Source organism: Diplotaxodon limnothrissa, linkage group LG3, assembly GCF_057381915.1.
Source record: "Diplotaxodon limnothrissa isolate DT_005_m linkage group LG3, D_limnothrissa_male_GT1.1, whole genome shotgun sequence".
NCBI classification, from domain to species: domain Eukaryota; kingdom Metazoa; phylum Chordata; class Actinopteri; order Cichliformes; family Cichlidae; genus Diplotaxodon; species Diplotaxodon limnothrissa.
Window position 1 is genome coordinate 2,445,071 of NC_140598.1, and position 72,089 is coordinate 2,517,159.

The window sequence follows — 72,089 nt, forward strand, 5'->3', positions numbered from 1 at the left end:
ATGTAGCACAGTTGATTGACACCAGTTTTGTTTGATTCAATTAATGTGGGGGGGCTGGTTGACCTCTGATGACCTCTAGAAATTTTATTAATATATTTAAAATGATAGCAGCACAAACGAAAATTTTTGCAGTACAAACCAGCACAAACGTTTGATACCACTTTTGTTTGAAGAAGGTGGGGGCCAACTTCACTCACATCGGCCTTAAATTTGTAATTTTTTTCATTTGTCCACCAGGTGGCGCAATTTCCCCCCATTTTTCAGCATTGAACGAACTCCAGCCAAGAAAAATCAGATTTTAAGCGTGTTGCTCTGCTTTAAAAAGTGAAAAAAGAGTGGTGTTGTGTGTCACTATCAATGACCTTTATATATATATATATATATATATATATATATATATATATATATATATATATATATATAAAAATAAAGGTCTTTTTCTAACTTTAGAAAAATGTATGTTTGTGTCTAAAATCAGAAGCCTTTCCTCTCTGGAGTCTTCTTCTGATTTGTCTTCTGGAGATGAGAGCGAGGAGGAGATGCACGGCGAAACACCGGAGTGGACCTCCAAAAACGGCAAGATATGGTCCCCCTCAAGTACCGCGACGCTGCGCTACGTCCCAGCAGCAATAGGGCATATAGCAGGACCTACCCACTACGCCGTCGCCCGAATTTCTGACCCACTCTCCAACTTCAGGTTGTTCCTGACTGATGAGATCATGCACCATATCGTTGAAATGACCAACCTCCATGGCAGACGCACAATCTCAGACTGGCGAGATTTGGATAACGACGAATTGCTGGCTTATGTGGGGCTGCTCATTTTGGCCGGCGTTTACCGCTCAAAACACGAAGCCACCACCAGCCTTTGGAGCGAGAAAACGGGAAGGAGTATTTTCCGAGCTGCAATGTCCCAGAAAAGATTTTCTCACATCACCAGGGCCCTCAGGTTTGACGACAAGCTCTCCCGACCCCGCCGCCATACCGACAAATTGGCTCCCTTTCACGAGGTATGGGACATGTGGACACACCGCCTGATGATGTTGTTCAGCCCAGACCGAGACCTTACTGTGGATGAGCAGCTGGTCCCGTTCAAAGCAAGGTGCAGCTTCCGACAGTACATTCCAAAAAAGCCTGCCAAATATGGCATAAAGGTTTGGGCAGCCTGTGACGCCAAGACATCGTACGCCTGGCGGCTGCAAGTCTACACGGGGAGAGCAGCGGGTGAACGAGCAGAAGTAAACCAGGGGATGAGGGTCGTCCTGCAGATGACCGAGGGGCTCCAGGGACACGTCGCCACCTGCGATAACTTTTTTACGTCATTTGCACTGGCGGAGCAACTCCTCAAGAGGCAAATAGCTCTAGTCGGCACAATTCGCCAGAACGAACCAGAAATCTCACCTGTTTTGCGCCAGACAAAAGGGAGAGCGATCTACTCGTCCACCTTTGCCTTTACAGTGAGGCACACCCTCGTATCCTACATTCCCCGACGGGGCTGGAATGTTCTTCTATTGAGCACCAAGCATCGCAGGCTGGAGGTCAGCGATGGAGAGAAAAGAAAGCCGGTGATCATCGATGACTATAACCAGTGCAAAGGAGGTGTCGACAACCTTGATAAGGTGGGTGTCATTACGCATCAGTTACGCACACCTTTATTCATTTTTGCTCAAATATTCTTGTGTAAAATATACAGAGGTTTTGTGTTTTGTGGGGTTTTTTGTTAGGTTGTCGGCACCTACTCGTGCAGGAGACGGACCAATCGATGGCCAATGGCTGTCTTTCACAACATGATAGACGTTTCCCTGTACAACGCCTTCGTGCTGTGGACGTCAGTAGATCGGTCCTGGCTGCAGCAGACGCCACACAGGAGGAGGCTGTACATAGAAGAGGTGGGAGAAAGCATGATCAAGCCTCATATAACCAAAAGAGAACACCTTCCCCGCTCATCAGCCGCTGCTGGATTAGTCACAGCTGTGCAGTACGGTGCTGCTGCAGGCCCCTCTGGATTGACACATCCCAAGGGCAGGAAGCGCTGTGAGCTTTGCTGTGACTACATGAGGCGAGTTGGAAACAGCTGCAGCAAATGTGGAAGGTTCACCTGCCGAGCCCACAGCAAGTTTATCTGCAGCCACTGCTCTACCTGAGCAAGACTTTTACCCCCCAGCCACACACGCCACCCTCTCACTCGCTCTTTCTCTCTCATGCATTTACCCATTCCCAACAATATACAAGTTCTTGTTGGTTGTTGGAAAATAAATGTTTATTTGGTTCAAACTGATCTTGTATTTTTATTTACATAATCCTTTTTATCTTATTTTAGAAGGCAACAAGGTAATATGCATTTAGTGGGGCAAGAGTGAAAAACCGTGCTCCTGCAAAAAAACATAACGGTGAATCAAAATGAATGTCCAAAGGCCTAATTATAATAACAATCAAATATTACTTCAAATGTATTTTATGGAAAACATTTAAGTTTTTTGGTTTTTTCGGCTTAAAAACCAGTGCGCTCATGTAACGGAACTGGGATTTAAAGGGTTAAAACCCCCGAAATATAATTAAAACTTTATATGAATATTTCAGGGAGAAGTGGTTTTAAAAGACTGACCAATTTGAAGTGGAAAAAAATATTAATATATAATATTTTATAGCAATTTTTATGTTGTGGTCGATTTTTGGCCTTAGGACCTCATAAGGATGTGTTTTTGAGGATCTTCCAAGGGGTAGGTAGCACAGGAACAGAGCCGGAGGGCGAGAGAGAGAAAGAGAGCCAGGGACAACAACGTCACATTAGAAAGGTATAGTAATCATCCACAACTATTTTCAGTTGCAGATGATAAAGGATTCAGAAAGTTTATTCATGCAGGTCCATATGACAGAGAATGTGCATCTTCTTTTTGTTTTCATGTTTTAATTTATATTTAATTGTGTTGTGTTTTGCAGTGTTTTGTGTTGTTTCACTTTAAATTTGTTTAAAAGGAAAAAAGCTGAAAATGTAAATAGTTAAAAGTTGAACTGTGACTAATTGTTTTTTGTATTATATAATTTATTTATTACATTTTATGTGGAGTGAATAAATAAAAGTATATTTACGGTGGCCCCTAGAGACAAAGTACGTACAAACTCCAAAACACGTAAAAACTCCAAAACACGTAAAAACTCAAAACACATACAAAACACAACAGAAGTGCTCCAGGATGCTAGGGGGCAGTGTTGAGCTTTGTTACCTAGTGGCTACACAAGCCAGGAAGTACCAACGACTGGATTTGGTGTGTGGTAGTAACAGGTAAATGAACTTTTGTTTAAATTATTTGAATATATATGATTGCTTGTGTATAAATACACAAACAATACACATATGCTTTCAATTGTGTAATTTATGTGATCGAGGTAGCTCTGTTTGGAAGTTCAGTTAATGCCAGCAATGTGTTTTGGAGTTTGTACGTGCTTTGTCTCTAGGGGCCACCGTAAATATTTATATATATACACATATAAATAAAACCACTTTTTTTACATTAGTAATTCCTTTTGTGCATAATTTTATATTATTGTTAAATTAATTAAAGCAACAAAACAACCCGAAGAGCCGGTTCGGAGCCGAAAGAGCCGGCTCTCTAAAAAGAGCCAGAAATCCCATCACTACAATGAACAGGGAGTTGCAGTTCACTGGTAGGCAGGTTTACACTACTTATGATTCAATCAAAAATATAACATTTGTAAATGCAGTGTAATGTATGGCCTTTTAAAAGGATTGACATGTGTTTCATAACTACGGAGCCCCTCTGATGACATGGTACAAAAAATAAATAAATTGTGGCCACGAAATAGGTATAACGTGCCCACGAAATACTTATTTGTGCCCACGAAATACTTATTTGTGCCCACGAAACACTTGATGATATTTAATATATATATATATATATATATAAAAAACACCCAGCATGCCCCTGCGGGCGGTTTATCCTTCAAGCTCGGGTCCTCTACCAGAGGCCTGGGAGCTTGAGGGTCCTGCAGTATCTTAGCTGTTCCCAGGACTGCGCTCTTCTGGACAGAGATCTCCGATGTTATTCCCGGGATCTGCTGGAGCCACTCGCCTAGCTTGGAAGTCACCGCACCTAGTAGTGATGGGATTTCCGGCTCTTTTTAGAGATCCGGCTCTTTCGGTTCGGCTCACTAAAAAGAGCCGGCTCTTTTGGCTCCGAACCGGCTCTTCAGGTTGTTTTGTTGCTTTAATTAATTTATTATTAACAATAATATAAAATTATGCACAAAAGGAATTACTAACGTAAAAACAAGTGGTTTTATTTATATATGTTTATATATAAATATATGCGGTGGCCCCTAGAGACAAAACACGTACAAACTCCAAAACACATTTCTAGCATGAACTGAACTTCCAAAGCAGAGCTACTAGATCACTTGAATTACACAATTGAAAGCATGTGTGTATTGTTTGTGTATTTATACACAGGCACTCATATATATTCAAATAATTTTAAAAAAAGTTCATTTACCTGTTACTACCACACACCAAATCCGGTCGTTGGTACTTGCTGGCTTGTGTAGCCACTAGGTAACAAAAGCTCAACACTGCGCCCAGCATCCTGGAGCACTTCTGTTGTCTTTTGTACGTGTTTTGAGTTTTTATGTGCTTCTGAGTTTTTTGTACGTGTTTTGGAGTTTGTACGTGTTTTTACGTGATTTGAAGTTTGTATGTGCTTTGTCTGTAGGGGCCACTGTAAATATACTTTTATTTTTTCACTCCACATAAAATGTAATAAATAAATCATATAATACAAAAATCAACTATTCACATTTCAACTTTTAACTATTTAAATTTTCAGCTTTTTCCTTTTACAAATTTAAAGTGAAAACAACACAAAACACTGCAAACCACAACACAATTAAATATAAATTATAATATGACCCATCACTAGCACCTAGTGCTCCGATTACCACGGGGACCACCGTTACCTTCACCCTCCACATCCTCTCGAGCTCTTCTCTGAGCCCTTGGTATTTCTCCAGCTTCTCGTGTTCCTTCTTCCTGATATTGCTGTTATTCGGAACCGCTACATCGATCACTACGGCCGTCTTCTTCTGTTTGTCTACCACCACTATGTCCGGTTGGTTAGCCACCACCATTTTGTCCGTCTGTATCTGGAAGTCCCACAGGATCTTAGCTCGGTCATTCTCCACCACCCTTGGGGGCATCTCCCATTTTGACCTCGGGACTTCCAGGTTATACTCGGCACAGATGTTCCTGTACACTATGCCGGCCACTTGGTTATGGCGTTCCATGTATGCCTTGCCTGCTAGCATCTTGCACCCTGCTGTTATGTGCTGGATTGTCTCTGGGGCATCTTTACACAGCCTGCACCTGGGGTCTTGCCTGGTGTGATAGACCCCAGCCTCTATGGATCTTGTACTCAGAGCTTGTTCTTGTGCTGCCATGATTAATCATGGCATATGGCATATGATGATATATATATATATATATATATATATCATCCCAGGGCACATTCACTAGAACCTGTGTCAGCCATAGTACGGAGTCCTTGCTGTTGGTGATGTCCTTAAGGTGAGTGTATTATATTTTATATTTATTTCATATTGTTATCCCGCAATTCGGCAGTTATTTATTCAGACCTATATTGTTATTATGTTCTAAATGGTATCTGCTGACGTTTCAAATGTTGTATCCTCATGTTGTTAGTACACGTTGTTTTGTTGTGCTAATATGTAGCCGTAAACTCATTTTTAACTGTAGGACGTGCGGCGGCCCCGCAGCACACTTTCAAAGTAGAGCAAGGCTGAAGGCTACTAATAAACGAGGTATGTTCAACATAAAACCTTAGTTCTCTGTGTCACGAAGGTGTCTCTCTTTTACCCTGGCCACATCACCATACTAGCTGGTGCAACTAATCTGGTCTGGACAATAATAACAGTTTTAGATGGAAAGCATCTTAAAATTGCCTTTTTTTTTGCTGAACATCTCCTTTGAAAGTAGCATCATGTGAGTCACACTTGTTAAGGTAATACATGCTAAATGAGCCGTAGCTTTCAATGCATCATCGGATGAAGCCTTGCAGTTACAGTAGCTCACTGCGGGTATCACGTTGCCAAGGGAACTAATAAAGCATACAGTGATCGGAATGATTTTGTATTGATGCAGGTTGTCATTGCTCATGCTGAACTACTTAAACTCCAAGTAGACAATTGCTCCATTCCTCATTACCATAGATAATATCAAAGTAATAAAACAATCATTATCAAATTCTGATTTGCCATAGATAAAGTGATTTTATAGGTAGGCTATCATGTAAAAATCTGCTACATAAAATTTATAACTGAGTGTAAAAATACAAATTTTATTTTCATGTGGTTTAGAGGTCAGCTATGGATACTCGGCTGCGAGAATTCTTAACAGAGCGTAAAGTTGAAGAAGATGTGATCAAGAAACTTGAAGATGAGAATGTAAGCCACTGCAGCTGTTGCTGTGTGCGTGCGTGTGTGTCTGTGTGTTTGTTTTTGAACGGAGAGCAGCAATCCACAATTTACTATGCACATTCTAAAAAAATGTATTGAATTTCATATTTGTGTTTAATCAGTGACATTAATTAATGACGTGATATGTTTAAAGAGTAATTTAAAAAGTAATTTTTGTTTATCTTATGTTGGACAAATGTGTACCACATTACCAAAAGTATCTGTTATCAAAAGTAGATAGCAAAAAACAACTCTAAAATATGCAGTTGTATGTATTCATTGTTTTTTTTAATATTGACAATTTTATTAATTTGTTATTTATATTTTTCAGATTGATGAAACTGTCATTCCCTTAATGACAGACAGTACCTGGCAAAGTACATCCCCAAAGTTGGCGATAGAGTCTCCACTGTGGCCTTCTGCCATCCAGGAAAGAATCTATACTCTCAAGGCTACGACAAAGACTGACAGGAGCTGAGGGAATGCCTCCTAAAAAGAAATTGTCTCAGTGGGCAGAAAATACAAATGCAAAACGAACAGTTAGACGAATTGAGGTTGGCTGGATGGATTTTGATGAGTCGAAGGGTGGGTTCAAACAGGTGAAGTCTGTAAGTGGTGGTGGAACAAGGCATTTATCTGTAGATAAAAATGAAACAGTGTCAAATATCAAACTTATGGCTGAAAATCTGTTTTTCCCCAATGGCACCTCAAAAAAAAAACAAAAGTCTTTCACACTATTCAACTCATATTGAGAGCTCACAGATGCATGTGGATGCTTCCAGTACAGTTGATGAGTTGTATAAGCAAAGTAAAGTCAAAATTCTGCGACTTTATCTGTGTACCAGAAAGAAAACACAACAGCAGCCCCAAGACGTAGAGGCCAATCATGCAATAACCCAGCCCTCTGTGGTAGATCTCACTGGCAATGAACCTAATCAGGCCGCTGATGATCTGTTGGTGGAAAACATAAATTCAGAACCATCAAACTTTGTAATTAATGATGGAGCTTCCATAAGTGGATATTTGGAACTGAATGACACATTACATGGGATGGTCTGCCAAATGTAGGTGAAAGTGAAGATTCTGATGCAGTTGTTATTATTAGTGGGGATAACAGGGTGGATATTAGTGTGGTTGAACTAAACCCTGAAACACTGTTTACAGAAAAAGAGTCTGATCCACCTCATCACACATTGTCTCTCTCACCGGGGCTGACAGGAGAGGCCAATATTCCTGACCAAGCACCCCCTGAACCACGATCTTGTCCCGTAATACTGACTGTTAGAAGAGGTCATTGTCTTACTGATTTGATCAGTGCCTTTAAGGACTCAAACATTATTTCATCTGAGGTCAATATCAAAATGTTGTTACCAAATGGAGAGCTTGAACAGGGGGAAGGAAGTGGTGTTTTGCGGGACTGCCTGACAGAATTTTGGATGGATTTCTATGACAGCTGCACATTGGGAGTTGAGGTGAAAGTCCCATTCATCCGGCATGACTTTCAGTGTGAAGAATGGCAGGCTATAGCTAGAGTGTTTGTTGTAGGGTGGAAACAAGCTGGTTACTTCCCAGTGAAGCTTGCAATACCCTTTCTGGAGGAGATATTGTACGGCTCGACAACCAGTAGTTTAAAAGATTCCTTTCTTTTGTACGTCTCACAAGAAGAGCGATCTGTTCTCCTGAAGGCTTTGGATGACTTCAATTCAGAAACAGAAACAGAAAGGGGTTTATTGCCAAATATTGAGCAGGTTTACAACATTAGGAAATTGCTGCGGTGCTTCAGTGCAAACATAGTGTCATAAATTGCGCTTAAATAGACATGAAAAAATTAAAGTAAGAATAAGAATTAAAAGTGCTACGTAGAAAGATATGTGCATGAGATATACATGAGATATATACATGAGAATAAGAATTAAGAGTGCTACGTAGAAACATATATACATGAGTGCAGGTGGTGATCAGTGCCAAACATGGAATGATGCAGTGAACACAGTGTAGGGTCATGTGTTAGTGGCGGGGACAGTCATACGGTTATTGTTCATGTGTCCAACAGCAGAGGGGAAGAAACTGTTCTTATGGCGAGAGGTTCTGGTGCGAATGGACCGGAGCCTCCTGCCTGAGGGGAGCAGGTCAAACAGACTGTGTCCAGGGTGAGAAGGGTCAGCTGAGATCCGAGCTGCACGCCCCAGTGTCCTGGAGGTGCACAGGTCCTGCAGAGATGGGAGTCTGCAGCCAATCACCTTCTCAGCAGAGCGCACAACACGCTGCAGTCTCTGTTTGTCCCTGATAGTGGCTCCAGCGTACCACACGGTGATGGAGGAGGTGAGGATGGACTCGATGATTGCAGTGTAGAACTGCATCATCGTCCGTGTTGGCAGGTTGAATTTCTTCAGCTGCCTCAGGAAGTACATCCTCTGCTGGGCTTTCTTAATGACGGAGGTGATGGTGGGCTCCCACTTCAGGTCCTGGGTGATGGTGGTACCCAGGAAGCGGAACGAGTCCACAGAGGTGATGGGGGTGTCAGTCAGGATGATGGGGGGGAGTGGGGCTGTGTGCTTCCTGAAGTGGATACAGATGAATTGCTGGAAGTAGTTGATGCAAATGAGTGCAAGCAGGTTCCTACCAAGGACACACTGCTCCCTGTTTTGGCACAGATAGGACACAAAGTACTTATTCAGGCCCCAATGTTTGTAATCAAGTGCTGGCATCCCGTTGTGGGTTCTGTAGCTGGTTTACTCCCACCAGAAGGACTGCATCATTTCATAGCAGAAAAAAAACCGACTGTAAAAACAGTGAAGGAGCTTCTAATCTTTCCAGAGGAGATGACAGCTGCCCAGTCAACAGTTTCTCGTTACCTGAAAAGGTACATTGGAGAAATTGATTTCAATTATCTTCAGCTTTTCCTGCGGTTCTGTACAGGATCCAATCTGTTGGATAAAGCCATACTAATTGAGTTCATAGAAACTACAGATTTCCTCCGCAGACCACAATCCCACACATGTGGATGTGTACTAAAGCTGCCCCTTGGTTATCACAGCTATCCAGACTTTCGCAGTGAATTTAACAGCATTCTCGCAAGCTCTATGTGGGTGATGGATGTGGTGTAGGTCAGTGTTACCCAACCTTGGTCCTCAAGGCACTCTGCCCTACACGTTTTAGGTTTTCCACCCTAACAGTTCATAGAAACACGGGTGTAGTTAACAGTAACATGAAGGAATGAATGTGAATGTTCAATAGACTGGGTGGTTAAGTTCTCTTAACAGTGTAGCCTGTTGTGCCTTTTTCATGTGCAGCCTTTTTTTTCATCTGGTCAGTAAGTGCTTTCTTAGTTTCTCCCCCCAATTAAAATAGTAAGCTAAAGGGAATGTTCAGGTTTTTTAAAGTGGAGTTACCTGTAGTAGACAGCACTTAGCACTCTGATTTTGCAGAAGCAGCAGTGAGTGTTGGGGACAAAATAAGGCAACAAATTGCTTGGGGAATGAGACCACAAAACAACACCAGTTGAAAATACATATACATATTTAAATAACATTTTCAGTGCTTCACCTGGTAGGAATCCGTACACTAAACATAGAAGTGCTCTGTTCCTGCTGCACACATTGTTACTGTGTGTTTCTGGTTAGTGCCAAAATAAATGACTAATTTTAACATTCTAATACTTTTTTACTACAGGAAGAGTAACAAATATTTCCAATATAGCATACAGTAACAGTTCTACAAACTGGAAGATTGCTGAGTGCTGTCTACTGTATATACATACATAAGTACAACACCATTACAAATACCATATTCCAACTGATTAAGCATGTTCTATATTAAAGTATTTCAGATGTTTGCAGAAATCTTAATAGAAACAAGAATGTGAACCTTTATGTTCCTAATGGGTTTAGAAGAAAAGTTGTCAATTACAGAGATTGGTTACATTGTAAAGAGGTTTGTATAACATTTCAGAAATAACTGTTATTTTATCCTGTTATTATATGCAAAATACAACCTGTTTTTGAGTATGGTGTATTTTGAAAGACACCAGTAAACCATTCTCATTGGTACAAAACTTTGTCCTCTCTGTTACATTCTATACATCTTTAAACATGAACATGTCTAATGACACAGCTGAAAGTTATTTAACTACTCATTCTATAATGTCATACACATGCTGTGATTTTTAAGAAAAAAAGCCGTTCTTTATCAAACATGGGATTGCTTTAATCTATTCCACAATAACAAAATTATAGGCTCAAGAAACATTTGGAGCATTGGTGACACAACTATGATTCTACACTGTAGCCTACTTGGTCTTCTTGTCTAATTGATCACAACATTAGATATATTGCCAGTCTATGTGGTTGTTATCCAAGGTGCTCTTTTTTTGTTAGAAATGAACACATTTTTGGTACCAAAAACTATTATGAACAACTTTTGATGCTTTAACAGTGTGATAAGTTTAACTCAATCCCAAAAGGATTTATTTTTTTCTAACCTGTATCATATTTTAGTTTAATACTCCACGCTTTGTAGCTACCAAGAGCAAGCAACACTTCATGATGAGTTAATTTACTGACATGGACAAAATGAAAATTATGTTATACAGTCTTTTCTGATAATTTTGATACAAAGACAAGATAACTACACACTGGAGAAAAATAATTACTTAATAATAAGTACATTAAGCTGTAGGAATACGTACTGAAGTACAAAATGTACTACATTTGTATGTTTGTGTCCATTTAAGTAGCCTCAAATAACTGTGAACGAACTGTATCCCTGAGATGAAAATATAAATCAAGGGCCTGGGACATGGTAGATGGGAATTCCAAGCTTGATTCCTCCATTATTATTGTGCACAAATCAAACACTTGCACATCACATGGGACTGAACTAACAAAAGTGCAGCTATTTTTACACAAGGTCAAATCTTCTGTCAGTGGAACGAGACAGTCTTCTGCACCCCAAAGGTGAGGGGCCATGTACATGACATCAGGTATCCCACAGGACACGTTGTTATTCTTTGAGGGCCTTATACGGTGAGCATTCCAAACACTCCGGATGTCATTCAATACCTCCTGATGAAAAAACAAGAATTAGGTCAGAGCTGTAATACAAGGCATTTTTAAAATGGTCGAAAATAAGTGTGGTGCATCCTTAAATGAATTGAAAAGCAGCAATGTTTGGATGCAGTTGAATGAAAACCAAAGGAAGAGGGAGTGATGGCAAAAAAAGAAAAGAAAGAACCACACCAGGCAAACCACTGAGTTGTGGGATCTGGGCTTTATACTAATACTAATACTAATCTTGGTGCGGATGCGCAAAGCTTTTCAACTTTATGCGCATAATACAGGTGACAAAATCAATATTTTTCAATCCCATGAGGGGATCCAATATCATCTCAGACCTGAACGTATGATAGAGCGCTGAAGAGTTACTGATGCGTGAAGCCTGACTGCTTTTGACAGACTGGCAGTGACAGATTGTTAGCTGCAGCATAACTGCTGATGCAGAATGAGCGCAGACAAGGATAATGTCCTCCGATCAGAAAAAAACAACATTTAAGTCGTGCTGACTTCTGATCAGTTCAATTGGCAAAGTGTTCCCTGATTTAAAAACTTTGGCTGGGTTGATGCTTCAGCCTCCATTACGCACATACAGAGCGCAGTTGACCTTCAACAACGTTAGGAATACATTGCATTTACCGTTCGGTAAAGGTAACGTCGTTTTAACTATGTAAACGATTATTTTGTTACCCTTACTGCTAAAACAGCGTAATTTAATGTAATTAATTACCACCACTGGTTATCATAATATGGGTCATTTACCTGAATGATTGGCATGAAGCAGAACTGTGACAGAGCTTTGTCAATGAAATCCCCAAAGAAGAATCCTTCGTCCTTGATCCATGACTTGACTCCTTCTTTTCTCATCACTCCCCACCAGCTCTCAATTCTCTGGTTTGCGGTACTTGCTCCTGTGACGTAGCTTCTGTCTCCTGCTCTATCATCCCCGTCATTTCTCCGTAAATAACGCTGGAGGTCTCTGACCAACACGTTCTCAGTGCCCATGTCAGTTCGTACAAGCCTGGGGAAACCCCCACGACTCTCCACTGCTTCCACAAAGTAACCTCCGACAACCTTTGGGTCACTGTTAGTGTGTGCGGCCCGCAGCCAAATGATGTTGCGTGAGAAACCGTCGATGCATCCATTAATACATATCCCATATGGCTTTAGTTTGTCATAAGAGTCTATGTGCCACACAAAGTTAGGCCCCTGAGCACAATATTGCCTCCTTCTGAGACGTCTGGTCTGGCGAACCTGGGAACCTACTGGGTCCAGTAAAGAGATGAGGATCCTGACGTCTTCTTTCCTGATCGCAATGCAATGCCGTGTTGTTTGCACTTTGTAAACATCCACCGATAGCCGTGATCCTTCCCAGGCCCTTGCAGTTGGTTCACAATAAAATCTATCCCGGCGTCCAGGTCGTACTTACGTCTGTAAAGCGACTTGGCTCTCAATATCCGGTTTAAATGTCTCTCCGTAATGATGGTTCCTTGCATTGCCAGGCTTTTCAAAATGCATTTGTAGCTCATTCCCAGCCTGAAATAAAACTCAATCAGACTGTCTCTGTCCATGGTGTATAGGTTTAGCCTACTTTTATGCTTGTGTCTCTACGCACCTGTCCAGGAATTCTATCAATAAGATGTGCGCACGTTATCTATTTCGTGGCCACAAATGCGTAATTCGTTGCCACGTTATACCCAATTCGTGCCCACAAATTAGCATTTCGTGAGCACGTTATACCTATTTCGTGCCCTCGAAATAGTATTTCGTGGCCACAAATAAGTATTTCGTGGGCACGTTATACCTATTTCGTGCACTCGAAGTAGTATTTTGTGGCCACAATTTATTTATTTTTTGGACCATGTCATCAGAGGGGCTCCGTACATAACTGATTGATAATATCACAATATTCAGCTTTGTCAAGCAACATATAAACATTTCTGTTTATTGGTAGTGTGAATGTAGAAAAACAATCAAACTTGGGGGGAAAAAGATACCAACCAAACTGTATTTTTTACTAAGATCAACATAAAATAATACTAGTTGGTGCTGACCTCCTATCAGCACTCTGAATTTAAATTGCAGCAGTAATAAACAGCAATATTCTGACAGAATGACCTGAAAAATGGCATGTTCGGTCACACCTAAAAGATGTCTTTCATTTAATGCAGTGCAGAAATACCTGCATATAGGGTACCTGTAAGACATGGCACCCACTATCAAATCATGTTATCAAGATAAACAGAAATATTTTTGTACATTTACACACTAAAATTTCCTAAATACTTTGCAGTATTTCTTTTCTTAACCTGATATAAGATCTGCGGCACCAAGCGGATCTCCTGAGACATCCCATTCATTTTCTACCATAAGCAGACAACAGAGTTCAAAGACTGTTTCATCACAGGGGTAAAAAAAAATATAATACTACATGCACCTGTGCTGAGAAAGGTGCAGTTACTTCCACTGATAACATGAGTACAATTCCATCAAAGTATTAAAATGGAATCCCAAAAAGTTGATTCTGTTCATCTGGATGTAGCGTTTTCAGTGTGAGTCAAAAATCATTCCTTACCTGGCTGATTATTCCATTAAAATGGAAATAACATTCATATTAAATTGAAAGAAAAATATTCTAATAAAACTACCATATTTATATGTTCTATTTTTGCAGCTAAGACATGAGCACATGCAGATTGAGAAAGCAGAATTGGATAAGACTTTTGTCCAAAACGTCCCCTGTGAAGTGGCCATCATCCTGAAAAGTTTGAAATAAGTTCATCCAAATTTGTGCACTCTGTTTGCGTAGGGTAGCCCACCATCCTTCTATACGTTGGTTGGCCGTACTTCTTCCCTAAAGGAAACTTTTCTCACCTGCAAAACTGTCTGTGTGGTTTCTCCGTAAAAACATCTGCATTTGTTGGACACAACCATTTTCTGTACCTCGATCAGCACGTATCCTCTCTGGACATCCATTGATGCATGAAACTGTTTTCAGAAAATAACTTGCAATCAATTTAATGTCATTGTTTGTAGTATAAGCCTCCATCCATAAAACATAGCGGCTAAAACCATCTATGCAGCCACTGATAGCAATACCATATGGTTTCAACTTGTCATAGCCATCCATGTGCCAGAGAGCATTCGGCCCTCTGCAGCTGTACTGACGTCTCCTCAACCGCCGAGCTCGTCTCAGTTCCACACCTTGTTGGTCAACCAATTTGATTATGCATTTTACAGCATCTTGTGACACCACAAATCCATGTTGAATTGCACGAAGATGCAGCCAGCGATAACCTTGCATCTGTCTATTGTTCATGATCTCTTGTTGAACAAAGGCTAGCACTTCCTCCAAGTTTGATTGATTCTTCCCTCTAAAAAGCTCAAGTCTTTTACAAATTTGCTTTAGAGTTCGAACACTTAAAATTGTCTGATGACTATGTGCTAAAATTGAAAGTATTTCTTTGTTACTGAAAGAAAGTCTGAAATACAGTCTGATTAAGTCATCCAAATCTGACATGTCAGCCACTGTTTCTCTCACTTTGAGAGGTGAACTTTTTGCAGAAGTCCTAGTTTTCTTTTTGACAGTGGTTGCTTGCTTTTGCAGAAATTGAAGAGGGCAATTCGGTCTCTGTACGAGGGAATGTAGTTTGCCACAGTTGCGTCATCCATCAGCGCTATGACGTCACAGTCAATCTGCACACAAGAAGAAAGAAAAGACAGTCATTTTCTGCAACATTTACACTGCAAAGCAATATTACGGTTAAGCCTCTTAGGTCAGCGCTAATGCCAGTAGGAGAGTACTGACTGCAGTTATCAGAGAAGCTATCTATTTTATGCAGGGCGAAACACAATATTGAAAGAAGCAAACTAAGGCATAGCCTTTCAGTAAATAGTAAATCCTCTTCTGTATTTAAAAAAAAGGCAGGACTTGATTGGTTATGATGTAAGTAGTATGTCTGCTAAGGATGTTCTACGACACTGTGGTGGCCTCTGTTGTCTTTTATGCTGTGGTCTGCTGGAGTAGTGGAATCGCAGAGAGGGACAGAGGGAAACTTAACAAACTGGTCAGGAGGGCCAGCTCTGTCCTGGAACGGTCTGCTAAAGTCCACTGAGCAGACTGGGGAGGAGAGGATGTTGTCTAAGCTAACATCCACCATGGACAACACCTCCATACCCCCTGCATGAGACTGTACGAGCACTGAGCAGCTCGATCAGCAGTAGACTTTTGTGTACATATCTCTGTACATTTTTATCTGTACATTCGAATGTTGCTTATGTATGTAGGACTATAACACAGAGTCATAAATACACAGTCCATTTAGTCATTTAAGCAAAGGTATTACACATAGAACACAAAGTAACATTGGAAATCACTCTTGGTACAAGAACGTGATGTGATTCTGGCATTATCAACAGTTAACTGTTTGCTCATTTCTTCCACACTAACGTATACACAGTTACATGCACAACCTTAGCTTGTATTAGCTAACATGGTGTGAGGGGATTGTCAGTCGACCACGATCAGAACAACAACCGGGGCTGTGTCGGTGGCTGTGTATGAACGCCATCCATTTTTCTGAGTGAAATATCTGCATAAACCTTCATTACAGTTCCTCTCCTCCGTTGTACCTAGTGTAACTTACTTGTACACAGCAAATTACTGATGTTGGTAGGCGGCAAGCACCTGTAATACAGCTCCGCAAAACTGCCTTGGAAAAAATTCATATAATACAACAATAAAATAAAATGCAACAACCCCATCTGGGATGATCCTGCGATCAACAACAGTTAAAACGTCAATTCACCTATTATACTGTAACATCGTGAAACACGTTCATTCCTATATAACATTATAAGCTAACAAGCATGCTAACAGCTAACCGTAACTGTAGAAATACGAGATACCAAACTGTCTCTCTTTTTTTTTCTCCTTCTACTCTTCCATTAATAAAATAGCATCTTCAGGGACCCCTCGGCCATGCAAAAAATCACTTATATCCACCATATTTTGTGAGTTAGTTCTCCACCTGCACAACTGGACCCATCGCTGTTACTGAAGCGGGATGCTTGCAGGTGCCCACCTCCGAATTCTGAGAAAAAAGTCAGAATTCTGACTTTAATCTCAGAATTCTGACTTTTTTCCAGTGGCCCTATTCTGTATGCTGCTGCTTCTCCAGGGGACGATAGTAACCGGGCATGTCGGTACTATCAAGCCCTCGTCCGAGGAACTGACCTCCTCATCGCGAAGCAGGGGTGTAGAGTCCATCTTTGTCTCTCTTTTGAGCTAAAAAGAGGCTTTTTAACGACGGCGGTATTCTTTTTTAAAACAAAATAAGGGGGCGTGGTCCAGAAGTAGGATGTACTTAGAGGGCGGGGATTTTCAGAAGCACAGAGTTTTTCTCACGGCCACGGCGTCTCTCCAGCAGAGGCAACTTTGAAAAAGAACGGTAATGTCCTTCCTTACTTGCAACATCCTTATGATCCATTCTTTGGTGGGTAAAACCATCATGCTGCGAAATAACCCGCAGTCGGTGTTGAATTTCTCCATGACAAAAATGTCAGGTGCATCAGACTCATCGGTTGAATGCAGGCTGGCCTGCAGTCTCCATCTCCCCGTGGCTGTGGTTCCAGAAGACCAGACGGTTGACAAGACTATTTTAGTTTTGGCCAGTTCTCCGTGCTTGAAACGTATACCCCCATTCCTCCTCTTCTTCGGAAGGGGAAATATTCTCTCTCTCTCTCTTTAGTTTCTTCTGCAGGGGGGATCTTCATCATCGGTGGGGAGACGAGGAAGATCCTCTCTGTCCTGTCTTTCTGCAGGGGAATCTCCCTCTTCACCGTCACCCGACGAGTCAGAAGGAGGAGGATGGGGAGGAGGATTATCTCCCTCTCTCCGGCGTCTTTTAGGAGCAGCATCTTCCTCTTCGGGAAAAGGAAAATCTGCACTCGTCTCTCAGATAGCGAGCGCAATCAGCAGCTTCAGCACGGCCCAGTCCCCAGAAGTCAACTTCACAAGATTGCTCGATTCCTTCAAGCTTTCTCCTTCATTCAGCTGATGGAACCAAACTTCGCCCAGCTTGTATTTGAAGACGTAGCTCCACTTTCCGCACCTCTCAAAAGGTAGAGGCCATTCTCCTGCGGTATATGAACACGCTCTTATTTTTCTCTTCTCTCCTCGGAGCGTCATTGTATCTGTTACTGTAGACCAAGACAGGTGTGTCGCTGATCACCGATGAGGACCACTCGCTGCCTCCCGTGCTTCCAGCGTCGGGAGAGCAGATCTCTTCCCCGTCCAAGTACAGAGAAAGGCAGGGCTTCAGAGTGACAGTTTACATTTTGTCTGTGCCTAGAAAAGTGCACGCCGGGCCTCTGTTTTTATCCTCCTCCCTCCAGTGACCCCCCTCCTCTGGACAAAACAAATTTTTTTCCTGCCGGATGCAATTCGTAACACTTCTGGAAGCAATTCGTCACGCATCTGGATTAAATTAGTCACTTCCGGAGGTCAAAAGGTCAAGGCTAGGGTCATGAATCAAATTTTTGACACAAGGTGCATACTTTCTTTTTTTACCGGAAGAAATAATTTTAGGACTCTAATAAGTTCTATAATATTACTTGTGTTTACAGTTGCCTCTACTGAAGACTTTAAAGGGTTTGGGGCAAAGTTACACTAACTCTAGTTTTAGCCCCAGACCATCCTGGCTGATGCTAGCAAATGCTAATGTTAGAACTGATTTGGGCTGCTAACGTAGAGACTTTTAGCTAGCTGACCAGCATAGACTAATTTGATGGTTAACAGATTATAGTGGTAATTAATATTTGTAGACAGATACATTTTTCCTGTAACTTTTCCTGTAACCTTTTTCACTCCAACTTTTGTTGAAAATGTAATTTATGTAAGGCTGAGCAGATCATTTCTAGTTTGTGGGAAATTTTTGTGACCCCGTTGAGCTAATGTGTGATTAAATCATAACTAAATCATTATTAAATTATAATATAAGCACAGTGCTCGTGTGCTGGGATGTTATATGGTTTGTGAGGATGCTATTTTGTCTGTATCAAGCTTTTAGCCTAATAATAAGCAGAGATATTTGTGTTTTTCTTAAAAATTCAGATCCTTAGAGATTATTTAAAAAGTACATCAACAGCTAAATGAAACACTGAACCTGCACTGGACAAATCTCCGTTATTTCAGCTGTGATCACACACTTTGGTTTTCCGCTGCAGAGGAACGGCCAACAAAGGGAAGACTTCACTGAATGAAAAAGGATGAAGATCCAGTACAGCTAGTCTCAGGAGATGATGAAAAAGCCTGAACACCTTCTCTACAGAAACAAGTGATTGATTTGGTTTTTGAAGGTTTGTATGTTACTTTCATTATAAACTGCTTATATTGTAACTGAATGCTGTTACCTGGCTGCAACTCTACATGTGCAGACATGGACAAAATTGTTGGTACCCTTCGGTCAATGAAAGAAAAACTCACAATGGTCACAGAAATAACTTTGATCTGACAAAAGTAATAATAAATAAAAATTCTATAAATCTTAACCAATGAAATCAGACATTGCTTTTCAACCATGCTTCAACTGAATTATTTAAAAAATAAATTCATGTAATTGGAATTTCAATAACTTTTTTTTTAAAAATCTCTGATCGCAACATTTTTTGCATTTATTACCTAGATGTTGTGTTTAGTTTTTTTCTGCTTATCTGCTTGTCATCCTTTCTTTGCAGTGCTGTTTAAACTCTGACATCAGCTTATGCAATTTACCTTAATTTTGTTCCATATTTGTTTTCCTGCTGGCTGTTTATTCTTGCTTTTTTAAAGTTTCTGCCAATTTTTCACCATTTAACAACAAGCAGTTCTGAGGAAACGTTTTTCAGCAGGCAGTTTCAGCGATGCAGCATTCACACCGCACTTTTGCAGTTAATATGATAATTCCATATACTGTCACGCCATGTAATATATATACTGCATCTTGATCGTTGCTGCAGGACGTTGTGGCTCCCTCAGTGTTTAAACTGAAGAACTGTGGACTCATAGTCGTTTTTAAAAAACAACTCAGAACACACCTTTTTAAAACTGCTTTTGGTTAATGTTTGCCTGTTATATATTGCCTTTTTTATTTTTTATGACTTATCTTATGTGCAGCACTTTGTGATTCTATCTAGAAAGGTTCTATATAAATAAAATTTTATTTATTATTTATTTATTTAAACTGGTTAAAACTGGTCTACAGACTGGTTTCTGTCTGGTTTGTCTGTGACAAAAATAAATCTTCAGGTTGACATTAACATGATGCAAATAAACAAACAGCTTAAAGTTCGAGTCATTTATTTTGGAACAATGACCTCCAGTGAAAATGTGTGATCTATGGTAATCAAATGAGCAGAAACACTCAAATCACCCCAAGCATCAAACACCAGAGTCCACAGCACCAAACATGGTCCAAAACCATCCCAGTAAAACCACAACAAGCACCAACAAAACTGAGATCCTGGATCAGGTTCAGAGTCCAGACAGAGATCATCATCATCATCAGTCTGCTGAACACAGGAAGCAGCAGCTTTTATAATATCAGGCACAAACAGGACCAGGAAACAGGCTCAGTTACTGGGAACCAGGATACGACCTGAAAGAAGAAGAGACGAGGACACAGTCACCAACACACTCTGAAAACAAGCCATGGACACTGGTTTTAAGTAGAGATGGACCGATCCGATATTACGTATCGGTATCGGTCCGATACTGACCTAAATTACTGGATCGGATATCGGAGAGAAATAAAAAATGTAATCGATCCATTAAATATCAAAAAAGCACCTCACAAAACTTGCGACATGGTGTAACTCAGCTCATAACCTTAGCACATCGGAGCAGTATGCGTCACGTGATAGAGCGACTGTGGCGTGCGAGACCTGTCGGTGGTCTGGTTGAGCATTTTGAGCCTCGCTACTAAAACGGGCATTTCGTCTCCGAGGAAGTGATGCCAGAGAGAAGTAAAGCATGTCTGTAAAGCATTCCAGCGTTAAGCTTAACAACAGATATATGGAGCGACTGCCTCTCTCTCTCTCTCTCTCTCTCCTGCTGCTACTTCAATCGAAACTGATCAATGATCAGCTGATCGGCTTTTCTGTCGCGAGTCCGTCTCTCTTGTTTGTTTTTGGCCCACTTTACACCAGAAAGAGGAAACCAGCGGCTGAACAACAGCAGCACGTTTAAGCTTGATAAGCTGTTGTTAGAATGTATTTAATATTACTTTCTACACCAGGATCTTTTTCTACAGCTGACGGCTGGTAACTGTGCAGGGGCAGATCTAGCAAAGTTTAGCCAGGGGGGCCGATAGGGCATGAACAGGGAAAAGGGGGCACAAAGACATACTTTTCTTTCTTATTCTCATTTAAAATGTCTAGCTTTTAATAAATAATTATCTGAATCTACACCAAGTCTGCATGGTTTACCAAAAATACATAAACAGGGTGCACCTTTAAGACCGATTGTCTGTATGATCAACTCTGTCATCTATAACATCTCCAAGCTTCTGGCTTCGATCCTCAACCCGCTGGTGGGCAGCTCTGAACACCACATCCAGAACACCCTGGGTTTTGTTGAGAAGGTGAGAGATGTCATTATGGAGGCAGATGAGACCATGGTCTCGTACGACGTTACATCTCTCTTCACTTGCATCCCAGTCACAGAAGCATTGGAGGTAGTTCGTAAGAGATTACAGGATGACCCCAACCTCAGCAACAGGACCGCTCTCAGCATCGACCAAGTGTGTTTGCTTTTGGAACTGTGACTTGATTCCACCTTCTTCACATACAAGGGTCAGTTCTGCAGGCAGAAACATAGGTGTGCCATGGGCTCCCCAGTTTCACCCATCGTGGCCAGTTTGTACATGGAAGAAGTGGAAAAGGGGGCTTTGCTATCCTACCCTGGAACACCACCAAGTCACTGGTTCAGATATGTGGATGACACCTGGGTGAAAATCAAATCTCAGGACGTACCACAATTCACGGTCATGTCAGGAGTATCGGAGCAGTTGAGACGCATTTTTTCTAAACACCGGGTCTCTGTGGCTTTTAAACCCCAAAACACGCTGCGCCAAAAAACGGGTCCACCCCAAGGATCGGGTCCCCGACACAAACAGAGTAACATAGTGTACGCTGTTAAGTGCAGGAGGACTGCCAGGATTTATACATCGGGGAAACCAAACAACCTCTGGCGAAGCAGATGGCACAACACAGCAGAGCCACCTTGTCAGGCCAGGACTCTGCTGTCTATTTACACCTACAGGCCAGTGGACACTCTTTCAATGATGAGGATGTAACATCCTGGACAGGGAGGAACGTTGGTTTGAGGGCGGAGTCAAGGAGGCCATTTACGTGAAAAGGGAAAGACCATCTCTGAATGGAGGAGGGGCCTAAGGGTACATCTGTCACCATCTTACATGCTGTGATTGCAGCCATTCCCCAACTCTCTGTGAATGGGACTCGTGGACATTGATCAGTGGGCTTTGATCAGTGGGTTTTGGTCAGTGGTTGTTGAACAATGGTAATGAGAATTTGCATAATTATGATTAAGGAACTGACCTCCCAGCCCATTGTTCCTTCAGTGAGCTGGTTTCAGTCATTATGCAAATGTCCTGTTTATAAGATTGAAACCTGCTGTCAGCTGAGACTGAAGACGTCACCTGATGATGACGAAACGTTTCTCCCACAAAACGCTACGTCCAGATGAACAGAATCAACTTTATGGAGATTTACTTCCCTGGATGATTGAGAATGCATCAAGATGGATTGTTTAGTTCAGTGTGAGAATATTTTTCATCTTTGATGCCATCTTTGAGATCATTCCTGGACCTGCTGACCTGGAGGAGTCTGAATATCAACACTGAGTCTCAGCTGTTCTGTCACATCTGTCACTGATCCTGCTGGACGCTCACTGAGGGAGTGGTGCTTGGTTGGTGAATGTGGAGGTTTGATGGCACATGTAAGTGCTGTAAACCATGAAGGATGTGTTTCCTGACATCATGTGAGAAACAGCTCTGTTAGTCTGCAAACTGTCCCTCTGTTACAGTCCTCTGTGCTCCCACAGCAGGTGAAACTCACCTCACAGTCGCCACAGACTGATCACAGTCAGGTGTGTGAGACCAGCAGACTGAAACAACTGAGACACTGCACTGAGATGAAAGTGTGGCAGGACTCCAAACAGATGCAGAACATCTGCTTTACCCAGGTCAGACTGTGGATTGAGAGAAATCATCTGTTCCAACATGAACTTCAACTCACATTAATTCAGGATGGTCCTACTCTGTATCTGTTTAAGTATAGGAGCCCTTTGTTAGGGGGACCGCTGGACTCCTGGCACCGGCTTTTTAAGGAGGCGTTTACAGGGTACGCACACACAGACTGGTACTCTTTGTTTACATGTATGCCTGTGTATGCAACACGTTCTCACTCCCAACTCGTCAAACGTGTGAGGCATGGTCAGGCTCCCTCTGCTTCACTTATCGACGTGCAGGATACCCTCCTCGCGTCGAGAATTGACGTGCAGGGTCCTCTCATTGAATACTATAGAGCTCCCTAAACGTTGCTTATTGACGACAAGAGATTGCCGCGGAAGAGCCTGTTGTCCGTATATTTATATATTTCCAAAATCACATTGTAGTGACGTATACTGAACACAATATATTATATAATGTAAACAACTACCTGAGAAACAGCAGATACAGCAGATAAATTAATTATAGGCTATTACTTTTGTATCGTTTATTGCATTTACGGAGGGAGTGATGTATGCTGGGTAATGGCACAGCTAGCGACTGGGTGACTTTATTCACCCGCTTCGGCTGTTATCAGTCCATACAATGGGCGTTATTAGCACAAATCAGTCCCATAGATATGGGCCATCTCCTGCTAGATTGTTCAGAAGGTTCTTCTCATCCATCGGGATGGAGGATCACTAACAGGAGCGTGGAAGACTCCAGAATCCACTCTGGCTGGAATCCGGTGGATATGCAGTGGGTACAGGTAAGACCGTTTAAACGGACAGCATTTATAGAATGACTGTTAAAAGTCAGCGAGTGTCAGTAATGTTAATGTGGTTATGTTAGTAATACACCGAGTGCTAATATAACAGCTTTAAGATGCATTTGTAGATGTTATTACGTGTTTTACCGTCTTTATGGTGCTAGCTTAAAGTTACGGTGTAAACGTTAGCTTATATTGGAGTAAAGCTGTTACTGGTTAAACGATGTTAGCACAGAAATATTAGTTTCTGTCATGACTGATGAAGTTACTAGTTAATAAAGTTTCCAGTGAAGTGTTTAATCGCAGCCACAGACTGACAGCAAATAGCTCGATTAGCTTCAGTGCATCTATAATACATATATGCAAGTTTCAGTGCTTCGTTTAAACTGTATGATACTTATACTGACCCAGGGTCAGTGTAAAATACAATCCTAGCTGTGTGAACAAAGCCTGGCTCCTTTAATCCTGCATGACAAACCTCAGGATGCAGGTTATTATTACTCTTTCCTGCTGGCACACCTGTCACACCTGAGAGTCAGCTAGAAACGTACAGTGACGTGGACATCATGCAAAGACTGCCAGACTCTGTAATACTGCAAATGATCAGTGACTCAGGTTAACACTAAACTTTAAACGGTACCTCTGTGTCTCTGTGTGCTGAACATCTAGGATTGAGTCAGGCTGCATCAGCTGAAGCTGTTATTTGTAAATATCAGTATTTTTTATTCAGGTGTGGGGAAAATACGTAAGACTGCAGTGAAGCGATGCACCAGATGAATCCCTGGCCAAAGGTATCGTACTTAAATCAGACTACTGATCCAGCCACATCAGCCTTTTGTGAGGTCTGTTTAAAGTAGACTAAAAGTCAACTGCAGGTTCCTGAGAGGTGAACTGTTAGCACAGAAACACATGTTCATACATGTATACTGTTATCAGCAGTGTTGGGACTAACGCGTTACTTAATAACGCGTTAGTCCCAACACTGCTGATAACAGCCGAAGCGGGTGAATAAAGTCACCCAGTAGCTAGCTGTGCCATTACCCAGCATACACCACTCCCTCCGTAAATGCAATAAACAATACAAAAGTAATAACTATAATTAATTTCTCTGCTGTTTCTCAGGTAGTTGTTTACATTATATAATATATTGTGTTCAGTACACGTCACTACAATGTGATTTTGGAAATATATAAATATACGGACAACAGGCTAAGAACACCGTACCTACCAGGACTGTACGGTGTTTCTCCAACAACAAACCTTGGATTACCCCAGAAATTAAAGCCGTCCTCAAGCAGAAGAGGGGGGCCTTCAAATCCAGAGACAAAGAGGAGTTGAAAAGGGTGCAGAGAGAGCTGAGGGGACTGATAAGGAATGGGAAGGACAGCTACAGGCAAAAGATGGAGAACCAGCTTCAGCAAAACAACGTTGGTGAAGTCTGGAGAGGCCTCAGAACCATCTCAGGCCACAAACAGCAGAACTCTCTGCCTGGGAGGGATGTGAGATGGGCAAATGAACTGAATTATTTCTTCAACAGATTTGATTCAGCCATGAGGCAGTCTGCAACATCGGCTGCAGACTCACCCACCCCCACTGCTGCTGTTCCACCTCAGACACTTCACACCTCCTCTATTCACCCTGCTCACTCCCCCCCACCCCCAACTGCAGCATCCAATACACACTCAACACAAGGCTCCAGCCTGTCTCTCTCAACCACCCAGGTTAGGAGGGAACTGAGGAGGATTAATGGCAAGAAGGCAGCGGGTCCAGATGGCATCAGCTCGAGGGTCGTCAGGTCCTGCGCGGACCAACTGTGTGGGGTGATGGAGCACCTCTTCAACCTGAGCCTGAGGTTGGGAAGAGTCCCACAGCTCTGGAAAACCTCCTGTGTTGTACCAGTGCCAAAGACTTCACGCCCCAAGGACCTCAACAGCTACAGGCCGGTGGCTCTGACATCCAACCTGATGAAGACCCTGGAGCGGCTGGTCCTGGCTCAGCTTCGGACCTGGCGAGCTCATCATTGGACCCACTTCAGTTTGCCTACACTGAAAAAAAGGCCATGTTGGATTTACTTGATTCAATAGAGGACACTGGTTGCACACAAATGTTTTGCTTTGGCAGAAACTTAAACAACTGAGTTAAATCAACACAACTTGTTCATATTCAGTAAACCTGCATTTTGTGTTCATAAAACACGATTGAAACATGTTCAGATGGAGTAAGCTGAGCTCCTGGAATATTTTAATCCTTCACAATTTTGTCATTTTATTTCAACACTATTCAATAACCTTTACCCAAATACTACTTGGTCACTTAAATACTACATGCTGTCTTCATATTACATAATGTTCAACAAAGTCTAGATCCTGGTTACCATAAAAATTGAAGGGGTCTACAACAACTACCATCCTCCTATCTTTATCCTGGCTACAGCAGGGCTGGGAAATAACCCTGAAGTGATAGGTTACCAGACAGGGTACACCCCGGACAGCTGACCAGTCCATCAGATAGAAACAAACAACCATTTAGACTTACATTCACAGGTAATTTAGAATCACCAGTTAACTCTAATAACTGCATGACTTTTAACTGCGGGAGGAAACCAGAATACCCAGAGAGAAACCTGCAAACTAGCCAGAATGTGGATTTGAACACAGGACCTTCTTACTGTGGAGCAACAGCACTAACCAGCATGCCAACAATGTAGGAAATGTAGGAAAGCTATGATTTCCTATATTTGATGCAGACTTTTTTTTGTTTTTGTAATAATACACAATAAATAGCAATAGCATGCACGTGGTGCGTGTGTAGTTGTCTGCCTCTTATAACTCCAGTGATTTTCCTGCAGTTTGAAATCTTGTGCGATCTTGTGAATTTCATGAGTTCAGCAACTAACCACTCTTACTAGATTGTATCAGGTCGTCTCAACAAGAACAAATTAAGTTGTTGAATTTCGTACAGATTCTTCACGATTTAATTACGTTCATAGAAACATGAAATTATTTTGTTCAAATTACAAGTTGGACTTTTTTAATGTAACAACCACCCAACTTACTTTTTTTGGAATACTAAAAAAAGTAGAGGTGGCTGCTCGACTTGACTGAGATGGATGCCTTCCTGAAACCACGATCTAAAGAGCGCGAGTCTGAAACCCGTGCAGTGTCGCGGGATTTAACATTGATATATTATTGACTTACTTCACTTGAACATGATATGAACAATTTAATCTAGCCTCTCTGCATATCATGTAGTTTCTACACTATGTAGTTACACTTAACTTTAAAGCATGAGGCAATTGTGTTAAATACACGCAAGATGCTTATGTAAATCCAAGAGCTGGCCAATCCCTTTTTTTCAGTGTACCAACCTGGCATTGGAGCGGATGATGCCGTCATTCACCTCCTACATCGTTCCCTCGCTCACCTGGAGATCGCTGGAAGCACTGTGAGAATCATGTTCTTTGATTTCTTCAGTGCCTTCAACACCATTCTTCCCTCGGTCCTGAAGGACAAGCTGGAGAACTCTGGAGTGGACCATCACCTCACTACCTGGATCCTGGACTACCTCACCGACCGACCACAGTATGTGAGGACTCAGGGCTGTGTGTCGGACAGGGTCGTCTGCAGTACGGGGGCCCCACAGGGAACGGTTCTGGCTCCGTTCCTCTTCACCATCTACACTGCAGACTTCTCCCACAACTCCACCCAGTGCTTCCTGCAGAAGTTCTCTGATGACTCTGCAATAGTCGGCCTCATCACTGATGGGGACGACAAGGAGTACAGAGGTCTGACCCAAGACTTTGTGGACTGGTGCCAGCTGAACTACCTCCAGATCAATGCCAGTAAAACCAAGGAACTGGTGGTAGACTTCCGCAGGCACAAGCATTCTCCACTGCAACCACTGAACATCCAAGGTATGGACATTGAGGCTGTGGACAGCTACAGGTACCTTGGTGTTCATCCGAACAACAGACTGGACTGGACTCATAACTCAGACGCCCTCTACAGGAAAGGGCAGAGCAGGCTGTACCTGCTGCAGAGACTCAGGTCGTTTGGAGTGGAGGGCCCACTCCTGAAGACCTTCTATGACTCTGTGGTGGCCTCAGCCATCTTCTATGGTGTGGTCTGCTGGGGCGGCAGCATCTCTGCTGGGGACAGGAAGAGACTGAACAGGCTGATCCGCAGGGCCGGCTCTGTCCTAGGATGCCCTCTGGACCCAGTGGAGGTGGTGAGTGACAGGAGAACGGCGGCTAAGCTGTCATCCCTGTTGGACAACATCTCCCACCCCATGCAGCAGACTGTGACAGCACTGAGCAGCTCCTTCAGCGGCTGCGGCACCCACGGTGTGGGACGGAGAGATTTCGCAGGTCTTTCCTCCCCACTGCTGTCAGACTCCATAATAAAGACTTTTGCAGCTGATCAAACCCTCACACGTGCAATAAGACTGCTATATGTGCAATTCTTGTACAATTCTTCTTCTGACGAAGTTGTACTTTTGTATTTTCTTACTCAGTTGTATATAGCATTTGTGTTTCTATTTTATTCTATTGTATATATTATTTTATTCTATTGTATATAGTATTTCATTTTATTTTATTTTATTGCATTCCAGTGTTTTCTAATTTCTGCTACCTAACTTTGCACTTTTGCTGTAACAAAACAAATTTCCCACCTGTGGGACGAATAAAGGTCATCTTATCTTATCTTATCCTTCTATCGCACTTGGGGCTTGGTACCCAGTCACTGGTTGATGTTATCCCCCCCCGACCTGTCATCCTTGCTCACCCTTGCCATAGCATGTTGTACCTCGTCAATCTCTAGCTGTGTGCATACATGTGCGAGCGTGTGTGTGTGTGTCTCCCTGCTAGCCAAACCGGTTTCTCATTTATCTCATTATCTCTTGCCCTGTCATCGTCATTTCCGTACGTGTTCCTCAGTTCGGTCATCCAGTCAGTCTTCCTTTTCTTTTCCGCCTCCCACCGTGGCTCAGTGGAGGGTCCCTAGCTCGGCGGCTGTTCATGCTCAGGAGAAGCGAGGCTCATCTGCTGTAGCTAGCTCAGTCACCAGTCCAGTCGTTAGCTCAGCCTCCCATCCAGTCTGTGGTCCAGCCTCAAGCTCTGTTCCCTGATCTACAGCCACAGCATCCAGAGACGGCTGTGAACGCCCTCTCTTCTCAGCCAGAGGTTTCCGCACCTGCTGGCCCTGCCTCGGCGGTGGCTCCCACGCCGTGGCCTGCAGCTCTGCCACCGGCGGCTCCCACGCCATCGTCTGGTCCTGCGATCGCCATGCCACTATCCCATCTACGTTGGGTTTGGCGTCGGCGGCCACCTTGCAGGCTACTGACTGGACTTCTTCGCCGTCGCCACCTTCCTCACGGCCAGACTCCAGTGCCACCGCTGGCAACGTGGATGCCCTCCTGAACGGTTTCAAATCAGCCGCTGGCCATGTGGCCGCCCACCAGAACTGTTCCCGTTTGGACTCTGGACATCCACACTGCGATTGCTGACACAAGGTGGGAACATAATATGTGACTGTGCATCCATTATGGTCTTTGAGAACTAAAAACCTTTTTTTAAACAGCAGGGCTACAGTGCAGTGCTGCTGTGAATGTGATTTACTGAGTGTCAGCTACACACGGCTGTTTTGCATGTCTTGGATCCCACACGCACAGCTCTCTTGGTCTTCATCCTGATCTGATGACACAGATACCACTTACTTTAAATATATTTGACCATAGAACCACAAAATCTATTAATATGCATCACCAGTTTCATCCTTTAGTCATGTGGTAGATTGTCAAAACACTAAACCTCCTCACAAAACTATCACTAATTCAAATATAGGTTTATAAAATGCTCTTTGTGTCATCACTGTCATCTCTGGGAGCAAACAGGTCTGAACAAAGACTTTGGTGCCTTCCAGTCACCTCCAGAAGGTGGTAGATCTTCATGCTGTTTCTGATCTGCTGTAGCATTGGAGCCAGACGCCCCGTAGTATGCCCAACAACAGATCTGTTTAGAAAAGCAAACACATGCCATGATTCAAAACAGATGGGCTCTAAACCAGGGATTTAACTTTAAATGTTACTGTCAAACATTTTTGGTTTTAGATTGTCTATTCAAATATACTGCGTTATTATACTGTCCTGTTTATCAGTCCTGTGTAACCACAGCTCACAGTTTCTTCAGTGAGGTCTGTCAGGTCGTCTGCCACTTCCACCTGCACCATATAAACAAAAACAATAAATGATTTCAAGTTTTTAAAAGTCAATAACTATAAACGCACACACACACTTTGGTCAGCTGGGGAGCATCAAAGTCTTCTCAGGAAGCCTGGTGGTGGACGTCCCTGTGCACTCCTGCAGTCCCTTCTTCTGTCGCTGCCACTGAATGAAGCCTCTTTGAACAGCATCACTGCAGTAATCCTAAACTCTTTGCTCGTATCCACCTGACTGCAGCACATCTGCTTCACTGAGAAGAAAAATGATGAAAGTTCCTTAAAATGAAAGCAAATGTATTAAAAACAAGAGCAGATATTCACATCCAGCCTGAATAAACCAGCCAAAGGATCTGGTATGTTGATGGCCCTCACAGACTGGTCCTGTGAGTGGGAGTGTCTCAGGTCTAAACTTTATGAACAATAGCAAACATTCACATGATGTGACTGATGATGGCTTTTAACTGATTTCACTGGCATTTAAATTCAGTTACATCATGTGTTTCAAATATACTGTAATCAATATAACTTCAAAAACGTGGACCAAATATTTATTGTATATATACACTGACCTCAAACCAGTAATGAGCTGCTCTATAGCCAACATAGAACATCTGTATGTTGTGTGGGGTTCTTGAATGAAGACTCCTGCTCAATAACATGGAGCAACATATTTATTCAATACAGTACCTCAAGGCTGTCCCCATGCCCCATCCCTCGTGGGTAAGTACCGCACCCTAGCTGCGCATGATATATAATCAACATAGATTAGACCACACTATAAACATGTGTTTAATATCTATTAATATAAAGGAACCGTTCACCACACAGGCTTGAATATTGACTGAGATTTCACACAGTTCTTGACATGGAGTGCCAGGATATGCAGAGGCATGCTTTCCTTGCACACCTGACAAGAAGCCTTTAGCATGCTTTTAAATTCAGTTGCATCTGATGGAGTAAGGTGGAGGTCCTGCTGCAGCTGAACAATAAACAGGAGCGTCTTTCCTGCACTGGAAACGCTCTGGTTCATTGTGTTTTTAATACAGTCACATAGATTATGTTGATGTGTTATTGATTTGACATAAGAGGTTAACACTGTGCGTTTAAATCAGTAACACTTTAAGTGTTGTTCACCTGCCTCGCACAGTCACAGCCAATGGCGCGATGTTCAAGAAGGAGTCTGTCTGAGCGCGCTCATGAAATCACGTGAGCGTGACAGAAGCCGTGTAACTGTATTTAGACCATTCCTGAAAAACCTGGTAAGCCTGTTAGACTCATGAGAGATTATGGACTGTCATCCCATAACAGTTTGTGGTGATTTTAATGTTTTATCCAGTGCAAACAAAACAATCGTGGAGCTGTGTGAGTCTAGAGGATGCACACAGGTCACCACAGCTCCACCACTGAGAAGAACACTCTGCTGGACCTGATTTCATTTCCCAGCACAGCCACGTCTCCGTGAAAACCTACTATAGTTACCCCACCCTGCACACTGCATGTTGTGATGGTTCATGATGACCTGTGAATGCTTCATCACCGTATAATGTTCACATTTTTGGAAAGTATATGTCTTAAATGTGGCTTGAGTAATGATGTCAGTATAAGATTACGATTACAGGCAATCTAAGATTCACTTACAGTAATGTAGAAAAGTCAGAAACTCAGTTTAGGCCAGTTTAAAACGAACAGTGTAGACATATCCTCTCTGCAGCCAGGCTGACCAGTCTCACTGTGGCTAGGACCAGAGGACTGTCCACACACAGGCTCTTCGTCCTTACACAGTCCTCCTGTGTCGTCTCCAACCTTCACATGTAACGTCCAACAGTGTGGAGTACACAACAGCCAGAAACTGTAATGCCACACATCAGAGAGGCTTCATCACCGTAGTCAGAGTGGGAGACTTCACATCTGCAGCACAGGAGAGCTTCTGTGATGAGTCTTCCTTCGAGCTTGTCCCAAAGCAGTCGGGTGAGATTTCCTCACAGCAAGAAGGTTAATGACATTATTTTCATGGAAACATGTGTTCATTCTTTGTAAAGTGTTTCCATGTGACTTCAGGAGTGTTACAGTGTATGTTACTGTCTATACTTAGGTGTCCTTCCTCTGTGAGCTGAGACACAAACATCTTCATTTAAAGCACACGTGACAGAAGGCTGATATATCGGTAGCAGCAGTATTAAAGGTATTCAGTGTTTTTGTGTGAATCATGTTGTCTTTAAGTTTTCTGCACTTTATTACAACATGTGTTTGTTTCTTGCTCTAGTTGCACACCACCTTATATCCACCTGTGTGTTCTTTAGAAACCAACTGCTCTGGATCACAGTTGGCAGGAAAACATCACAGACAGACTGACCGTGTCTCCTCTGTGCATAGTAACGATCCTCCCTAAACCAGAGTGTAAATTAACATCATGTCATTAAGTATCAGTGCAGGATGACTGAAGAAGTCACATGACTGAGGAAAAGTTTCTCCCTCTGAAAACATCACGTCCAGATGAACAGAATCAACCTTTTGGGGATTATTTAACATATTTATATTTTATTTAAATTACAAAGGTCTGCAAAAACAAAATTCAGCTGCATGGGATTTTTTTTTGTAAATTTGATGGTTTTCAGGGTACTGAATCCAAAAATGATCTCCATTTCCCTCCATCAATCAGTTTTTTTTTGTTTGTTTTTTGCACAACATGAGGAGTTTACATTAAAAACCACAACAGCGATGAAAAAAAATCCACATTTTATTACAATTGACTGTGCATCATTTTTCTGAATCCTTACCGTTCACCATGAACAACCTAAAGCTGTTTCGCTCCTAATAATATTAACTGTAAGAAATCATCATTGGATGTGTTGCTTGACTTGAGTATAATTTTTAACTGTACAATGACTGATAGTAAATGACCGTATTGATATATGTATGTGTGTAGGGTACTTACATTTCAGATGTGTAGTCTTAGGGTCAACTTGGCTAAAAGAAAAAGCTCTTCTCATATTTGAGAATATTTGAGACACTGATACTGTTATAAATAATTCACACATCATACACGGTTCATACAGGTCCTTGAAATCGTTGAAAATGCTTGGATTTTAATATTGTCTTTTCAAGGTTTGAAAAGTGCTTGGATTTCAGATGTGGTGCTTAAAACTGCTTGAAACTGTATTTCATTTACAACAAATGTCTAACTAAAAGTTTTCTTATCAGTGAAATAAAATGAGTCGCAAAGTGTAAAAGCTAAATGTCTTTGTGTGTTGCTGCAGCTTTTCCATTAACTTGGTGCGTTTGGCAACACCTTAGGGGGAAATAATGGTAATAAGAGGGACTGATCCACATGTGCACAAAGACTGGACATGTTTTTGTTGTACTGTATTTCCCTGGCTGTCATTCATGTGTTTATCGTGAGCAACTACACACTAAACTCACACTGTTTTGTTTTATTTTCACATGGTCTTACTGAGGTGAAGTACTGGTCTTCTTCTTTATTTTTGATATGGTGCTGGAAAAGCTGGAAAATGGACCTTGAAAGTGCTTGAATTTGACCCTGTAGGTGCATGAGCCCTGTCTGTGTCTTAAACACATTATGCTGTGCATTAAAACTTGTATGTTCTACAGAATGTTTGTTCAGCACAATTATTTCTTTATATTTCTAAAAGTTATTTAAACATTCATTCATTTTTACCTGATTTTGATGATGGTAAATGTATGGGAATGATAGAGCATTCTGATTGGCCCAGTAAACTCAGGCTTGTTTTTCATTGGTGGATTTCTCTTCAGCACACAGTTGGTCCAGATCTGGGCAGTTGGAGTCAGTTGATGACTTTTACAATGATATTTTCTGACTGGATGATCAGAACTGAAGCTATTAAGCTGTAAAGATTCATTCTGGGACTTGTAAAATGCAATTCCCCAAAATGTTACAGGAGCTGTTATAGAAATCTGAAATAAATCGATTTACACTAACAGGTTGTCTTTCTGAGGCTTAACGTAGCAAAGTTGCTTCCTTACGTGTTCACGTACTTCAGTCACAACATTCAATACAAAAGAACACTTGTATGTTCAAGAAGAAGTGCAGACAGATTGAAACTATATAATTTTCTATCAGCTAGGCCACCTTAAATATCCCTTTCCTCTCTTTTGTCTCCCCAGTACTCTCAACCTGAACACCAGCACGTCCTGGGATGAGTAAATCTGGAAGCACCAGACGTATGCTGTCCAGCAAAGACACAGCATCTATGTAAGAACCCCACCCAGGTCAGTCAGCAGGTGGAGGACGACCACCACCCTCTACTTTGGTGGCACTGAACCACATCAGCCAATCACAGGTGCATTATGGGACACTCAGTGTCTTAAAGAAGGTCAGCAGGTTACCGTTTGGCATTTCTCTGATGGCCATGCACATGTCACAGCTGTGCATACTTAAAATGTGTGATGACTAAATGTCATGGTCTGTGATCACCCCAGTCAGTGTGGGATCACCCACAGAAACCATGTCAGAGGGAGAAGCTCACAGTCACAGCTCAGCATCCACTGTGGTGGAGGTCAGGAACTACTGTATGCAGTGATGCTCTTATACCGGCCTTATACTGGCCACGAAGTTGTTCTCCAGTACAGCCTGGAGCTGGGACCATGAGGTTAAACCAAAGGTCACAGAACCAGGAGATCCTGGACTCCAACAACATCCCACATGTTGGACCCTCAGTTCCATGATCTGCAAGCCAGATCGTTGGGAGATGATAGCAGTGTGGATCCAAGTGCAGACGCTGAGTAACAGTGAATGAGTTTATTTACAGTGGAATTCAAAGACTATATGTTGATTCAAAATACACTGTCATGGTCCCTGTGTTAGCTGGCTGACTCCGTGTTGGGCAACATGTTTTGTTTCTCTCTCTCTCTCTCTCTCCCCCTCTCCCTCATCCACCTGGGCGGTGCTCATTATGGGCCCCGCCCCTGGCCCACGTGTTGCACCCTGAAAAGGTGTAACACAGACAACTCATAAGATGAGTTGGATTTCCTGAGCCATCCTTGTGCAATAAGGTTGTGCAGATACTCTTTCATCTCTTTGTATAGCTGCTGTGGTACTGACAGGTAAGTGCGTGCTACAGGATCCATATCCTTCAATGACATCTTCAGTTTCAACTTGTCGATACTACCAATATCATCATCTGATTTGGAAAAGGAAGAACATTCTTCACGGAGCATCTTTTGCACCACCCCTCTTTCAGATTCACTCAGGTGAGGTGTCAGGAATTGGCTCACTCTCTGCATTCACTTGATTCACCAATAATGGGGACCACTGGTCAGATTTCTCTGAAACCGTTGCTGGGTACACAGCTTGAATTTGCTCTAAGGTCTGAACAGAAGTGTGTTTGGGTACAATGACTTTCTCTTTTGTTGTTCTCACAACAAAATCATGCGATTGTTCAGCAGTCACTAAATCAATAAAGGTTGTGACATTTTCTCTTTTAAGGCAAGGGAAAGCCCCTCTTAATGCCTCATGCAACTGCTCAGTTCTTTCAGCATCCATTTGCTCTATAGTACTCTATAGTATTTCACTATAGTACTTTTCAGTATTTGCTCAATGACATTAACATAAAACATATAACAGTCAACTATACACTGTTTCCCAACAAGAGCAACAAGATGGGACTGGCTGTCCACCCTTTTGGGGTGAATAACACTTGCCTTTGAGTGCGTGTGCTGATTTACTTGAGGCAAGGCAAGTTTATTTGTATAGCACAATTCAACAACAAGGTGATTCAAAGTGCTTTACAGAGACATTAGAAACAAAAACAAATAAAAAGCATGATTTAAAATTGATTAAAACAAGCAAATAAACTAACTAACAAATTAACAAACAAACAAAACAGTATATAAAATCAAAACAGATAAAATCAGAACAGTAGATAAAATCAGTAGTTAAATGTAAGTTTTGAAATTTAAGCTTAAAAGTGTGGATTTGGTGCTTTATTTATTTATTGAGGCTGAGAGTGTTTGTTGCATTGTTTTCTGTGTCTGGGCCAGTGCTCAGCTTGGCACATCTTAGAACAATAAGTGCTTTTTTTACAAGCTGCACACCTTCTGAGTCTTTTGAGTTTCCCTGGAACACCACAGTAAGAGCAAAGCTGTTGGGACGTTACACTATTATTGGTTACTCCCTGTCCCGTGGGGGCAACCACTGTCCGTTTAAAGGTTGATCTTTGTCTGGTCTAGTTAGTTTCGCCCTGCAACCTGCGAGAAAGTGTTCACTGCTACCACATCGGTAGCAATGGTTGCAGTGCTCAGCTCCACTTTGCTGGCAGCCAAAGCATTTCCTTAGGCATGCTCTGTTTAAAGCAGGATATTGACGTTGTGGTGCAAACCTCTGTTGATACTTAGCTGTATCACCTCTCCGTCCAGGTCCCACAGGAGGCCAGTAGTTTTGTGGCAGATGCTCAAGATGAGAAAAGGGAACACATTCTGGTGCTGCAAGTGAGGCAGAATACTGTGTTTGTGCCGGACTAGGCTGTTGAATTATTTCTTTGATTTGTGCGACTTCAGCACCAAGATTTTTCAATAATGCCATGTCAGAACGGATTTCTTTAAGTTCATTTAGTAGGACAGGCTGACCTTTGCTGATGGATTCAGGTTTTAGGTTTTTCCCTTTTTTATCTGCAGGGGTGTCAGACTGAAGTGAATGCACAGTGGTTGGCCGCTGCTGAGAGAGTAACTTCTTTTTATTTTGTCTCTCTGCTTCATTTGCACAGGCAACATTGAGTTTCTCAAGGAGGAGCTCATCACTGGTTGTGGTTTCCTGTAGGTAGGGCTGGAGGTCACTCTTAATGTTATCATTTTGCAGGCCTGTCAGAACTGTATGAAGGAACATGCTCTGTACAAGCACAGGATCATATCTTAAGCCAGATTCAGCTTCTTGCGATGCAAACAGAATTTTCTGTCTTAAGTCTAGGGCACGGATTAAGAAAGTTTGTGGGGTTTCTTTAATGCTTTGGACCTCTGACGTGAGTTGTTTGTAAAGTTCTGTTGCCCCTCGTTCTTGGTAGTGGGACCTTAGAATCCTCCTCAGGGTAGGCAACGTAAGCTTGGTTTTGGCCTCTAGGTAGCTACGTGATTGTAAGCCTGGTGCTATTGCCCTGATTACTGCATCAACTATTTCTATTTCAGGGACTCCTTTGCTGATGCCTTGTTCTATCTGGTGAGCTAGGCTGGAGAAAGTTAGTTTATCCTTTTGGCCGGGCTCACCAATCTGACCTGATATTTTGAATTCTCTGCCCCACGGTAGTGTCAGAAAAGGTGGAGGGGTTTGTTTAGCACTATTGTCCCCCACACTCATCGACAGTTTGGCTGTACTAGGTTGCTTCGCCTTGTTCTGTCGTGATAATGCAAGAGCCAAATGAAGCGTCTCTATTTCCTTTATCAGCTGTTCTTCTTCTGAGGCCTCACCAACCTGTTCCTGCACCTCATCTGTCTGGTTAGTATCTGAGGTTTTGTGTCCCGATGTACCGTTCTGAGCAGCCTGTTGCAACTCCAAAATTTTTATTTTTCAAAATCAGTAGCTCTGACATTCCCTCATCTTCAAGCTCACCCAGCTCCTCTCTTTCTAAGTGCTGTATTATATAGGAAATGAGAGAGGAACGACTTTTACCCGATACCTTTTCAAGTTTTGAACCAGCAATATTTAGGAAATCACAAACTTCAATCAAAATGTCTCTTGTCACTTTATACAATGTACCAGCAACTTCTAACTTCAGGTCCTCTAGCCCTGAAGACTCCATTTCAGTCTGTGGCTTGTGGAAAAGATTAGTGTGATGTAAGACCTCTTTGCAGAAGATTCAGTGCAGCTTCCCTGAAACCAGTAGTTAACCTCAGGTTGCATGCAGGTCCCTCTGCGTAACTGTCGAAACCAGCACACTGTATCTCCCACCGTAGTATTTGATGTGAGGGGTTAAATGATGACTGGGGCGTCTATCTAAGACAGCGAGCCCTCATCACATTCATCCCAGCAGTGCCTCCAAAATGTTACACCCTGAAAAGGGGCTGAAAAGGGGATAAGTCAATGACGACGCTCAGACATGATGCTTCTCTTTCAGCAGCTTCATTGCGAATGAGGCAGATTGAATTTTACACAGGTTGTAGTTATATTAAGGATTGTTATCCGGTTGAACCATGTCATGAACTCTTTTAACTGTTTTAGCCTGTGTTACAGTAAATCTCTTTGATGGGACTTATTTTGCCCTTGTTTATACATTTACATATTTGAAAGAAATTAAATAATACATTCAGTAACTTTGAATCATTATGAACTTCAACTAATAATCAATCTATCACATGAACAGGCCTCACATGAAACCTGTTCAGCAGACCAACAATCTGCAGGTCATCTCACAGGTCATTTTCTGCTACGGAAATCATCCCTATTAGTGCCAAATGCATGTAAGTATGCTGGAGCAGTGAGGTTACAAAGTAGGGTGGGTGTAAAAAGGATCTGAAGATTTCTTCATTCATTTGAATGGAAATAAAAAGTAATAACAAGTTTAATATTTTAAAAAGTTTAAAAGCTACAGAATGAACAGTAATAGTGGTGTGGTCTTAAAAAGCTGCATGTTTGGATACCACAACAGTTTCTGGAGAACAAAGTGTGCAGGAGAAACGCCAGTGTGAATGCTGACAGCCAAACAGACTGGTTCTTATATCAATCTGAGCACTCAAAGCACTTTATACAACTAAGGAGCTTGCAAAGAAAAGTGTCTGGACTTCTTTAAGTTACTTGAAGACGTTTCACCTATCATCATAGAAGCTTCTTCAGTTCTAAGGTCAAATGGTGGAGAGTCCCAGATTTAAACCTAGTGGGAGTGTCCCTCCACAGGGCTGTAGACTAACTTTTTGCCACAGCTGTGCTGGTGCACACTTTTTTTCTTAGGCGCACCCAAACCTTTCAACCACATCGCTTAACACCGCAGTTTTACATGTGCACTTTTAAGGGGAGAAAGTTGCTGTCCATGCAGACAATATTGATTTGTAAATGATTAACTAACAATCTTGTCATTATTATTACTTTATTTGGGGCACATTTCTGCCAGAAAGACAAGTTACTGAAAAAATGCTTGTGTTTAAAGTGCTTTGTCAATATTGTAGAAAATGTTAAACTTAATCATCATCTCGGCTCCTCTGACGACCTGTTTACTGTTGCATGCTGCTGAAAGGCAGTGGGGAGAGGGGACACTTGGGCTGTGCATTTTTTAGATGCTGGACAGCATAGATCAGATTGTTAACAGTGTAGGTTTGTTTCAACCATTTGTTTGAACCATGCTGAAATTACAAAACACACACAGTTTCATGAGACATTATAATGTCCGTTCAGTCAAACAGGGCAAACACACACTGATGTTGTACATATTTCCTCTGAGCCAGTGAATTACAGATAATCTTGATGTCTGTGCAGGGCCTCAGTCATGTGACATGTGCTCGTCTTAAGAACCTGAAACAAAACGAGGTTTCAATAAGTAAAAGAAATCCAGTTCATTCTTTCAAGCTCTTAGCAAGTCTTTGTTGTTATTGCACTCTCCGTGCAGCAGGAGGCGCCATGTGTCTGTAAGTTTGGGCTCATTCATGCAGGAACAGTAGAAGTACTGCTGTTTGGGATCCTGCAGAGATATGGAGGAGCTGATTGTGGCACAGCATCCAGGTGAGTCTACAGGTCATCCTCTGCTCTCTGTGGTAATAACTGATGTAAACCTCACAGTGAGGCAGCAGAGAGAAGACAAAGAGTGGAAACTGTGTGTCTGCTGATGTGCTGCTAACGTTTCACAGTCATGTCCCACAGGTGTGGGGTTAAAACGATGCCAGCTTAAAATGAAACTGAAAAAAAATTTATAGTGAAAAAAAGATGAACTGAAACTGTAATTATGGACATTAAAACAAATAAGTTATTTACAACTAAGTTTTCACACTTACATATTTTTTTGCTTACAATTTGCTGGCACTGTTTTGGCATCCAGAACATGCTTGAGGGGCGGGGCTTTAGACCCAAATACATCTGCACACCTTATAGAGGCCACGAGTGCTGACCACGCTGCCATCTTTCTCTCTTCCCCTCTTTCACATCTTATCTTTTGTTGTTTCGGTTGTTTGAATAAAGTCACTGTGTGAATATGTCAGTGACATTGCGGTATACAAACTGATATCCTGTGATCTATCTTGGCTTTAATCCTGTAATACTTCAGGTTTGTTAGATAAACCCTGGCCCTATTAATAAAATGTTCATGCCTGGTTTAATGTATATCATATCCACCCAGAAATCTGGACTTCATCATTTTGACCTCACATCATGCACCAGTAAGCTTTTTAATAACTGATGCAGATTTCTGGTTTCCTTTGAGGTCCAACCATCTACAATAGTTTTCTTTCCAAGGAAAGTGACATTTAAAAGCAAACATGCTGCAGGTTCATTGGTGGAAATAGTAGTTTTAGTCTAAAAACCTGAAGGAATTCCAAGACTTTCTCTAGTTATGTTTGAGGTCACAGAAAGTGCATCACACAGAATGCTGATTGTTCATTTCTAGGCCGAGATAATGAGTTCTTAGTTTTAATTAATATAGTATAGTATTAGTATATTAGTATAATTAGTATAGTATAGTATATAGGATAAAAATCAGATGCTTCCATATTTGATCTGTTGAAAAGAACCAGGTGATCTGCCAGAGATCAAATGATCTTTGGCATCCCTTGAATAATGAAGTTCTGACTGTTGGTGATGCCTTCCACAAAGGGCCACGTCTTCAATGTGGCCCTTTGGGAAAATGGTTAGTGTGAGTTAGTGTGCGGTACATCTCCCCGACCTCAATAAAATCTTCAGGTTGACATTAACAGGATGCAGGTAAACAAACACACAGCTCAAAGTTTGAGTCATTTATTTTGGAACAATGACCTCCAGTAAAAATCTGTCATCTATGGTAATCAGAACAGCAAAAACACCCAAATCATTCAGACACATGGATTACAGGGATTACATCACATGGATTAAACAGCAGACGTGCACATAAAGCATCAAACAGCAGAGTCTACATTAGACCTGATCCAGGACCATCCCAGTGAAATAACAACCACCAACAACACTGAGATGGTCCTGGATCAGAGTCCAGACAGAAATCATCATCATCATCATCATCATCATCATCATCATCAGTCTGAACACAGGAAGCAGCAGCCTTTATAACATCAGACAGAACCAGGACCAGGATCCAGGCTCAGTTAGTGGGAACCAGGATACGACCTGAAAGAAGAAGAGACGAGGACACAGTCACCAACACTCTGAAAACACATCATGGACACTGGTTTTTTTACAGATCAATGGCAATGATTCAGTGAAGTTTCATGTTTAAGAGCTTGGACCAGGTCTGAGAGTCCTCTTTAAAAAAAACAAACAAAAAAACAGTCAAAACCTGTGTTTGAAACATTAACCTCCTAGGACCTGCATCCACATATGTGGACATCACATTTTGGGTTATTTAGACCAAAATACTCAATTTTGCTCTACATGGGCCTGATATCCACTTACGAGGACGTTAAACTGCTACTGTTCTTTCAAAATTTTAAATGAATATCCTCATTTGTGGCTCTTATTTTTCATAAAAACAAAAATTTTTACATTCATTGGGCCCCAATATGCCGAAATATCAAAGGGAAATAAAAATGCTGCCGTGGAAGAGTTCGGGTCTTAGGAGGTTAATGTAACTAAGAGTTGTCTGAAATAAACACTACTGGTGTAAACCTGCCTGAAACATCAATATATGAAAAATACTGATGTAAACCAGATCCAAACCAGTTTTAGACTTATATAATGTGGTTTGAGATTTAGACTGGTCTAAACTGGTTTCAGGTATGAACTGGTCTGTGAGTGAGAGTCCTGCTCTGACCTCGGGCCTTCCTCTTGTAGTAGATGAAACCAGCCAGAGATAAGATCAGACCCAGGATCAGTCCTGAGGCTCCAATGGCGAGCTTGTTCCTCTCTGACTCAGGCATGGACGGGTCTGAGGACACACAGGTGAACAGTCAGACAGATAGGTGTGTACAGGTGTGTACAGGTGTGTAGATACAGACAGGTATTTACCCCAGTCAGTGATCAGAGGTTCCTTCAGGCTGGCGTGCTCCACCTTACACGAGAGCTTCTCTCCAGATCTTCAACACAAACATCAGTGACTCTCAGATCTGGACTTTAAACTTTAGTCTGGACTTCATATTAAAAGTCTGTTTCCATTTATAATGATGCTCACCTGGGTGTGTACTCCAGGTGTGAGTGGGTCTGGTAGTACCAATCACCATCTGCCATCTCCTCAGTGGAAGTGACATCAGAGGTGACTTCCTTTCCGTCTCTCAGCCAGCTCACTTTGATCTCACTGGGAAAGAAGTCATAGACGCTGCAGACCAACATGGCGGGATGGTGACTGGAGAGAGGCGTCGTGGAGTGAAGTTTGACAGTGGGCGGAGCTGGAAAACAGTATGAGTTTCTGTTATTGTTAATGTCAAAGTATCAGTGCATTAATAAAGATACTGTCAACAGTACAGTCACATATCACCAGTCTGACATCAGATCATGAATCAGCTTTTAGGAGAAACATGAGTTTAATCACAGAAACATCAGCAGCTGTAAACATTATTATTATAAAGTAACACATGCAGAGCTGTATGTGCTGGGAATCTACTGGACTTGAACCTGGATCAGTTTTTATTAACATCCAGTGAAGTGTTGAGTCAGAGGGACACCAGTTTGAACCATCAGTAAACTGGTCCTTCTGCAGATCAGTCAAACTGAGGATTGAATCCACAGCTGGTCCCACTTTGAATTTCTGCTCATCCAGCTGTTTGATTGATGAGCAGGAACTATGAAGTACAAATGATTTATTATTGTTAGATGCACTTGTTGGGTGAACAGTTGTTCATGCCTACACCCAAGTGTAATGAATTAAACTGGTGATGTAGGCTCAGCTGTAGGCTGAACAACGATGGTGGAGGAGATGGTGATAGTGGTGGTGAGCGAGGCTAAGGGTCACTCTAATCAGACTGTACCATCCAGAGCCTGCAGGGGTGCTGTGTCTGTCTATTTTTATCACATTTCAAACCAGTCACGCACGGATGAGTCAGATGAGAGCTACAGCCTGATGGAGGAAACTTCTCGCACATTTCCTTCTCTGAGGTCACACCATCTCACTCCAGAGAGGAAGTTACTGCTGTAAACAGCCTGTAAACAGCCTGCTCATCTACACATGGTTCAACACTCATGGTGCGTTTAAGGTGCACTCGTAAATCTAGCCATCTATAATCCAAAAGTGATGGACTCGACATGCAGAATCAGTTTCCACTCTCAGACAGCTTCCTCTCCACAGGAGGTCTGAGCTGGTTCTCCTCATGTTCCTCTGAGCTGCTGCTGGAGCCTGACTGCAGTTCACTGGAACACATGAATTATTAACCTCATGTTACACAGGTCACAGGCTGTGTGCTTACATTTCACTGATCAGTCAGGTCAGCCTGTCAGCACAGCAGATGATTCATGAACTCATCAGCTCTGTCTAATCTGCTGTTTCAGCACTTTAGCTCACTTTACTGCAGAGATGCTGCAAAGAGTGAGACACTTCACACACAGATTAAATAACAGCAGTCATGTTTATATGTGTGTGTTATGATGATAACTTTATAATTGTTTCCTCATGTTTAATAGCTCCACTGTTACACTGACTCATTGATCTGAGCTGTAAATGTGTGCAGGTGTGAAGCTGTTAAAGAAACCAACAAACAACAAAGAAACAAACTGCAGACACACATTAGTGTGAAAATCCAACTTTAAACAAACATCAGTGTTTCTCAGATTTATCTGCTTTATAATAAATAAAGAAGTTAAAAGTGTTTAATAGCCTGTATATATATATATATATATTAATAAAATAAATGTGAGTGATATTTGAGCTTGAACAAGTGAAATGAATATTTTAATATCATCATCACTGTGTAATGTTGAGCAGCTGCCTGTTTCTCCAGCAGGGAGCGCCACAGACTGAGGTTAGAGTGTTCACAGTCAGTGATTTATTACAGTTATTGATCACCAGAGTCTGACCTGCAGCTGTGAGTCCATCATGAGTGATTCAGAGTGAGGTCAACACCTGATGATGTCACACAGACCAGCACACTCACCTGATTTAGACAGAATGTTGTTGTTCCAGACACCAATGTTGGGTACGCAGTACCTCTCCTTCTCAGCTCTCATTGCAGCCAGCTGTCCTGGTTGACTGTTAAAGTACTTTGCCTGCTTCACTCCAAAGTCAGTGTATCCAACATACTCTCCCACATTGCTGTCAAACCTGACGACCTCCATCATGTTGTAATAGTAAGATCTGATTAACTGGATGTCCTTCAGCTCAGTGGAGTTAAAGTCACAGCGAGCCACCATATAATTCATGAATCCATCTGAGAACAAACAGAACATCAGGACTGATCACTGTATTGATCACAACCAGTGAGAGAGTGTATGTGTGTGCTGATGAGTGGATTTGTCTGTATTGATCACTATACTGATCAGTGATGAGTGTATTGACCAGTGATCAGTACACTGATTGGTGATCAGTGTATCTCTGCAGTATATTAAGGAGTGTATTGATGAGTATATCGATCATACCTGCTGTGCTGAGGCTGATGAAGAGGAGGCTGAGGCAGAGGAAGGATGAAGCCATGTTCCTGAGTTCTCCTGACAAACTGACTCAGTCTGACTGAGAGCTGCTCTAAAAACAGAGGACAGGTCACATGACCACAGCGTCATCTGTTACCAGGAAGAACTCTGTGGGACCAGCTCACACTCTTCATCACCGTGTGTGTGTTTGTTTGTTAAAGTCCATTAAAGCTTTAAAAACAGAGAGCACTCAGAATCTTCTGTATATCCCACAGTCACAGCTGGGGTGACGGAGAAGTTATTCATCTTTATAGTTTGAATGGGCCACTGACATCAGTACTGCTGTAATAAAAACCACAACCTGTATTATTAAAAACTGTCATCTTTACACATCTCTCTTCTTCCTCCTGTTTAATAATGAATAAAACAATGTTGTCTTTAAAAGTAAAAGGACAGAGACACTTTTATTGTGAAACATTTCCATGCAGCTGGCAATGTTCCTCTGTGTGACAACACAGGCCTCATGGATGTGATGGAAATGTCTCAAAGATGAAAACAGACATTTTTTTTAATTAATTTTACTGTGATTAAATTAACTAATAATTACAATTTTCCATTTAAATACTAAAGCAGACAAATTTGGATTCAAACATAAAATCATTAACAGTCAGACTGCAGCAGATGAACATCAGCTCATAGCTAATATTATTATTGTGCTGTGTTACTGTAGCATCTTTGCCTTACAATATAAAACTCCTGGTGGCTACCTGGCGGGGCCTGGCGCCTGTTGCTCGGTCAGGCCTCCTCCGGGGTGCGGGGGGCCCTCGGGCCTCCGGCCTCTGGGCCTGCGGCTCAGTTCACTCTGGCACAGCTGGCTGCCGGCAGAGCCGGCGGGCACGCCGGTGCAGCCCCCTCTAGCTTCTGCTCGGTGGCTACTGGGTGACGCCTCGTCTGGGGATCCTCAGCCCTTCCCATGAGGGTGGCACGGATGCCCCTCCGGTGGTCCTCCTTGGGCTCTCGCACTCTGGGGCCTCTGGATGTCTGGGGCCTGGATCTCCTCCATGCCTGCTTCATGCCCTGGGGGACGGGGCTATGGCTCTCTACATCCTCTTGCAGACCATTACATGTGGAAACCATTTGAATACAAGCGCGCTGATCCACACAGGTGTGCACACAGGTGTTCACTGTTCGTAGACTTAAATTACACCTTTCTTGGCTGCTACTTGAAAGCACATTGTGCGCTGTCTGTCCTGCGTGCTGCACAACAACATTGAATTTTTAGTATTTACTGCTGTTTACACTTAGCTAGATTAATGCGATGGTGTTGTGTTTAGTATGTTGCTTTGGTTTTTTGCTTGTTTTCTATTCTTCTCCTCTCAACAGGTGATCCAGGAGATTTTTTTCTCCCCCTTTCTCACTGTCCCTCTCCCCTTCTGTTTTTCTTTTCCTTCCTCTTTCTTTCTCCCTTTCCTATCTCTCACTGATGTCTGTCCCGTCTGTAACATCTGAAAATAAAATATAATAAATAATAAAAACAAAGATCGACCAAATGGACCAATACGGCAATGCCACGATGATCCATTTGGCAAAGTAAATCCATTGGGTATCCTTGTTGGTCTTCAGACAACAATTCTGACGGCTAAAGAACCAAATGGGACAGGCAAAAAAAAAAAAAAAAAAAAACAATATAAAACTCCTTCAGGTCACTATTGGTGGGATCACTGGTATATTATAAAACTGAATTGAATTATGATGAGATTTTAAACAGCATTCAGGATCAATTTAAAAATCCTATATTAAAACATGTTACAACAGAAGTGTTAAACATTAAACATTCATTTCTATAAACTGTTAATTGATTTTTCTCTCACCTGTTTGTATCAGCATACACGTAATCAGAAATGTAGTCTTATATCTTTGAGTGGCATTAAGATAAATTCAGATATATTTAATTTTAAACACGCACACAGGGATTCTTTCATTAAACCATCTGTATTACTGACCTGAACTCTCAAAACCTGGACTGCAGTAACATCATGAGTGACCATGATGTCACTCATGACAATAAATAGGAAGCAGAGCCTAAATAAATTACGCCACTCAGACACACCTGACTCCACTCTGCACTGACTCAAACCACAGAGAGTGAAATGGATCCATGAAGATTGATAAAGACACACAAAGAACAGACTCACAGATTTGTGTTTATTACTCAGATGTTTTTATTGATATATGGAAATCTGAAAAACAGTTTGATAAACATTGAGTCATTATAGCAGTTTATGAACACAGATGATCACCTGAGTTCAGATGAAACTGATTTCAGCAACATTAATTTGACTTTTATCTTCTTTGTTTTTGTGGCAGGAACAGAGTTCAGGTAACATCTGCTGGATCAAACGTGTAGCTGTGTGGGGAAAGTGGCTGAAAGAAGCTTTAGTTTGAATTCATAGGTCAACTTTATTGACACACATGATGACAGACAGAACAGCTCATACAGGTGATTAAATTAAAGCAGCTGAGACAGGTAAACAGGAAGCAAACAGGACAAAGGAATCAGATGTTCATTAACAGGTGAACTCTGCACACAAAAAGAGTAACAACATCTGGACAGTCACACTGATTATGAGCTCATTATAGAACACTGATGACATCATCACTGTGAGCCAATCAGCTGCACTCGTTTCCTTTGATGAGGAAGAAGGTTCCAGCAGCCACACCGAGCAGACCCACAGTCAGACCCACTCCACAGAATGCCGCAGGGCCAACACCTGGATCAGACTGACCAGAGGCCTGCACATCTGGAGACACAAACACACAGAGAGACATGAACCTCACATCTGGAGAGGAAAAACAGGATGACGTGCAAACATCTGTCTCAAACTGTCAGCTCAGATAAGATCCAGCTGTTGAGCTGCTGTGATGAACACTGGCCTCAGTCTTCACCTCTGTATTTCTGTCAATGTTCACTGTTTAAAAAAAGTTTTCTCACCATAGAGTCTAGTTTCTGGTTGTGTCAGGGCCAGATGTTGCACTGTACAGCTGTACACATCTCCCAGCTGTGGGGTGAACTGCAGTCTGGAGATCTGGGTGAAGGGTCCATCTTTGTTTAGATAGGGAACGTTGATGCTGGATCCTGTGACCTTCTGTCCGTTCTTGGTCCAGGAGACGTTGACAGGAGCAGGATAGAAACCAGTCACATGACAGATCAGAGTGTTATTCTCTCCAAACTCCACCTCATCTCTGGTGTAGATCATCACAGCTGAAGGAGCAACTGTGCACAAACACATCAGGCAGAGGATCAGAGCTTCAGCTGGTGACTTTATTTATTTATTAATAAACATCAATAAAACGTTCTGGTGTTCAGTCAGATGATGTCATCACTGTCTGTGTGAGAGAAGCTAGAGTGAGGTCAGAATCATGAAGTTAAACTACAGACAGACTCAGTTCAGCTTCAGAGGAACTAAAAGGAGGAAAAATAAAATAAACTGTGATCTGCAGTAAATGCAGAATACTGCATTCAGAAATACTGAAACATGAACACAAATATAAACACGTCAGTGTTTCTGTACACATGATCAGTCTGAATGTGCTTAAGGTGGAATGATTTCATATATTTAATCAGGTTGAAGCTGGCTGTGTTTGATTGGACAGAATACATCGACGCTGATGATGTCATCAGTGTGTTACTCTACAGAGCGTGCAGGTAAACACAGGTGAGGTGAGACAGGTGTTACATGTTGTATTTACTGTGTTTGGGAGGGAAGTCCTTCATCCCCACACGAACAGTCTTCAGGTTCTGTCTGCAGGTCTGTTGCTCAGCCACAGCTTGTTCATAAGCTCCTGGGTAATTTATAGGATCAATAAAAGGAGGCTGAGGGTAGATATACTCCTGTTTGTTGAAGTCTGCGTAGGCAACCTCTTCACCATCCAGTCCATACATGTCCTCTCCATCAGAGTCTGAACAGCCAGTGACAGTAATGTCACTGTGCAGAGCTGAAACACATCAAACACTGATCAGTGACCTGATCAGTGACCTGATCAATGACCTGATCAATAAGCTGCTGTTTACAGAGACAAACTCACCATCAGCAGAGACACAGAGGACACAGGAGAGGAAGAGGAGCAGCTCCTTCATCTTCATCAGCAGCTCTCTGACAGTTAAACTCTGAGTGTGTGTGTGTGTCTGTGTGTGTGAACCTCACAGAGTGTGTGTGAGAGTCTGTGAGTGACTGAAAGTGCAGCTGAGCTCTAACACACAGCAGCCAATCACAGAGCTCACAGTTCATGATGTCATCAGTGTCCAGGCAGACAGCAGCTGCAGGTGAACATGATCTGACACACACAGCACCGATCAATAATCAATATTTATAGACTCTTCAAAATAAAGCTCAGCCTGATCAGCTTCCACTCTGAGGATTTTCAAAATAAAACAATTTATTTTAATAAAATGATTCAGTTTGTTTACAAACACTGTGAAATATGACTTCATGTGTTATTTAAATAGTTTCCAGTTGAAATCACACCTGAGTTCATGTGTGTTACTGTGACAGTGAGAGTCACAGCTGTGTTTGTCAGCAGGAAACTTTTACAGACACAAAAACTTTACGCCTCCATCATATGTTGTAGATGCATCCAGCAGGTCCACCAGAGTCTTTACTGGGCCGATTCTGGCCCCGGGCCTTATGTTTGACACCTCTACAATAACCTGATCAGCTTTCAGAGAGTGATTATTGATCAGATGGCAGAACCTGCTGTCAGAGGAGCAGCTGAGTTAGAGCTGAGGAGGAGTTTAAAGTGTTTCCTGTTTCCTCTGCTGATAATCAGCCAATCAGCTCTTTGCTGTCACACAGCTCACCTGTGCAGGTGTGACAGGTGAGTCAGTCCATCTCAGATCATTGGCTGTGTCCCAGTTTAGCGTCCGCACGCTTCGAGTACACATTTTGGGACCTATTATGTCACAGCGACGCTACGAAGGCTGTCCCAATCTGAAGTGTTCTCAGCAGCAGCTGACAGATGGAGAGAATAGACAGACTGTTCCCTGTTTGTGAAGGACTGCTAGCAAAGTTTAACATAACTGTCTGTGCTGAATCAGTCTTATTAGGTAATGTTCAAATAATGTGATCATCCCAGTGTTTCCAGTGTGGGAGAAAGTACTCAGAGTACTCAGGGCCTTCAAGTTACACACCATGAAAGGCAGCAACAAGTTTAATGTTCAGAAACCTAAAGTCTGTATCAGCAGCAGGATGGAGCTAAAAATAAATGTTGGTTTCAGTTCTATGAAGCTTTGAGTATTTTGGATCAGTAGCTGCTGTGTTTGTTGCATCATATTGCTGTGATTGTTTATATGCTTTATATATTCTGAGCTAAGTTGATCTATAGTGTTACATCATATTCTATAAGGATGTTATGTGTTTGTTTACTTCCTGCCCAGTTTGACCCATTTAGCAGACGTCAGCCTGTTTAAGGCTCTGATGTCTATTCTGTGTGACTTACAGCAGTTATGACATGGTCTGATTTTCTCACCCAATAAAGGAATATTTCATATATCAGTCTACTCTTCATTCTATCAGACACAGTTACCACAGCTCGGACATTTGCTTTTTACACATGTATGTAAGCACTGAGCCAAATTTAGTAATGTCAAAATATTAAAAGAACAACATTTGTCTCTTATACATAACACATCTGTATACACACTGTCACAGATACTTGAGTGTCTTTGAGTGAAGATTTAAGGTGACAGGAAATATAAATAACTGCAACTTGAATCTTTACTGAAGCTCAGAGGCACAGAGTTCACTCACTGCTGTAATATATCATAATACTCTGACAATAACTATAATATTGGCCATATTATATTTAAATTATGGATTAAAGGGCTTTGGAGTTGACGACACACCGCAGTGCATTGTGGGATCCCGGCGCCATGTTAGAAGGCCACGAATCAAAACAAACACACTGTGTTGCGCAGAGGTTGCACATAACACTGACTTCTCCTCAGCAGCTGCCCCAAAATTTGCTCTAGATGAAAACATAACAGTGTCATGGTCCTGGGCCATGTTGGCCCAGTGTTCTTAGTTTTCTTGTATTTTTGTATTCAGTTCCCTGTTTAGGTTCTGTTTCCTGAGTTGCCCTATTATGTGGTTCCCTGTGTGCTTTCCCTTTGTGACTCTCACCCCCCCCGTGTGCCCCTCTATGTATTCATGAGCCCTTGTCCCCTTTCGTGTTTTATTCCATGTTTTCCCCAGCCTGTTATGTCTGTGTTCTCCCCGTGCTCTCTCCTCTTGTCTGAACCTCTGTACTTCCTGTTTTACTTTGACAGTCTCTCGTCAGTATGCGTCATGTTGTGTTCACTCCTGCCCTGTCTCGTTATGATTATCTGTGTCAGCTGTGTTCCCCGTGTGCTCCCACTTCCCTCGTTAACCCTCTGTGTATTTCTGTCTGCGTCTCCCTCTGTTCAGTGTGACGTCGTCCCTCATGCCGTGTGTGGATCTCCCTGTGTCTCTCTGTGAATTCTTGGTTTGTGATTTCCCCCGTGTTTCCTGGTGAGCCTTATGTTAGTTTTTCCCAGTCTAGTTTTGTATCGCCTATCATCTTCTGTTACGCAATAAAGCTGCCTTTTGAGTTTATTCCCTCGTGCCTGTGAGTCCTGCATTTTGGGTCCTACTCCTGCCTGCCGCACGGCGATTCATGACAGTACGACGTCACCAGATATGGACCCAGCAGCACTCAACCCACCAGAAGAACTGCGTCTGGACATTATCTACTCCGTGGAAAAACTCCTGCATCTGTGGCTCGAACATGAGGGGAAGGAATTTCGCCGTGCTGTGGAAACCAAACTACAGCGTTTAATCTCTGGTCTTCCCTGGCTACTCAGTGCGCTCCACCCACTCGAACAGGATTTAATCCGCAACGAGCTCCACCTTCATCCCCCAGCTGCTACTACCCACCTGCCTGAAGGGCCGGATGTGGAGCCGCTCGGCCCGTCAGAGCCATCATCAAAAAAGAAACGGCATTCACGCCGCCGACGCGCCACCCCACAGCCGGACATTCGGCCTTCTAATTCACCTTCTGTGCTGCCAGAAGCTCCGTCGGCTCCCTCGCTGCTACTTCCAGCTCAGTTAGCTCCCTCGCCGCCCTTCGCAGCTCCGTTAGCTCCCTCGCCGCCACCCGCAGCTCAGTTAGCTCCCTCGCCGCCACCCGCAGCTCAGTTAGCTCCCTCGCCGCCACCCGCAGCTCAGTCTCCTGTGTCCCCGCTAGCTCAGCCATTAACTCCACCACGAGCTCCATTTTCACCTCTACCATCGCTTCAGTCATCAGTTCGGTCTGCCACTCAGTCGCCCTTAGCTCCATCATCCACACTACCACCTGTTTCTCTTCCACCACAACCGTCGCTTCACCCAGCCACTCAGGCTGCTACTCAGCCAGTCATTCAACCCATAGCCCTGCCGTTGCCATACCCTGTAGCTGAGCCACTAGCCGTCCGACCCACAGCCACTTCAGCCACTCCTTCACCCGTTACACCTCCACTACAACCATCAGTGCAGTCTCCAGTGTCCCCAGTGCAGTCTCCGGTGTCCCCAGTGCAGTCTCCGGTGTCCCCAGTGCAGTCTCCGGTGTCCCCAGTGCAGTCTCCAGTAGCCCTGCTGTCCCCAGTGCAGCCTCCTTTAGCACAGTCACCCACTCAACCACCAGCACCACAACCGTCACTACCTCTAGTTCATTCCCCTGTGAAGTCATTAACTCCACCACCTACTCCACTCTCACCACCACCGTTACTACAGACATCAGTTCAGTCCCCTGTGCAGTCATTTACTTCTCCACCGTTAGCAGCTCAGGTCCCCGTGTGTCCAGCAGCTCAGGTCCCCGTGTGTCCAGCAGCTCAGGTCCCCGTGTGTCCAGCAGCTCAGGTCCCCGTGTGTCCAGCAGCTCAGCTCGCACCTGAACCTTTGGCCCAGTTCCCCGTAGCAGTGCGGTTTTCTAGCCAGCTTAACATTGAGCCCGGGGTCCCAATCCTCTCTGGCTCTACTTCAGCTCCTGCTGGAAGCTCGGATGAGCTCATCCAGGACTCCGCGGCTCCCACGCCGCCATCTACCTCGTCCGCTGGGGGTTCCAGTGAGCCCGGCCAGCACCTCCCTGTCTCCGCTGGAGGGTCCGAGAGGCCCGTTCAGCCTCCTGTCTCCGCTGGAGGGTCCGAGGGGCCCGTTCAGCCTCCTGTCTCCGCTGGAGGGTCCGAGGGGCCCGTTCAGCCTCCTGTCTCCGCTGGAGGGTCCGAGGGGCCCGTTCAGCCTCCTGTCTCCGCTGGAGGGTCCGAGGGGCCCGTTCAGCCTCCTGTCTCCGCTGGAGGGTCCGAGGGGCCCGTTCAGCCTCCTGTCTTTGCTGGAGGGTCCGAGGGGCCCGTTCAGCCTCCTGTCTTCGCTGGAGGGTCCGAGGGGCCCGTTCAGCCTCCTGTCTCCGCTGGAGGGTCCGAGGGGCCCGTTCAGCCTCACGCCGCATCAGCTGGAGGGCCCGAGGAGCCTGTCCAGCCGCCATCTGCGACCGCCTCGTCATCACCTGGCCCGGCTACATCCGCCTGTGCTTCTGCTACGCCTGGCCCGGCCTCAGCCTCTGCAACCTCGCCTGGCCCGGCCTCAGCCTCTGCAACCTCGCCTGGCCCGGCCTCAGCCTCTGCAACCTCGCCTGGCCCGGCCTCAGCCTCTGCAACCTCACCTGGCCCGGCCTCAGCCTCTGCAACCTCGCCTGGCCCGGCCTCAGCCTCTGCAACCTCGCCTGGCCCGGCCTCCGAGTCTTCGTCTGCTGCAGCCTCTTCAGAGCCTTCGTCTGCTGCAGCCTCTTCAGAGCCTTCGTCTGCCGCAGCCTCCTCTTCAGAGCCTTCGTCTGCCGCAGCCTCCTCTTCAGAGCCTTCGTCTGCCGCAGCCTCCTCTTCAGAGCCTTCGTCTGCCGCAGCCTCCTCTTCAGAACCTTCGTCTGCCGCAGCCTCCTCTTCAGAGCCTTCGTCTGCCGCAGCCTCCTCTTCAGAGCCTTCGTCTGCCGCAGCCTCCTCTTCAGAGCCTTCGTCTGCCGCAGCCTCCTCTTCAGAGCCTTCGTCTGCCGCAGCCTCCTCTTCAGAGCCTTCGTCTGCCGCAGCCTCCTCTTCAGAGCCTTCGTCTGCCGCAGCCTCCTCTTCAGAGCCTTCGTCTGCCGCAGCCTCCTCTTCAGAGCCTTCGTCTGCCGCAGCCTCCTCTTCAGAGCCTTCGTCTGCCGCAGCCTCCTCTTCAGAGCCTTCGTCTGCCGCAGCCTCCTCATCAGCTGCTTCGTCTGGTCCAGCCTCCTCATCAGCTGCTTCGTCTGGTCCAGCCTCCTCATCAGCTGCTTCGTCTGGTCCAGCCTCCTCATCAGCTGCTTCGTCTGGTCCAGCCTCCTCATCAGCTGCTTCGTCTGGTCCAGCCTCCTCATCAGCTGCTTCGTCTGGTCCAGCCTCCTCATCAGCTGCTTCGTCTGGTCCAGCCTCCTCATCAGCTGCTTCGTCTGGTCCAGCCTCCTCATCAGCTGCTTCGTCTGGTCCAGCCTCCTCATCAGCTGCTTCGTCTGGTCCAGCCTCCTCATCAGCTGCTTCGTCTGGTCCAGCCTCCTCATCAGCTGCTTCGTCTGGTCCAGCCTCCTCATCAGCTGCCTCGTCTGGTCCAGCCTCCTCATCAGCTGCCTCGTCTGGTCCAGCCTCCTCATCAGCTGCCTCGTCTGGTCCAGCCTCCGCTTCTGCCTCGTCTGGTCCAGCCTCCGCTTCTGCCTCGTCTGGCCCTGCGCCCACCAGGCCATGGCCAGCACGCCTGAGACTGGAGGGCCGCCGCTGCCTTCCGCGCGGTCGGCCTCCTGAACTGCTCCGTCGTCTCCTTCGCCGCCGCCGCTGCCTTCCGCGCGGTCGGCCTCCTGAACTGCTCCGTCGTCTCCTTCGCCGCCGCCGCTGCCTTCCGCGCGGTCGGCCTCCTGAACTGCTCCGTCGTCTCCTTCGCCGCCGCCGTTGCCTTGCGCGCGGCCGGCCTCCTGAACTGTTTCCGCGTCGCCGCCGTTGCCTTGCGCACGGCCGGCCTCCTGAACTATTTCCGCGTCGCCGCCGTTGCCTTGCGCACGGTCGGCCCCCTGAACTGCTCTGTGTTTGGGTTATTTTCTTGGGCTCCGGTGTTTGCTGTGCTCTTTTGTTTTCTGTTCCGGGCCCTCCGTCCTGGGCCCCCGCCGCCCGCCCTGGGTTGTTTTCTGTTTGGTTTTGTTTCTCTGTGTTTGGGCTGTCTGGAGCCAGCCCTTGAGGGGGGGGTACTGTCATGGTCCTGGGCCATGTTGGCCCAGTGTTCTTAGTTTTCTTGTATTTTTGTATTCAGTTCCCTGTTTAGGTTCTGTTTCCTGAGTTGCCCTATTATGTGGTTCCCTGTGTGCTTTCCCTTTGTGACTCTCACCCCCCCGTGTGCCCCTCTATGTATTCATGAGCCCTTGTCCCCTTTCGTGTTTTATTCCATGTTTTCCCCAGCCTGTTATGTCTGTGTTCTCCCCGTGCTCTCTCCTCTTGTCTGAACCTCTGTACTTCCTGTTTTACTTTGACAGTCTCTCGTCAGTATGCGTCATGTTGTGTTCACTCCTGCCCTGTCTCGTTATGATTATCTGTGTCAGCTGTGTTCCCCGTGTGCTCCCACTTCCCTCGTTAACCCTCTGTGTATTTCTGTCTGCGTCTCCCTCTGTTCAGTGTGACGTCGTCCCTCATGCCGTGTGTGGATCTCCCTGTGTCTCTCTGTGAATTCTTGGTTTGTGATTTCCCCCGTGTTTCCTGGTGAGCCTTATGTTAGTTTTTCCCAGTCTAGTTTTGTATCGCCTATCATCTTCTGTTACGCAATAAAGCTGCCTTTTGAGTTTATTCCCTCGTGCCTGTGAGTCCTGCATTTTGGGTCCTACTCCTGCCTGCCGCACGGCGATTCATGACAAACAGTGACCATTGTCTGCTCCTCACCCTCAGTAACTCCTGCTACTGTCCTGGGGGTTGATTGTCCTCCTGCCTGCACCTCAGTTCTTTGTTCCCATCTCAGGCCTATTTTCTATTTTGTATTCTTACACCCATTAACCGCAATATTAGAATGTTGCAAGCAAACTATATTCTCTTTAACTCTGATCTATATCAAGGATTCTATTCTCAACAAAGTATATAAACAAAAATAAACAGCAATGTGAATTTCTTTGGAACTTACCGCAATGAAAATGTGGGGAGCACACCAACAAACATGATGGCAGAGAGCTGGCTATCAGCTCGACTCACCGCTGCTATCCAGGCCTGCCGTCCTCGTTTGGTAACGTACATGAGCTCTAGTGATGTGTCCTGTGTGTCGAAGCTCCTTCGCGTTGCTCTCAGGAGGGGAGACGATAAAAAAAGAGCCCATTTTCCAGCTTATTCCTTCCCGATCGCGCGATCTAACATTGCAACGACAACACAGCAAGTACGAGCCACAGCTGATGTTTCTGTGTGCTTTCCTCCTGTAGCCTTTGTTTGGCCTACTAAGATGGCGGCTCGACCCAAACTCGTGACCACGCCCCCTTCCCTGACGTCACGTCACGAAAGAGGTTGGCAGACCACGTGACTTTCATGCATTGTTTTGTGGGTACCCATGGCAACAAAATCAAAACACTGCATCAAGCGCTAGTGTTTCCAGCACCGGTAATCATTCATTCTGCGGTTTTAATCCCTACTTGCATTTTATTTGCCCCAAAAACAGTTCTGTACAAAACGACGGACACCACGTCAGGTCCCTAAAAATGAAGCGAAAACGTCTCTATCGCCCCCTGGTGTCTGGCTGCAGTATAGGTCGTAAACCCCGCCTCCTCCATGTTAGCGGATGGGACTGGGGTCAGACTAAAATAAATTAATACTCCTAAGATCAACTTTTTCCAAAGATTCTTTCTTTTGTTATCAACAGTTCTCATCACGCTGGTTGATGTCCGAGGGGTCTCCTCTCCCATAAGTTTGATTCTAATTCCTACCACGGTGATGTTAAATTGGGGTGAAACGTCATCATAGCAGCTGCAGTCACGGAGAAACTTGCGTATCTCTGTTCGGGAATAGCAGATAGAGCGTAGGCTCTGAGAGGAGGGCCAGCGTTTACGCTACGAAAACACGACCGAGTGTTTTAACCTGACAGCCTGAGGTGTTCTTCAGTAAACTGGACTACCCGACAGAAGGACCCGAGGCCCCGCTGCACTGTTTCGGTAAGTTAAACGTGTTTGTAAGCTAATCCGTAACTACCGTCCTTAGCTCGGTCCTGACACCTAGCTAGCTAAGATGAGCACTCGGCTGTCAGGTTCGTTTAGCTGTGCAGGTGAATGAATTTATTAAAGAAATCAAGAGAAACGCTCCGGGCTGCTCACTGATTACTGTTACTGTACTTTTATTACAAGTATTATACTGTAAAAGCAACAGGCTGCATCCTGCTGCAGCTCCTGTGCAGAGCTGATTATTAAATATGTGCAAACAGCAGCATGTTTTCAGTCTCCACATCTGTAAAGACAGTAAAAAATGTAAAAGCTTGTACTTCAGTAACTCCTCATTAATCAGGAACTATGGATCAAAGTACTGTAGTGTACTGTAATGCTGAAAAATGTAAGAGAAAAACTTCAGATCCTGAGTGTGTGAGGACAGAAGGATCAGCTTTATTTCAGATTTGAGATAAACTTTATATTTCAGTTTGTGACGATTGTGTTCTCTTTGATTACAGGAGCTGCCCTCAGATTCAGACCTCAGCACCACCCAGTGACAGCAGACAGATCATCCAACATGTTCACATGTTAACTGCAACATGAACTGATGAAAACAGTACAAAGGTTAAAGTACCACATGTGCTGTAGTGAAAGCTGCAGCTGTTTTATTGATAAAGTTAAAGACAAAAGTCAAAAGGATTAATCACCCCTGTAACTGTGTCACTATATATCAGCACTAACAGGACCTCAGTTTGGTGTTTCACAAAGCTGCTGATCTCAGACCTGCACAGCTTCTGTTTTAAACACTTGATGTACTCAGCTGCATGAAGAGCACGTTTGAGTTTCTCTGACACAATTAAATAAAACCTGATGAAGGTCAAAGGTCGTCACTTGTATGTTGAACTACAAACAGTTTTTTGCACATAGTGTGTTATTTACCATAAAGTGATTCAGAGTTATTCATACCAGAGTAACCAGAGAGGATCATATCTTTTTAAATATATAACTTTCTACAGGACTGAATATAATATCTTTATAAGTCCGGAGCCTCTGGGGAGTATCCGAGTATTTATAACATTACACAAACCAAAGGTTTCCATCACAGTGTTGATGAAATGCTGGGTTTATCCATCTCCTGGGGCGGGCCTACGGAGGAGCTCTGAAGATTTCCCTGTGAGGGAGCTGCTGGTGAAGATCATGAGTCCTGCTTGATCAATGCGATGAGCTTCAGTCTTCCTGGTGTTTCTTAAATGATGCCTCTTACAGCGGGTCAACAGAACATGTGGCACAGGACAGCTGTGAATGATGTCACATTTTCAATCTCTGTAGGTTGTGTCCAAATTCATGGGCTGCATCCTCCTGAGGACCCGGCCTTCACGGTCTACGTGGGCCGGGTCCTCAGAAGGTCGGGTAGGCCGGAAGTAAACGGCTGGGGAATTGGACGGTGTGATATTATTCTGTTATTATATGTTACCTTATATATGTAATCAAATTAGTTGAATTAGGACATTTGCTGTAGATCACATTATATCCTTTAACATAGAGTGTGTGATCAGTATGTAGTTTTAGTTTGCATTATACTTCTGACTTAAAAGAGTGTGAAAATCATTAGATCTATTGGATTGACCTGTATTACTCAACACGGTTGAATGTATTACATTGTTTCTTGACATGTTTTACTGCTGAATCATGAGGAGAAGGTTGTAAGCAGAAGACTTGGTGTCTGTGGAGAAAGAGATAAAACCACATTCCTTACCCCCCCCCCCCCCCCCCCCCTTCCTACTTCACACAGAAAGACAGAGAGCCGAGGTCATAATTTAGGCACCGTGAGTGAAAGAATGTGAATGTTTGGGCTTTTAAGACCAGGTGGGGGCCACTAGAAGAGTATAAAGAGCTGTGTAACCCGTCACCACTTTGAGACTTGCTGTGACCCTCTGCAGGCAGCTCTCCCCATCATGATGGTTCTAATGCTCATAAGTGTTGAATTGTATGGAAATAAATGATTGTTGATTGAGCATTTATACACCGAGTACTGTCCTTCCTTCAGCCCAAAGATTCAAAGAACTGCTTGATTTCAACAACGGTCTAGCCTTCAGATTAGCGTCACCGCTGTCTCGGTGGAGTTTAATAAACTTGTCCGTCTGCTCCTTGTTATCTGAAATATAACCAGACACTGGAGTAAACTCTCGGCCATCTCACACTTATGTTTAATTTTTGTTTGAAAATTTGTATTGTTCTGTTTAATGTTTGACGTTTAGTTAGCTGTGCAAAAATCAAGGAGGAACCCACCCGGGGGATTAATAAAGTTTTATTTTATCTAATCTAATAACTTTGATCTCAGCCAAACCGATTTACTCACGAACAAACAAAACACTGAAAAAAGCCCAACAATAACATTTTTAGGTTGTCTAAGTGACTTATATCTTACGTTTAACCCGAGCAGCGAAACTCCGCGGTGATCTGAAAATGATGTGCCGGGAGTTGTGCCGTTCTCGGCCGCATCAGTAACCCTCGAGCTCCCGGCTAGCTGTCGAGCTGGTGGGTAGCAGACGTCTCCGAAAACGTCGAAGCACTTTGGCAAATATGCGATATCTTGATAAACCGAGCTGATATTTGATGTTTACACAACTACTTTCTCGCCTGAAAATATGTTAAAAGTTTATTTTGTGACCCAGAAAAAGTAACAAGAGTAATATTAAAACTTAGTAGCGGCCGCCATTGTTGGAAACTGGAGTTTGGCTGGGCCGCGCTATGAATTCTGGGATATGGTGGGCCACGAAGGACACACCCGACCCATCCTTCAAATTCGGGGGAAAGGAGGACGCATTTGTCGGCTGCATTTGGATATGGACAGCCTTCGGCGCGTTGCTGTGACGTAATCGGTCTACAAATGCGGCCTCAGGAGGAAGCAGCCCATGAATTTGGACACGACCATAGTACGCACCGTCCGTAGTATGAGTACTGCGCGTACTGTGCGTACTACAGATGGTGCGGTGGCTGGATTGGGACACAGCCACTGTGGTTCTGTGTAAACTATACAGACCATGTTTGCAGACATCATGTGAGAAGCAGCTCTGACAGTCTGCAGACCGTCCCTCTGTTACAGTCCTCTGTGCTCCCACAGCAGGGTAAAGTTATCTATAACAGTCACACCACAGTCTGATCACAGTCAGGTGTGTGAGACCAGCAGACTGAAACAACCCACCACACAGCTGAGACACTGCGCTGAGGTGAGTGTGGTGGTTCAGAGACTCCAGGACCCCAACAGATGCAGAGCATCTGGTTTAAACAGGTCAGACTGTGGATTTAGGAAATTATCAAGCAGGTTTTTTGTCTTCATCCTGTTGTTCCTGAGGATGAAGTCATCAGGTGAAGCAGGATGGAGTGAAGACCAGGCTGGGATCAGCTGTGGTGTCATGTAGATGGAGGGCGAGGTGCTGCAGGATGCTGTGGAGGAGCTGAGGCTGTGATATTCTTGAGGTGTCGTCTGGAGAGGTGCAGGTTTCCTTCAGGAGTCAGATCCATTTGAATTCCCTGGAGATGGAGACCATAGGCTGTCCTCCACCAAGGAGACTTAGTTCATCCTGGAGGCTGAAATAGTGGATGAACTCCTGACAGCGAGGGGTGGAGTCAGGACCGTCTGCCAGTGCTTCATGCTGTGTTCCTGGGTTTAGATCCTGGTGGACTGAAGCTCAGTGGAGCCTTTGGTTGGGTGCTCAGTGTGCTCCATGGACCTGAAGCCTGGGCTGGTCCTGACCACGGCACAGCTAGAGTTCAGATCTTTCTAGCTTCACTGAGGAGTCCAGGAGCTGTGTCCTTCTTCAGTCTGGTGCAGGGTGGAGGGCCTTGGTTCATTCATGGATTTTTCTCCTTAGACAGACATTTGTCTGACAGGAACAAACAGTCAACCTCATCATCTGAAAACACAAAACAGCAGCAGTCAGAAACATCACATCATTTTAACACTTTAATAAGAAACAAAGACCTAAAACAAATGCTAATCAAGTTATTTAGAGTAAATACAGGAGCCACAGTCAGACCAACATGTGCTGGTTTTTGATATTTCCAGCAGCTTTCTGCTGTATCACAGTTTCTCCTGCATGCAGCAAATATGTGTGCTCACTGAGAGCTTCCAGTCTTATAAAACATTAATATGTTCAGTAAATGTGATTATTCTTCATGCACTGTTTGTGATGTGAGGAGGGTCAGTGCTGCAGCTGCAGCAGGCTGTAGTTCAGTCCAACCAGCTGAGCAGTGACACACGTTTATTTTCACTTTATAGGTGGATGATGTTCTTAGTTTATCAGGGAAGTAATTCAGGTTCACTTTAGCTGCTCGAAGATGAATCAAAATCATATCAACTGTAAACACATAAATGTGAACTCTAGATTTATAAATGTGAATATTCCTCTTAAATCAAGTAGGAAAAGTCCACATACTTCACTCAGGTACACATGCTTGTGTTGTGCAGCAACAAGCAGCTCTTTGAAGGACGTTCCTATCAAAGCTGAGTGAACCTGGTGCTGTATGAACATAATAGTTCAATAATATATTTGTATAAGGGAACAGGAACTGTTCATGTTTGTCTCATCTCTACGTCTTCATATCAATCATGTGTGATAAACACTGATACAAACTAAACAGCTGTATTTGTGTGTTGTTGTTCCTCCATTTGTGTTACAATGAGTTTAATAACTAAATACAAACTAAACCCACATATGTAAACGTATAAACAGTGTGGGTCAGGAACACGCTGCACCTTCATGAGGCTGAGCACACACAGGACTGACAACCTTTACAATTAATTCATCATTTATTTCAAGCACATTTGTACATAATCAATGATTAATGAGCAAGCAGCAGCAGCCAGTAAAGATGGAAATATGGATAATATGAAGCTCGATGTTTGGATCCTGCCTTCAATACAAGAAACAAACTGTAGATAAAGATGAATCATCAGAGGCTGGATGTTTCTGATCACTTTCATGATTTTATTGTGACTAAAGAACATAAAAGGCTTTTAATCAGACAGCAAAACGGTGGATGTTTGGATGATAGATGGATGTTTGGGTGGATGGTGAAGTGGAAGTGGAGCCAACTTTAGCCTCTTTCCACTGACGACTCTCTTTTCAGTTCCTTTGTTTCCAGAGGTCCTGCAGCAGCTTTATATCCTCTTCTGTTCGATCCAGTTAAAGACTCTGCAGGTTCAGAGATGTCACAGTATTTAACTGTTTGTGTCTCTATGACTAAAGTCTGAGGTTATCACACACGTGTTGGATTCTGGGTTCAGTTCTGGCTGAAGCTTTTCACTGATTTTGAGGACCCAGAGTTCAGCAGTTGTTGAAAGTTCGGAGGTCAGACTGGCTGCAGAACAGCGAGCTTCATGAAGTCACATGACGTAAAGAGCAGCAGCGTCTCTGAGGTTTACCATCGGTCACCTGAACTCTCAGAAAGTCCCCGCTCTCTCTGTGCTTTCACTTCCTGTTCAACCAGCAGCCAATCAGAAAAGCTGCTGCTGCTGTGTCAGCTGTTACTACAGGCAGAAGACTGTATGTGAACAGCAACAGAGACACACAGTGTCAGACGCCGCTTGCTGGATCCACACTCAGTCAGATCAGTCAGAGTTTAAGGCTGGAATGTCCCAAACCAGTTTAACCAGTTTAACCAGTCTGACAGTCCGAGTGGAGCCTGCAGGTTTGAGTCACATCAGTAATAATCACCTGTCCACACAAAGTCTGAAAAAATACATAAATAAAATTTTAGAGCTGATTATTGCAGCAAGCAGCCAATCAGAAGCAGCTGAGTCATCAGTTACCAGGTAAAGCTGAACAGCAGCAGAAGTGTAATGTAATGTGTATGTGTTAGCAGCGCCCGGGGAGCAGTGTGTAGGGACGGTACCTTGCTCAGGGGTGCCTCAGGGTGGCCGTTCAGTGGAGTTGAACCCCGACCTTCCGATCATGGGGCCACCACTCTACCTGCTGAGCTATCCCTGCCCCCACAGTGCTCTGATCCTTCACTGCAGTACGGTAATACTACAAACAGACACGAAGCCCTGCATTAGAAACAAATCTGCTTCTATTCTTACTTTATTTTCTTATTGTGAAGCAGTGACAGGAGGAAAGAAAAACTCCCTTTAAACAGGAAGAAACCAACTGAACCAGCTTCAGGGAGGGGCGGGGCCATTGATATACCCTCATGTTAGTTAGCTGTCTCACTGCACGTCCTATAGTGGATTTATTTCTACCTCTGAACTGTCCCACCATCATCACTCTGCTGGATTCAGTGTCAGTGATGTTCTGCTTCCATGGGCAAAAAAGGATGTAGTCAGCCACCCATTGTTCTCCCACTTAAAAGATAAGAGAGGCCTGTAATTTTCATCATAGATATATTTCAACTATGAGAGACAAAAGAGGGAAAATATCCAGAAAAATCACATTGACAGAATTTTAAAGAATTTATTTGCAGATTATGGTAGAAAATAAGTAATTGATCACCTACAAACAAGCCAGATTCCTGGCTCTCACAGACCTGTAACTTCTTCCGTTACAGGCTCCTCTAAACATATGGACATTTGGTACTGTCCATATGTTTTTATATTACTGCTCAAAGAAATAAAGGGAATACATAATAAGACATCCCAGATCTGCATGGGTGAAATATTCTTATTAAATATTTTGTTCTTTACATAGTTGAATGTGCTGACAACAAAAATCACAAAAATTATCAATGCAAGTTAAATGTATCAATCCATGTAGGCCTGGATTTGGATTTGGAAAAAACATAGGACAGGCTGATCCAACGTTGATGTCGTGTCCTTAAAACACATCAAAATGAGGCTCAGTAGTGTGCGTGGCCTCCACATGCCTGTATGACCTCCCTACAACACCTGGGCATGCTCCGGACGAGGTGGTGGATGGTCTCCTGAGGGATCTCCTCCCAGACCAGGACTAAAGCATCCACCAACTCCTGGACATTTTGTGGTGCAGTTGGTGGATGGAGTGAGACACGATGTCCCAGATGTGCTCAATTGGATTCAGGTCTGGGGAACGGGCGGGCCAGTCCACAGCATCAATGCCTTCGTCTAGCAGGAACTGCTGACACACTCCAGCTACATGAGGTCTCGCATTGTCTTGCATTAGGAGGTACCCGGGGCCACCCGCACCAGCAGTGGTCTCACAAGCGGTCTGAGGATCTCATCTCAGTACCTAATGGCAGTCAGGCTACCTCTGCCGAGCACATGGAGGGCTGTGCGGCCCCACAGAGTTTGATGTAGACCTTGCAGTTCGCAGTCCATGTTGATTGAATCTTGTTTTGTCTTCTTAGTATTCGTGCTTGTCGTGCTATGTCAGCATTTTTCTTTGTCAGATGCTCGTTTATGTAGACACAGGTTCCTCTCAGCTTCTTAGCCTGTGTTAGTAGCTCCATTTTTGATTTTCTATTCACAAAGCGTATTATTATTGATGGTTTCCACTGTTATTAAGGCAGAGAATGGCAAGTCGCAGTGTTTTTACTATTAATAGTTATTCCCTTGCCACTGAAAAAAAAGAAAATTTGTCAGTGTCAACTTCTATAGGCTCACTGCCTTCCTCTGCTACTACAGCTCTGGCATACACTGTTTTGTCTCCAATCCACTTACTATCAACTCATTCATACGGATGCTCTAGATCTGCCCTCGGGACTCAAGTAAGGCTATTTTTGTCCTTTTCTTCATTTAGTTTGTGTAGTTCTTTATTCTGTCCCATCATGTCCAATACCAACTTCTGTTGTTTGTAGATGTTAGAAAGCTCTCCTGACATATAATTTATAGATTTCATAATCTCCTCTATCCAGTCCTCAGACTGTGACCTTCTTTGGTGGCATTTTGTAGGCAGCTTTAACAGATGATCATCCACTGTCAGGGCACTTGGGCATAAATAAAACTTATTAAAAAGTCCTCAAACACCTTTTCTGGCCAGGACTCAAATCTGATGTAGCACTATACTGTCCTACCTGTCACCTTTATAAAGTTGCCAAGTCCCTGAAAGTCAGCGAGCACTTGAAAGATTTCACCAGACGTTAAAGTCCATGCTCCACAAAAACTGTCTGGATAAAGGCAGGAAGTGGAATGATCCCATTTCTGTCGTGTGCTGTGCATGAAGCAGTGCAAGAATCATGAGGGTTCAGTCCTGCTGAACCTGTGTTTGGACATGAGGATGTTGCCAAAATGAGAAATTGCCTTAAATCAGCTTGCTCTTTAGCCAAGGATACCTTGACCACTAGCCAGGTAAAGATGAAAAACACTGACCAGAGAGCCCTTGCTAGCAGGTTTCATCCCCCCCACCATTGGTGCATATCCTGCCTGAATGCCCAGCCAATAAAACCAGGGCATTAATTGCTCCAGAGGTCTGTCACATCCCATACGCCCTGTCACGGGGTTATAATGAGCCTGCTGGAAAATCATTCAGGATGACCCTGCATTACAGCTGAATGCAGCACAGACGCTGCACACCACTTAAGGCCATGAACGCATCAACACACAGACTGCCCCAACAGATTAAATCTGAATCTTTGTTTTTAGGTTTTATTGTTCACATTCCCTCTGTGGTAACTTAATGTCACGCAGGTGGAAATGGACTCAGGCGCAGACCAGCGCAACTAGAATAGCAGTCGTCAATGTATTTACAAAACACCACGTGAAAGTATGTACGGTGTACAGGGCAGGGGTATGCAACGGTCCGGGGGAAAGGGGAGAAAGTCCAACACACGCTCCGCCCACTCGCTCCTCTCGTATGGTTTTCCCATACGTTTGTTTGGTCTCTCACTCCACTCCACGCCACCAGGGAAACAGATCGGGTGTACAGACGAGTCCGAGAACCTGAGCACAAGAGAACTGCTGTTAAAATAAACAGAGTCATCACACGAGAAACAGGGTTTAACAGGACTGTACTGACAAGAGTAACTCAACAATCCAGCAAAGAAGCCTTCTGAGTCCTGAGTTTAAATAGCCCAGGAGTCCAGGTCATCAGGTAGATTCACGGCAGGTGCGTGGGCCAAGGGCGGAGCCCAGCTGAGCTCCGCCCAGGCAGACAGGTGAGAGACAGGAGAGGGAGAGAGAAACACAAACTAAAAACAACATGTAGCCTGAAACCTAGGTCCACCAAGGAGACAGAGACCATGACACTTAAGCTTGTGTTGTTGACTATAACACTAGTCCTTGTATTTGTTTACCAGAAAACGTTCTAATAATGACACTTTTTATCGTTGTCTAGGATTCAGCCTAACCCTGGGCCCCTGGCTGTATCTCATACATCATATTTAAACTGCCTTATTGAAACATACTTCATACAAACGCTTGTACTTTGGTACCTTTGAAAATCAGTTTTGGACTGTTGGCCTCCACAGGTGCTGCGGGGGTCCAAACAATACACTTCTCTTCACTCAACTCAGTCTCTCCAAACACTCCAGAGCAGGAAAAATCCAGAGGTCTGTATCCTTGGAAAAGAACAATGGGATTACTTGCATGAGAAAAGGGCAAGACATACACACAAGATTAAGAAACCGGCGCTGAACTAACTGCAAAGTTTAACAAAGAATGTGGTGGCCTCCTGATCAGACCGTCTGGGAGAGCTGGTTGATTTCTGCAGGCGTGTTCAGCCAAAGGCGGGAACACAGATACAAAAGACAGGGAGAAACAGGGAGAGGGGGCACAAAGAAATACTTTTATATGTCATTTAAAAACTTTGAATAAACAATTATCTGAATGTTACAACAAAAGTGGTCATCTGATTAAATGTATAGAAGTCCATTACTGTATATAGTAACTATTAAGTCTAATATACCCTAGTAAGCTATAGTACTTTTTCCTTTGGGAAGATACCATCTGTGCAGTCTGCAGTTCTGTTGAAGTAATATGTTGAATCTATTTAAATACTGTAGAAAAATAATTGATTTCTGTGCATTTGTTTTACTCCTGCATTAAATTAAAGTTTACATCGATTAAGGGCGGGGGGTGGTTCCCTAACGTTTTTGCTGGGAGTTGGAAACCCTATGAGTTAGGTAGGTAAGTACTCTTTAAAATACCAGGATAGGGAGGATGGTGCAGGTTTAACTTTATTAGATTGATCAGTGTTGCTGAACTATAAGATGTTTTGGCTGCAGTGTGTTTTTTGCATACAGCTATAACAGAGTAGCTTCAGTCTCTTGTTTTTTAAAACTTGAGTATGAACTTATACAAAATGCAGCAAGATATTTATAAACAACAGTTTTATTGATTACAAAATACGCTATATCAGATTCATATCGGCAGATATCCAAATTTATGATATCGTATCGGACGTTAGAGAGTGGTATCAGAGTTAAGAGGTCAGGAGTTAATGTTTCCATTGTAACACCTCCAGATTTGACCTAGAAACACTCATTTTTAACACTCGATTTTAACTACTATCATTTTACACCTCAGAGTTACATTAAAAGAATGTGACTCTACTTAGAGTAAAATTAACTCTACTTTTGCAAGAAGACTATTAACACCAAAACATTTAACACTTTTGAATTTGCTGTGTACGTTCATTAATAATCCTAACTGATAAGGGAAGAAATGAGTGCTTGTAGCGGTAAGAAACTCTGCACCTTCGCCCCCAGTTTAGTAAAACGTACTCAGACTGCAGAACATGAGAGGTTAAAATGCCGTCTGCCTGTCTGAGGATGTTCTAGTAGTTCTTGGGGGTTTACAGGAGCTGTCGTGGCCATAATCCTCCCTGCTGTCCTAATCAAAGTTTAATCTGAGCTTTTGACTCTACAGTTAAATTACCAAACCAGCGTGCAGTGCCATACCTTAAGATCGACTCAACTGTTGCTCTGTAAAAATCATCATGATATCACTGTGAACGCCAAACAACCAGAGTGTAGATGCTGACGGATCAGAGCACAGACACTGTTTGCTTGTGTTCTCCAGCTGAGATCACTGTCAGTATGAACTCGCAGGTATTTGAAGGAGTTAACTTTTTAATTCAGTTCAATTCAATCCTCCACCAGGATCCTCCAGCATCTCCACTGTCTTGTATTAATCTGCAGTTGGTGAGCATCGCAGCAGCTGACACACTTCTCCACTGCACAGCTGTGGGGTTTTAAATTGGACTTGGCAGGTAAAGACTAAGTACCACAGTGTGATCAGATAATTTCACAACATCTTGATTTGAATGGGAGATTAGTGTAAAGTGTGATTAATTCATATTTTACACTGCTGTGTAAGAAAAGCTTAAATTAACAGTGCAGTATTGAATATTACATAAAATAAACTATATACACAATGCAGAGATGCAGAAATGTGTGCATGCAGCACAGAGCCATGGCTCGGTGTCTGAGTCTCACAGGATTAACTGTACTTTCACAAGTGTTACAGTTTTTCTTACTGATTAAAAACCTCCGTTAGGCTGTTAGTTCTACACAAAGTAATTAAGCAAACTATTAAATTACAGAAAAGTGTTTTTCAGTTTCTGCTAAAGAAATTTCATTTATTTACAACTACAGTTAAAAAAAACAGAAGGTCTGGGTAATGAAATACCAGAACATTTTGTGTAATTTTAAATATTTATTTCTTACAATATAACTGCGAAGAGTCTTCAGATTTCTTCCTGAAGAAAGCGGAGATGTAGTCAGTGGGCTGTGTGTGGTCCGAGATATATAAATCTAGTCTAACAGCGTAACAGCTTGTAGCTCAGTGTTCCAACATTTAGAAGTAGCAGCTGCTATCACAACTAGAGATCAATGAGGTACTAACATGCTGTTAGTTCATTTTTGTAAGGTAGACCCTACAATAATACATACAGAGAATAAAACAACAATCATATGACCCACTAAGCACTTTGCCAACAATGCTGGGATGGCGCGGTGGGTATGATGTCACGTGGTGTGTGGAGGCGGCGGTCACGCCTGCCAAAGTTCATCTGGATGGATCTTGATATCCCATAGTGCCAAAGCACGCAGGTCCTTCGAATGAGGTCCCGCCAGCTCTGGAAATTCACCCCACGGGAGATTTCCCCACGGGAGCACTCTCGTGATGACACCCTGTGTTCAGCCTTTGACCAAATGATAGAAGCTGATGGTCATGTGATGCACCCTGAACTGAAACTACCTGTGCTTCGTATTATTGAAAGGCTTTGCCAAGTGAGTCGAGACACTGGCATGGAGGAGACACACACCAGTGTACAGTGTTGCTGGTGAAATGATTTTCCAGGTAACTCATTATACAGCAATGAATAATGGCCCCATTTTATTGGCCCGGCATCCCTTCCAACAGCACCTTTGCACCTGTTACCATTAATGGAGGTCTTGTTTGAGCGCATTGGCATGGACCTCATCGGGCCATTTCACTGGAGTGCACGCGGCTATTGCTTTGTATTACTCCTGGTGGATTATGCAACGCGATACCCAGAAGCAGTGCTGCTGCCCACCATCTCTGCAGAGAGTTTAGTGCAGGCGCCATTTCAGGTCATCTACCGAGTCAGCATCCCAAGTCAGTATCTGTGCCCTGGTCAGATACTGACTGACCAGGGCACATCCTTCATGTCTCGCACACTAAAGGAACTGCAAATTACTGGGTGTTAAATCTGTTCAGACTGATGAGCTGGGGAGCGGCTGAATAAGACTTTAAACTCCATGATTCGTAAGTTCCCTCCACGGGATTTTCACACGCAGTCGGACAGGGGAGGGGCCACGCAGATTTATCACCTCAGCCTGCTGAAAGCATGGAGATGGATAGATGATAGATGAAGTGTAAGTGGAGCAAACTTTAACCTCTTTCCATGACAGAGTTTTTCTTGTATCCAGAGGTCCTGCAGCAGCTTCATATCCTCTTCTGTTTGATCCGGTTACAGACTGTACAGGTTCAGAGGTGTCACAGTCTGTAACACTGAACTCTTTATGTTCTTTGAATGTCCTTCCAACAGGAGTTCAGTTCAATTTTATTTATATACGTCAAATCACAACAGCAGTGGCCTCAGTGTCCCGACCTGCTGACTGTGAACTTCTACACTGATGCAGTTTCCAAAGGTCCTCCAAAGCTGAAGCTGCTGAAACAGAAGCACTGAAACCATCTCAGTCAGACTCTGTTTATTAACCGTCCACGTGACTCGAGGACAAAATACTGACACTTTATTTGACTTGCAGCAGGAGAAATATGTCTGGGCTCAGAGTTTTATCCTCTGTGTGATTAAAGTCTGAGGTTTATGACACGTGTGTTGGATTTTGGGTTGATTAAGTTTTCACTTTTCACTTCTTTTGAGGACTCAGAGGTGAACAGCTGTTAAACCTGTGGAGGAGTTTTTATGTGATGAGCTCTGATCATGTTTCAGAGAACAGCGAGCTTCAAGAAGCTCAGACATTTATGTGTCTGTGTTTGAGAACTGAGTCACATGACGTAAAGAGCAGCAGCGTCTCTGAGGTTTACCATCGGTCACCTGAACTCTCAGAAAGTCCCGCTCTCTCTGTGCTTTCACTTCCTGTTCAGCCAATAGGAAAAAAGCAGCTGCTGCTGTGTCAGCTGTTACTACAGGCAGAAGTCTTTTATGTGAACGGCAGCAGAGACGCTCAGAGTCAGACGCCCCCTGCTGGATCCACACTCAGTCAGAGTCAGAGTTTTTAAACCAGTTTAACCAGTCTGACTGTCTGAGTGGAGTCTGCAGGTTTAAGTCGCATTAATAATAAACACCAGTCCACACACACAGTCTAAAAGTTAAATAAATATTTAGAGCTGATTATTGCAGCAGGACAGCCAATCAGAAACAGCTGAGTCATCAGTTACTAGGTAAAGCTGGACAGCAGAGGAAGCGCTCTGATCCTTCACTGCAGTACAGCAATACTACAAATACACAATAAGTCCTGCATTAGAAACAAATCTACTTCAGCCGCCCTCGTCAAGCAATCATGGTGCACAGACTGTAAGATCATTTCAAACTCCTGCTCTGAAAATGTGGAATGTCTGACTCTGAGGTTAAGGCCTTTTTATTTGCCCACAGTGCTGCAGTGCATCATTGTGAGTGTCGTGCACATCCCCCCCTCCGCTAACTGAAGGAGCTGCACGACATGATCAACGAGCACGAAAATAAACACTAAGCACTGCAGTAATTGTTCTGGGAGACTTTAATCATTGTAATCTCCAGAAAAACGTGCCTTAACTTTGTAACCTTCCCCACCAGGGGGAATAAAAAACAGGATCAGTGTTCACAAATGAAATTTTTATCATTAGAGAAAAAATGACCAGTAATCATCCCACAGATGTAATATTATCTACAGCTACTCTTAGTACCATTGATGTTAAGTTAGACTCTTTTTCTCCAATTGATCTTTCTGAGTTAACTTCAATAATTACTTCCTCCAAACCATCAACGTGTCTTTTAGACCCCATTCCTACAAAACTGCTCAAAGAAGTCCTGCCATTAATTAATGCTTCGATCTTAAATATGATCAACCTATCTCTAATGATCGGCTATGTACCACAGGCCTTCAAGCTGGCTGTAGTTAAACCTTTACTCAAAAAGCATCTCTAGACCCAGCAGTCTTAGCTAATTATAGGCCAATCTCCAACCTTCCTTTCATATCAAACATCCTTGAAAGAGTAGTTGTCAAACAGCTAACAGATCATCTGCAGAGGTTTATTTGAAGAGTTTCAGTCAGGTTTCAGAGCTCAGCACAGCACAGAAACAGCTTTAGTGAAGGTTACAAATGATCTTCTTATGGCCTCTGACAGTGGACTCATCTCTGTGCTTGTCCTGCTAGACCTCAGTGCAGCGTTCGATACTGTCGACCATAATATCCTATTAGAGCGATTAGAACATGCTGTAGGTATTACAGGTACTGCACTGCAGTGGTTTGTATCATATCTATCTAATAGACTCCAGTTTGTGCATGTAAATGGAGAGTCCTCTTCACACACTGAGGTTAATTATGGAGTTCCACAGGGTTCAGTGCTAGGACCAATTCTGTTTACATTATACATGCTTCCCTTAGGCAGCATCATTAGAAGACATAGCATACATTTACACTGCTATGCAGATGACACCCAGCTCTATCTGTCCATGAAGCCAGATAACACACACCAATGAGTTAAACTGCAGGAATGTCTTAAAGACATAAAGACCTGGATGGCTGCTAACTTTCTGCTTCTTAATTCAGATCAAACTGAGGTTATTGTACTCGGCCCTGAAAAGCTTAGAAATATGGTATCTAACCAGATTCTTACTCTGGATGGCATTACCTTGGCCTCCAGTAACGCTGTGAGGAACCTTGGAGTCATTTTTGACCAGGACATGTCCTTCAATGCACATATTAAACAAATATGTAAGACTGCTTTCTTCCATTTGTGCAACATCTCTAAAATTAGAAATATCCTTTTTTTTTTTCCCCCAAGTTGGAATGTTACATTTCAGACACTTTGATAAGTCTTCACATATCTCTGGTGAACTG

General features: G+C 43.5%; 3 protein-coding genes across 4 annotated transcripts; 1 reads left to right on the top strand and 2 right to left on the bottom strand.

Moving 5' to 3' along the window:
• Positions 1–20,042: 20,042 nt before the first annotated feature.
• LOC146634280 (H-2 class II histocompatibility antigen, E-S beta chain-like) lies at positions 20,043–44,511 on the bottom strand. Of its 2 annotated transcripts, none has more exons than XM_085376040.1 (6): positions 44,448–44,511; positions 43,967–44,239; positions 42,055–42,268; positions 41,892–41,959; positions 41,698–41,811; positions 20,043–20,173 (listed from the first exon to the last, which is right to left on the bottom strand). In XM_085376040.1, the coding sequence occupies exons 1-6, from the start codon at positions 44,500–44,502 to the stop codon at positions 20,148–20,150; spliced, it is 750 nt and encodes a 249-aa protein (XP_085232166.1). In that variant the 5' UTR covers positions 44,503–44,511; the 3' UTR covers positions 20,043–20,147. The 2 variants fall into 2 exon arrangements, with proteins under 2 accessions (XP_085232166.1, XP_085232158.1); XM_085376032.1 differs by lacking the exon at positions 20,043–20,173 and adding an exon at positions 40,686–41,054.
• A 2,538-nt stretch (positions 44,512–47,049) lies between these two features.
• LOC146634281 (H-2 class II histocompatibility antigen, A-K alpha chain-like) lies at positions 47,050–48,639 on the bottom strand. Its single transcript, XM_085376119.1, has 4 exons — positions 48,525–48,639; positions 48,189–48,434; positions 47,431–47,712; positions 47,050–47,239 (listed from the first exon to the last, which is right to left on the bottom strand). Exons 1-4 carry the CDS (start codon positions 48,580–48,582, stop codon positions 47,109–47,111), a joined length of 717 nt encoding a protein of 238 aa, XP_085232245.1. The 5' UTR covers positions 48,583–48,639; the 3' UTR covers positions 47,050–47,108.
• A 2,515-nt stretch (positions 48,640–51,154) lies between these two features.
• LOC146634282 (uncharacterized) lies at positions 51,155–54,251 on the top strand. Its single transcript, XM_085349881.1, has 2 exons — positions 51,155–52,936; positions 54,159–54,251. The coding sequence occupies exons 1-2, from the start codon at positions 51,155–51,157 to the stop codon at positions 54,249–54,251; spliced, it is 1,875 nt and encodes a 624-aa protein (XP_085206007.1).
• The last annotated feature ends 17,838 nt before the right edge of the window (positions 54,252–72,089 follow it).

Coding starts and splice junctions, on each gene's coding strand:
- LOC146634280 (XM_085376040.1), bottom strand. CDS start 44,502: ATGGCTTCATCCTTCCTCTGCCTCAGCCTCCTCTTCATCAGCCTCAGC. Junction 41,960..42,054: donor CACCTGGAGTACACACCCAG/GTGAGCATCATT, acceptor TTTGTGTTGAAG/ATCTGGAGAGAAGCTCTCGT. Junction 20,174..41,697: donor CTACAAGAGGAAGGCCCGAG/GTCAGAGCAGGA, acceptor TTCTTCTTTCAG/GTCGTATCCTGGTTCCCAGT.
- LOC146634282 (XM_085349881.1), top strand. CDS start 51,155: ATGGACCCAGCAGCACTCAACCCACCAGAAGAACTGCGTCTGGACATT. Junction 52,937..54,158: donor CCGTTCAGCCTCACGCCGCA/TCAGCTGGAGGG, acceptor CAGCTGCCTCGT/CTGGTCCAGCCTCCGCTTCT.
- LOC146634281 (XM_085376119.1), bottom strand. CDS start 48,582: ATGAAGATGAAGGAGCTGCTCCTCTTCCTCTCCTGTGTCCTCTGTGTC. Junction 47,713..48,188: donor GGACTTCCCTCCCAAACACA/GTAAATACAACA, acceptor GTTTGTGCACAG/TTGCTCCTTCAGCTGTGATG. Junction 47,240..47,430: donor ACCAGAAACTAGACTCTATG/GTGAGAAAACTT, acceptor TTGTGTCTCCAG/ATGTGCAGGCCTCTGGTCAG.